At 36.9% G+C, this 72,089-nt stretch overlaps 1 long non-coding RNA gene across 1 annotated transcript; it reads left to right on the top strand.

The window, feature by feature from the left end:
* The first annotated feature begins 41,672 nt into the window (after window positions 1–41,672).
* On the top strand, window positions 41,673–48,046 carry LOC121068335. The gene is made up of 4 exons (XR_005818811.1): window positions 41,673–41,918; window positions 42,664–42,858; window positions 43,471–44,391; window positions 45,331–48,046. It is a non-coding gene; the product is annotated as an uncharacterized LOC121068335 (long non-coding RNA).
* The last annotated feature ends 24,043 nt before the right edge of the window (window positions 48,047–72,089 follow it).

The raw sequence follows: 72,089 nt of genomic DNA, 5'->3' as shown, positions 1-72,089 counted from the left end.
AACAGGATCCTTAAGTAGCTGTTTGCCATCACAGCTTCTGATATTAAGCTACATACTGCAATGCTGAATCCAGCCTCTCCTGAAGGGAATGATATATAGGCTCATATCCAACAACAACTGAAAATAAAAGCAGGGCTGTATAACCACACAGAGCAGGAGGTTGCCTCAGGCAGCAAAATATAATGGGCTGCAAAACGTTAAGAGACTGTTTACACACTGGCAACCTATCGTGCTGCCCCAATACAGACCATTTCACCCAGATAAAATTACACTGAAGTACGTAGTCATATACATGTATAACTGTAGGGAGTATGTGAGATGTCCTTCAGCTGCATGCCCTGCTTTCCTTAATGCATTTAACTACTTCTGCAACTTCTCCTAAGAGGTAACACTTTCTAATTGCCTTGTGTAGAGGTAATCACATATTTTTTCCAGATGGGGGCTATGCTGGTTCTTTGCTGCAAGCAGGAAGACCACATATAGACTGTTTAGAATGGAGCAAATTACAGCTGCCCCCAACTAATATGAGAACTTGTGTTATAAATCCACATTCCCACCTCAGCTTGATCTAAGCAAGTCTACTAGAACCAACACATCAGATCCAAGCAAGTCTGTTAGAACCAACACATCATATGGGATCTTACTGGAGTGGTCTTATGCACCAGTATGCCCTCAGTTGTAGCTAGCCCTTGGGGCCAGAAGAAGCTTTAGGACCTAGAAAATATCATGTCTAACAGGGCTATTGATATAAACGAATAACATTAAGTCTGAGATCAGAGAATTGCTTAATGCCAACTGTGTAGAATGAATTGCTGCTAGAACAGGAGCTGTCCTAATCTAAGAGTCTTAATAAAATTGTGTCCATTTGATTTGGAGATGCATACCTTCATCTTCAGTGTCTATAACACGCCTTGCTATCTGTACATTTTCTTCAGTACTTTCAACAATGCATCTTGTAGAGTTGTTTGACTATTGCAGTCAGTGTATCTACCTAAAATCTAACAAATGAAGAAGATACATCATAAATCTTAATTTATAGAGCAGTAAATCTCCAGAATTACTAACAATAGCGTCTTATCTCACAGTCTTTATTTTGGAGTAAACAAGTACATTAAAATCTATGGTTATCTGATTAATAGTAATTTTAACCTTTCCATTCTTTCCTTTCCCTCTTTCCCATGCTCTTTCTATAGAAGGATCCTTAATTTGCAATTAGTTCAGCCTTTCCATTCAAATATGCTTTACCTCAAAGGGTGAACAGGTGAAAGGTAAGGTTGACTTTGAAAAGGACCACTTATCTAATACATAATCAAGATTTTAATTTCCAGTGCACAGAAACCTTGCAGTTTTCTGAATAAAATGAAAAGGCATTTCTACAAGAACAAAATTAAAGAGAGCTTTATGATTGAGACAAAACTTTTCCACTGGTATTTGGTTAAAGTTTACATGATTTTATCCAGCTTTGTGCATTTTTATTGTGTGTGCTGATTTTCTGCAAACATTGCAGAAACTCAATTTGAACGACATAAATATAAAACCAATTTCAAAAAGATATGTATAATTACAGACAGAAACAAGCTTTTACATTCACATACAGCAATAGTTTGTGCTGGAAACTCTAGGGGGCTCATTCAATCAGTGGAAAAAAAAATTGTTCTATTCCAAGTAACCAAGAGTACTTAAGTTTTGAACACTTGCATGCATATGTATTGACAGAGACAGAATGTGTGAGTGGAAATTTACCTATGTAAACATGCTATTTTAATGTAAAATACAACTGGACTTTAATGTTTATTCTGCAGCTGAAAAAAACCACATTCATAATTTCTTTAAAGGCATGGATTCTTACAGCACCAAATTGACACTAGAAAGGTTAGGTGTGAAGAAAAAAACCAATGTCCAAAGCAACTTACATACAGAGGAGACAAGCGCAGACATAAAATAGATGTGAAAAAGCCTCTCCTTACTTCAAGTCATCAGCTTGCTGTAGTGGTTAACTCCAAATATTCATTTGCTTTCTCTTTAACACCAGAGGTCTAGGACTATACAACAACATCCTTCACTTTATATTTAGTGATGCTATAATTTTGGTTATTTTCTGTCTTTGTCATTTCTTAAACTCCTCAAGGCAGTTCTTATAAATATTCACGTTTTAACATGCTCCTAGATTCTTAAGATTCAGAAAATCTTTGAAATGATTGAGCTCTGTGACAAGGTATCATGGAAGACATCAAATTAAGGAAGAGAATCAAGAAAAAAAAAAGTGAAAAGAAACCGGATTGAAAAAACTCCATCAGCTATTGACAGAGTAGAATTTTTAAATCATGTAATGTGGGTGTTTTATCTATTTCAGTATGATATGATATAAAAGGTGTGATTTATCTTTAAATATACAGAAGTGTACAGTTTCAAAAAGTAAAATTTAACAACCTGTAGGTTATTAAATAGGTTTTGATTATTTGGATGCTATTTTTCAAAGGTTTTTAAGAATCTGGAGAGAAAGATATTTTTTTTTTAAATGAGGGATACTAGTTTAAATTAGAAAGCATTAATCAGTATGCAATTATTTGATATATTAAATCAGTATATATTTGATATATTAAATCAGTATGTTATATTTCTACGTTATTCTGTTTTTCAGTTTCATGCAGATGTGCCAAACCTTTGAAAAAGGGACATCAGAAGAAACTAATAAATAATAGGCTGACTCATAACTGAAAAACCAGAGAAGAATGTGATGCCCCTTGAAAGGAATCTTGAATCAAATACTTTAATTAAACAAAATGTAGATAACAGAAGAATTAGCACTAAGTAAGAAGTTATCTTAGGAAAGATAATATGAATTTAAAATTTTCATTTTTTTATAGCTTTAAGTTTTTGCAGCACAAGTAACACAATGTAATAATGGTGTACCTAAAGTAAAGATATATTATTAACAAGCACCATTTTTGCCTCGTAATTTTAACGCACTAAATATATATATATATAATTGTAAAGCATTGTAAAAGCTTATGTCACTCTCAGAAAAGTAATTGAGCACACTATCCAAGTCTAACTCAGCTCAGCCTTTTATAAAGGCTCTCCCAACAGACATCATCAAATGATTCCACCTGTTTTCATTATTGTAGTAATAGCAACAAATGCTACTGGGACAAATCAGCATTCATTGACATCATTGATCTGACATGCTGAATTATAACTTAAGTTACAGTTAAATTCTCTGCACATGGTAAAATGGAAATCCCATTGCAGGGATTAACATCTCAGTATTACCGAGCAGAATAAAAATGATAGGCAACAGGTACATATAAACTTCCCTAATGTTTCTCAGTTCTTAAACCCAAAGAGGTTAACTGTAAAATCATATCTTGGCTCCTACTTAGCCTCTTCTCTCTCAGCTAGACTATTTTACTTATTCTTCACTGTTATGCTGATAACTCCTTGTGTAGTTTCTTCTTATGAGTCTTGAACAAATTGCATAAGGGCTTTTCTTCCCCTTCCTAACAGACTTTTCCCCTGGGATTTGAAGTACAATTTCACTTGCTATCTGCTGTCATATTTCATTAGAAGTTACATTTGAACTAAGAATTTTCTGTGATGATTCACAAGATTAAAAAAAAAGAGAGGAGACACAGAGAGAGAGATTTTGCATAATCTTTTGCATTTAATAAGAAATGAAGTGCGTGCATGATTTCACTTAACTTTGGCCTCAACTCAGTGCAACTGCTTAATGTTGGGTGTTTGCCTCCCAGAATAAGAGTGAGGGAGCTTCAGTCTGAGTGGCATCAGCGATGAACCTGAGCATAGCTGCTCTAAATTCAATGAACTCTCTCCAAGTGCTATGATTTCACAGGTTGCAGGTAACCCCTAAGTAAAATGCTCAAGCCATACTGGAACGATATTTTCAGACTATTTCTTATTTTCTAAAGTTACAAGGAAAAAAAATAATGAGGAAAACTGAATAACTAATGGGAAAATTAGACTCTCCAGGGGCAACATATCTTTTATTTTGCTTTTCTCTTATTTAAAAATAGAGATTTCCCTGAACTTTTCAAAGGTAAATTTTTAGTGAGTAGATTTCTACTTCATGTGTCTTCCTAATCCTGACTAGTTTAGAAACTTACACAGCCAAGCATATATCCATATAAACATAAACAGAGATGCATCTAACAATGGAAGCTCTTAAATTTTCCAGTTATATGATTCCAGTTCTCTGTTTTCAGAGAGAATTTCCCCTCAGACTTAGATTTGAGATAAATAAACAGTGTTAAAGATGCTCTGATTCTACTCATTCCAATATAATAAAAATAATAACATCTCATTATTTTCTTTAGAGGTTGATAACTGGATCCAGATCATAGGCTCTGTAAGTCTTTCCCTTTGGTGACCTCTTTCATTTTTATTTTTTATTTTTTTTTTACTTATATTAGCTTATGTTTTTTCTCTCTTTCCATGTGTTTTACCTTTTCTTCACCTCCTTTCACTCCTGCCAACCATTTGCAATGGGAAAAGAGCACACATCAGCAAAGCCTTTCATATTAGCTTTTTCAAATTCTTTCCAACAAAGCCCTCCAATTTTTTTTTTTTTCCTTTGGATATATATTACAGTTTCAAATCTGATTTCTTTCTGGATGTCAATGTTTAAAATGTCTAAATTGAGACCACATTAATTATTAAATTCATGTACTCAGTTATGGTGGAAAACTTTCACCCAAAATTAATTTTGCTGTTAATTAGTTTACAAAAATGTATATAAAATCAATAGTGTGTCACAATATGCCTATGTAATACTCTCTTTAGAATTTTATTTTAATCACAGCAGGATGAGTATAATCCCTAAGAAACAAATAAAAATAAATAAAGAAATATTAAACAAAGAAGTATCTTAGAGAAAATCAGCAGGCATGACAAACCTAGAGACAAAAAAGTGAACCATTATGAAATACAGACCATAGGGTGAATTACAACAACATGAAAAACAATTAATCTCTCCTATTACAGACACCTATATCAAGATGCAGTGAACTTGTATTTCCATATGCCATTTTTTCCTTACTAACTGTAGGAAGAACCTAGATGACTACATCACATTCAGTGCCTAAATTTTAAATGGCTAAAGGTAAAGGAAAAAAAATCCGATCTCACAGTTTTTTTTAAAAGAAAACAAGTTCCCACTGTTACAATTATTACAGAATACATTTAAATGATTCAAGTATAGTTGGCTTTTTTTTTTTTTAAATAGGAACCTGATGATCTTAGCACTTTCAATTCCCAGTAAAGCAAATGAGAGAATATAGTCTTGGGTGTGAACAAATATATGGCTACCTTTTAACATATTTATAGTTCTGCACAAGTCAAAAGAGTGCTTCTGTAGTGGGGAGAGTGGGGGCAAGACACTGTAGAATCAAAAATCTGGAAAATCAGAATAAATGATATGGTCAATGTTGTACTCAAACACAACAGAAAAAATACATCAATGCAACAATCTACTTTTACAAGGCAGCACAGAAAAAGGAATTTGTAAACAAAACTTAAAACTGACACAGTAAAAAATACAGTTCAAGCAAACCAATTCAGAAGTAGAGGATAGTGGTGTTCCATTTGAATGAAGTGAAATCTAAATAAGAAGCATTAGTGAGCCTCAAAACATCAACGTTTATAAAAAAAGTATTTATACTATAAATGCAGAAGAAAAGAAAAATACAAATAATAATAAGAAAAGAGTGCTCATCGTTCTGTACCTTACCTTATTAACAGAACAATTTAAATTTAGAGACATCCAGTTTGAAAAAATGAAAGCTTATCTTTGTAGAGTTAAACAGTCAAGGAACACAGGAGGAAATCCTGGTAACATCCATACAGTATTTGTATACAAATGAAAAAGTATACTATTAAGGCAGAAAGAGTCAATGAAAGGCCAAATGTAAATTGAGAAGCTGAGGACTGTAATCTAAACCCCTGGAGATGTCTTCACAACAGATTCTGCATGGAAGATGAAGGGATAGCCTCAAACTATATCAACATATTGTTTGTTAATTGGCTGCCATGTGTGGCAAAATCTTTTTATATTAATCCCATAGCAGATGTTGGTGAATATTCAGTGTAAAATAGAGAAGTCCGTGTTAGCATTCCTAGAGCTGTGATTATAGCCCATAGAATCATGGCTATAAATGGCCTCTTGGGATGATCTGTGTATAAAAGAAAGACTCCAGATTGAGAAAATAAATCATGATCAAATATTATATAATTTACACCGTTTGCTAACTAAGAGAGAGAGTTAGTCCATTAGTCCATGTAAATAGAAGAACAAATGAATGAAAATGATAGCCAGGGGCATTTGAGCATTCAGCTTAGTTTTGTATTTGATGTAATCAATACTATGCAAAAAATCCTTCTTGCCTTTTCTCTTTGGGTCCTTTTATCTAGTAAAGATGGTATGAAGGCAGAAAACAGCACTGCACCGTAATAGTAGTGATTTGTGTGCCATATCAGCTACCCTAGACCAGCTACAAAGCTATGCCCCTACCTCTGCTCCAGCAAACTGAGCAGCTGCCATCCCCACAGCCAACACAAATAACTGCTGCTACAACAGGCAACAAAAACGATGCTGTGGCACCTGCTACTGTGACCAGACATGGCAATGGTAGGCTATCATTCAAGCCAGTGGCAATGGGGCCACATAAACCCAAATACATTCCCTTGCGAGCTCAGCCGCTGTCCTATCTGAGCACAAGCACATGCCTGCCAACCAGGTTCCCTCACTCAGTTGCAGCTCTCAGGCAATCTCAGTCTGGTATCTTCCTACTGGAAAGGAGAAAGAAAGAGCAAACAGGGTTGCTTACCCATGTGACAGAGAGCAACTCCCAGGACTTTAGCGGGACTCTGTCAAATTACACTGTCTGGGCTCCTTGTTTTCAGGTCATACCATGCGGTCATGTAATAAGCCTCTGACAGGCTTTTCAGGTCTGTAAGGACATCACATTTACAACTGTTCAGCTTATTGTTCCTTAGCCAGTTTAATGTCTCTCCTTATTATTTCTTACGGAAACAAGGGAGTATGACTGCAGACAATTTGTCCTAGATTCTGAAATATTATTGATTTCTCAGCATCAGAGGACACTCAGTGCAACTCTCTGGAGAATGACTAACTCTGTCCTGAGTCCAAATTTAGTCCTAGGAATTATCAAAATCCTATATAATGAAGACAATTACATTCTTTCTGTTCTTACTGATATGTGGAAATAGCACAAAAATAATTTTACATCAAATAAAATAATATCTAACTCTTCGCGATTTTCCAAAAGGCATGACAGTCTCCAAAAGAAAGTTCAGAATTTAAACTTCCCACTTAAAATCTTCAGATTGATTCACCCACTTTTCCTCAAACATAACATGGCTTTAGGTCTCTGGAGGACCTACAGAGGGAATTCATTTAAAGGAAAACTGGTAAGATGATAATAACATTTTTATTGTTGAATCTTGTGCACTGTAAAACATAGTGATTAGCATTACTGTATTTTGAATATGGCAAAATGATTCAGGACTTCAGAAGAATAAAATCTAAGAATAAGCAAGATCTTGACTTCCATGAAGTTTGTCTATCAAAACTTTTAAAGAACTAAAAAAGAACTTGAAAGCACTTGAAATATAAACTTACTAAACCAATTGCCTTGTCACAGACTATTTGTCCACCTTTTATTTTTATTTTTTTTTAAAGAAGAAAAAACTGACAAACTGAATATGGATTCCTGCTGAGATGAGCTTGAACTCCTGCCATCTTACCTGGTATACTAACAGAGGGGTCTGGTATTTCTGGCTCCCTGTCACAAAGCCAAGCATGTGGGTACCTGAGCATCCTGGTTCCCACACTGTGAAGCCAAGTCTTCTTTATTGTAGTAGGGCTGGAAACTCTAACTGAGAAGAAAATTTCAAAACAAAGTATTTTGGTTGTGCAAATACCAATCTTGTTTTGATTTTCTTCTCCATGGTAAATTTCTAAGTAGAATTTATTTCCAAACTTAGGTGAAAGGGTTTTTTTGGTTTTTGTTTTTTCCCCCCAGAATCTTCAACCAAATACAATCTTTGTCTTTTGACCAAGACTTTTAGGAGCTGCTGGTTCCAAAGCATATCATGGAAAAGGAGAATTCCAAGCCGTTGAAAGGGTTGATACACTCTAGGAGGTGGATTTTGTGGATGCCAAACTGTTCTATTGAAAGTGATTAAGGTTTGAAGTAATCTTTATGCTACAGATGACTGTCTTCATGCTAGATTTTCCAGCAGCTGAGAGCTTGATTCTAATGTTCAGGTCTGCAGAACTCAGTTGAGATATTTTGACACTCGCAAAATGTACGTGCTTAAAATAGGTGAGGCAGAAGATGCCATGAAGAGAAAATACAGCAACTAAGCCCATTTATAATTTGAATAGATTTCTACAGAACCCTACCTTGCTTAGCTAAACAAGCCTCTCCACCTTCCACTCTGGAGTATTTTGTGCGCAGTGCTATTCATGTGGCGCTATGCTATTTTCACAGCTGAACTCACATCTTACTTTTTGTTCTCTAAGTGTAGCTTGATTTTCTTTTCATATTTCAATTTCTGACCATATTTTTTGTATCCCTTCTCAATTCCTCTTTTCATTTTTATAAATACATAGTGAACATTCCATATTAAAAAGTAAACATTTACGATGACATGGTATAAATACAGTTTTGTGGTATACATACAGTCTAAATTTAGGAAATACTGTGGTAAAGGCAATGCCACAGAAGATTATTTGTTTACCTTTCTGAGGCACCCCAGTTATTTAAGTATAATTAAGTTAGACTCTTTCTTTTTTTTTTTTTTTATGGATTTTTGTCCATCGCTGAAAAGTATTATTAGCACTAACAAGATTAACAACAAAATCCACAGATTTTTCACTATGTTTTAGAAATAAGTTTTCACCCACATTTAGAAGTAGCATGACACATTGCCATCATATTTTAGCTTGGTTGGATTTTTTCCCAGCTATGAAAAGGGAAATTGTAAGAAATATGGTTAATAAGACTATAGTAAAAATAAAAATGATTAGATGAATAACAAATTTATTACTAAAATTTATTCGTATGGAAAAATATTTTTCTCACTTTTAATTTGTTATGCATTTTAAAAATACTATTTGAACATCAAAATTTCCAAAGGATATTATTAATTGGAGAACTGAGGCTGGTTGAATTGTTTGCTTAGCAACATTTGGCTAGCAAATAAATTCCATACCAGCCACACTCTGGAAATTATTCTTTTTCTTAAGTAATTGCACAAATAATTTCTTTCAATATTTTCAGATTTTTTTTGCAATTTGTTTCCATAGCACTAAATTCCTTATGAGTCATATGTAACTGATCACTTCAGGCTTTTTCAAAATATCAGTATTCTCAAGTATTTCTGGTATGAGTTTTTGGTCAAATTAAATATTTGTGGGAAAATGAGCTTTATGATTTGGACCATTTCATCCTAGATGTCCATGTAGCATTAATTCATCTGGAAGGAAATAGCAGTGATGCAATTTATGTCAAAAGCATAATACCAATAATAAGTTTATAATCACAATTACACTTTTCAAAGAAGTTTATCGGGTGAATCTGACATTCTTGTTTCTATGATTTCTTTCATCTTTTAACTTGGAAACAGTGATTCCTGTTGAGTTTGAAGAAAAAAAATTACCGTGCTTTTCAATTAAATACATAAATATATTAGCTGTTTTTATATTTTTCCTAATTTGGTTTTGCTTTAAAAAGACCAATAAAATAACTTATTAATATTTCAAAGTTAGAAATGCAAAATATTGCATTTTATGTCAAACATTTTCTTTGCTTCCAGCAAACAATCTGTAGCAGAACTTGTTAAAAATTTCCTTACCTTTGTAGTTGATATGACCATAATCTCTTTCTGCTTAAAGAAGAAAGTTGTATTGTAGTGTTTACAGAAGACACTAAAATACCCAAGATATACCTGCCTTGGCTGAGACGCTTTCATGTCTGAATCCATACTCTACCTGGTGTGGATCCAAATCTGGAACAGTTTTCCAGTACACAAGAGACTGAGTCAGGCATTGGACTCATAAATGTTTTACAGGCTATGTATTAACTGCAGAAATTGATCTATTGTTTGAAAACAAGCATTGATTAGAATATCTAAGAACATAAGAATGAACATGACGGGTAAGGGCAGAAGCCTGTCTAGCTCTGTGACTGTAACCAGCAGGGAACAGTGAGCATACATGATCTTTCTCTCACTTACTCTCCTAGTTCCTCTTCCTGCAGTTTGGAGATATCTGGAGCCAGAAGTGCATCAGAATCATGCAATTTAATAACCCTTGACAGATTTTTACTTTCTGAATTTGTCTAATATCTTTTTGATGTCATTTATAACTTTTTGCATTTAATTTTTACTTAAGCAAAAGAACTTCTCTTAGTTTCCTTTATACGTGATCATATATATATCTGATCATTTCATTTGGTGTCTTCCACATCCTGAGCTATGTGAAACATCAAATAATTTTTTCCCGTTCATCTTCTCTCTGGCATTCAGGATATTATATTCTTCTTTTATATATATGCCTGTTCAGCTGAGTCATTTCCAGACTGCACTGTTCTAGTCTGTTTAAATTCTTCTTATCTTCTTGTCATCCTTTTCATCCTTCTCTGTACTGGTTTTACTGTATCCTGTTTGATATGTTGTAACCATAACTCCAAGAAGTGTTAAAGATTTCTTTTGCTTAGTTGTCTATTCTTTCTTTTAATAATAAGCTTTAGCACCCTGCTTGCTTTTTGACCACTGAGGACTAACAAGCTGATAACTTCAGAAAACAGAGATATGGAGACTCCAGGATCCTCTTTGTGATTGAAAATACCTCATTTATAGTCCATTGTCTGGTCTATAGCTGAATGCTTACAGTTTTTGTTGTTGTTGTTGTTGTTTTGTTTGTTTTGTTTTGTTTTTCCATTAGTGCATTATTTTGCATGCACTGACATTGAATTTAATAATGATATTTCATCACCTATTCACTCAATAGTTTCCATCAGACACGGCAACATACTGATATTCTCACAGCAGTGCTTCTCCTCTTTTTCAGCCCATGTATGATCTTGCTAAGTACTACTTGTTGAAGAGAAGATCTTTGGGAGAACTCAGTGGCAAATTCCCTGTTATAAATGCTGACCATTCATTTATTGAATGTTGTTCATCAAAAAACAAACAGACGAACAAACAAAACATATAACACTCTAAGTTGGTAGTTAGTGTGCTGATCTAAGCTAAACAGGCTCAAAGCTCTGAGCAATGTATCTTTCCTTATAAATAATAACGTACATCATTCAGGTGTATCTTTTTGGTGTGCCCTTATGTAACTAATAATCTGGTGGCAGGAAATCTCTCTGGACAAATGAGACATCTTGGTTCAAATCTGGCATGCATGTGATTGAAGACAGATCAACAGTCCTTGAGTTTAGCTAATCTCCAAACTACTGGGCATTCCCTAGAGGTACTCAATGTCATAGGTCTTATAGGTCTTTTTGTTTTGTTTTGTTTTGTTTTGTTTTGTTTTGCTTCTTGAGTTTTGGGAAGGATTTTTTTGTGAAAGGGTGACCTGATGCCAAACTCCAAATGAATGTTCAGTACAGAGAACCTCAATTTTCCCTACAAATCTCAGTCAAAGCCTCTGTTATGTCTGGAGGAAAGTACCTGAAGGTGTTTGAAAGAACACCTTGCGTTTGTGTACGTTTATATCATTATTTCTAGCTGGGTATAATTTTAGGCATCTCCCTTCCTAGTTTTCTGGCCCCTGTTTCTCTTGGGCAGCAGATTTTCTTCAATCACAGTGGTGAAAGGGGCTTAAGACCCTAAATTACAACTGTGGAAAGGAAAGCATTGACAAATTCACAGAACTTGCTGTGAATGTAGACCTTTGGTCTTTTCTAGAAAGTATGTTGACAGGATCCGCAACATTATTTGGCTGTAGCTCCCACCTATCCTGACCTGTTTAATTCTGTTTTGATCCCACGTTAATGACACATCTGTCATAATGTTAATTGCCAACAAGGTAATAGCAAATGTAATTTTATTTTCTTTTTTAATAGTCGTAGGTAAATAATTGGAAAATATGGCTTTGTATCTGATTGAAACACAGCATTCAGACAGGGGGGACTAGGGTGAGACTGAAGATGGAGGAACAAACTGGTGGATAATTTCCACGGTTATTGAAGACTCTCAGATGGGAGGAACCTCTTGTAACTAACCCAGACAGGAAAATGCTTAACTAGAGGTCTGAAAGGTTTAGATACTAAAGTTAATGACAAGATTGAAGGCTGCAGGAAAGTGAGCTTCACTAATTCTGATGATCAAGCTATTTTTCAAACAGTGATATTTTTGAATTACATTATGTTTGCATAGTGCCTTGAAATGTAAAAGATATATATGAAGGTTATATATGTTGTTATAATAATTATTATTGGATATTCTAATGACAAATAAAATTAGACTTTTATATATATATATATATATAATTACTTAACCTTAAGGAATTCGTTAAGTTAGATAGCTTACTTTTCCACCTCCATGTTCAGAAGAAAAAATGAATTATCTGTTGAAACTAACAACAAAAACACCTTCATCTTAACTGGGCTGACTGTGAAAGGATTTATAACAAATTGTTGTCAGAACATTGTGACCGGCATTGAAATAAGTATGCCTGCTTGAGATTTGTGTGTGTGTCTGTAATCTTGATGCTAAGATTGAACAGCTGCTGTGTACCTGTTGGTAGTGCTTGTTTGCCGGGGTAAAGCAATCTTTCCCTTCTTGCGCTTTCCTCTGTTGGAATGACGCCAACCAAGTTCTGTAGAATAGAAAGGGGAAGGAATGAAAATATGTAAATCAACATCTAGTAATGGGTTATATTATGTCAGTAAGCTACTGACATCCTTCTCTATCTGTATTGCTAAAAACAAGCATGGGGTTGTCAAAATTTTTATTCTTTCAGTGGGAACACTACATTGTCCTGACTAAGCCTGAGGTACCAATCAATTGCTCAGTCTTTGGATAGCAGTCCAAAGACTTTGGGAGGCGGTCCCTAAGTTCTGGAAAAATATTTCAGACATTTACAGGGAACAATTAAGAGTCTAATAGTTACATAGTTACAGACCAAGGAGAGAAAAAGTTAAACAGCTTCACTGCTGGTGGTAAGGCAGTGTACAGCAGCATTACTGAAGTTGATCATCTGTCCATCTATGAAGTACAACCAGCATATGTCTGTTCCCTCTGTGTAGAAGTTTTGAAAATAAGGGATAAGATGCCATCTTTTTTCAAGCATACAAACTATGTGTATTGGGAAAAAAAAAAATAGTACGGAAGCACCTCCAAGTAATCTAACTGAAGCAGTTCAGAGCTCCACCACATGTTTAAAGATGCTTTATAAAGAGAAATGAACAGCTCCCACAAGCCTGAGTGACAGGAATCTGCCTTGCAATTCTATCCAGTTAGAGCACACAGCTGGGAGGTCAGACACTGCCATTCAAATGCCTGTCCCTACTCAGAAAGAGGGGATATGAACTGCTGTTTTCTCCACCCAGCTGAGTGACTTAACCACTATAGGCTATATGATATTCTAAGGTTGCCCTTTTGTTGGACCCTTTATACAAAATGCTAAACAACACAATGATTGGAATGCTTAGCATTACAATGTGAATTCTAATCCCTTCAGGAAAAAATGGAAATGCTTACAGTGCTTGCAACTGGGGCAGAGATCAATGGGACGAATTAGATCTCTCCTTTCCTCAACTTTTGGCACTCATGTTTTGATTAAAAATATATTCTTCCTTTTCACTCAATTACCCAATTAAATTGACTTAAATTTATGGACAAGTTTGTAATGTTCTAAAATATTTTTAACATAGTGACTTTTTGCAAAAATGTGTATTCTTTAGCTCTAGTTATCAGCATAGTGGGCCAAGAGTGGGCCAAGAAATCAACAGTGCAAATTAAAGTAACAACATCTTATCTAATGGAATGTAAATATGAGCAGAAACTGCAAGAGTTGAAGGGGTTATGACATTGTCCGTCAGTCAGTACAGATGATAATACAGCCTGACACCAAAGGGAATGCATCACTAAAAAATGCATCACTAAAAAAAAATGCATCACATGTAAAAATAAAAAACAGAGCCAGAGAAAAGTAGGTACTTCATGCCTTTCATCTGTAGTATTTTGATTAGACCTCTGTTGGAAAAGGTGAAACAACAGGTCAAGCATTTATCTATATGTAGATCATCCTCTGTTTCAGCTTGTTTGCTTTTTTGTTTAATTTCAAATAAGCAGTTATAGGAATGTGAGTCTGGGGAATGTGGACCAGAACCCAGGCCTACTCCCCATTCTGAGGAGCTAAACATTGAAGGAAATATTTAAGGCCACTATCTGGAGGTAGGACTAGAACAAACAGTCTTCCCTGTCTGGCCATTTCTTAAAAAGGGACAGGCAGAGATGAATTTGAATAAAATGGTCGCATGCAAATGACATGTTTAGCATGCTATAGATGTCTGGTATAGACTTCTGGTGTTCATATTTTAAGGGGTATTGGAAAATTTACATAGAAGAGTGATGGCAATATACCCAATGGAGAAGGAAAATCCATAGTTTCTACTGGCTGTAAAGCAGCCTACTAGTAATATTAAAAACAAAGTTGAATAGTGACTTGATGACAATGCAGAAATACTTATTTTTATTTATTTTTTTTTGAGGGGGGGATATGGAATGCTAAAATATCCTTTAAGCCAGGGAAAAACAGTGTAAAAAAAAAATAGCAGTGAGTGAAGCTGTAGCCAGGCAGTGTTTTAGCAACTACATTCTTAATTATGGGGGCTAACTATGAAGCTGCGAGGTCTCTCTTAACCTTGAATCTTGGACACTTTCTGGACACATGCTATAGCCAAAACTATATCAAGAAGAGGCATGCACACTACTTATCTGGCTATGTTCAGAGCTGAACCAATAGTTTTCAGGGTAGGTATTCGGCAGTAAAGATATTTTGTCTGTGAGTTACAGTTTAAAAAGAAAACACTGAAAGCTTTTACATGCATTCACAATAACACAGGTTTGGTAGCCACAGAAAGCTTTGGGGGAAATTACATTGAGACCCCAGGTAGGATTTGTAGCACTGCTTTCTCTGCCTTGATACATTAGTGTTCTCCCTGTGTTGTGTTTTAGATGCTGAAGTGATATTTCAAAACCTTCTGTGAAAACTAAGCTACATCTGAACAGGTTTTTGGGGGTATGTAATTCTGGAGATGTGAGAGTCCAGATCTTGGGAGCAGAAATGGCAGACAGTACCATTCCTTTACTATGTCTATTATTTTACACTTTTATAGCATACTGATATAAGTTCTTTTTGACTCCTAGTAAGAGAAATAGATTGTATATGCTAGCTCCAAAAAAGGAAATCCTCAAAACAATTTTCATTGAAACAGGTATTTAAACTTTAGTTTTCCCAAACTCCAGTGATTCTCAAAATTTCTAGTTGAACTATTACTAGCTTCTACTTATTAATATTTTGAGCAAATTCCACTGCTCTGGAGCAGTGCATCATGTTGCAAAAACTGGACACATATCCAACATGGAGCCAGGCTGTATGTGCTCAAAGAAGCTGGGTAGCTGGTAAATCTCCTGCTGTAGGATATAGGCCTTATCACTCCGCATCATCCCTGTCAGACAATTTGTGCACCGGCATGTAGCAACAGTTAAATGAAAAAGCCTGTAGGCAATCCTTCGGAGCTGAAGGTGAAGCGCCTGCTGCACAGGAGGCAAAAATGAGAAATAAAAAATAAAAATGTCACTACAGAACAAGTAGGAGAAATCTATAATTATTTCTTCTTTAAGAAGTGTTACAGGAAAATCCTGCAGAGGGAATAAGCAGGATCCAATTTCAGCAGAAGCTGGGGGAATGCTCCTTATCTATAAAAAATGAATAAAAAATGTCCTTATTTTTTGACAAAATGATAATTTCTTTTTAAAAAACGTTGCATTTTAATGTATGAAACATTATCTACACGATTCTGAAAGCCCCCTGTTTATGCCCCGCATGGATTGTTTTGTCCCTTGAGGTACGGCGTGGTATGTATGTAGAGAGGCAAGGAAGCCATGCCCAGGAGAGATTTATAAAATATCTCAGCAGGAGAGAGGAACAGTGGGCACAACAGAACAAGGAGATGCACTCACTTGTGGGAAGAGTGAGACTTGCACTACACTTCTAATGCACATCACAGTAGGATTTAGGAATTTTCAGCCAAATGGTCTGAGTTTTAAAAAGTGTTGTCATTTTCCAATTTTCCATATGGAAAAAAAGAAGGAAAAAAAGGGGGGGGGGGGGGGGGGGGGGGGCGGAGAAAAAGGATTTTATTAAAATATCTAGGTATTGGAACTTGGTTTTGTTGCACATCAGAATGAAAATAAGGTGTTCTAATGTAACAATTTAATAAAAGAAAATCTACTAGTTCAGTGACAGGTCGCCTATCTGAAATGTGGGAAACCTATATTCAAGTGCCTCTTTTAGGGTGATTTCGTTTCTCAGATATGAGCCCATTAGGTTCATAGTTTGAATGAAGTAGTGTTTCCAGTCAGGAAAGTACTTTCCCCAACATTTTCTGTTCATTTATGACTATGCTAAGACAAGTGGACTGACTAAATTGTGCGAAGGGAATTTCCAGGCAAAGAGGTGTTTTTCAGATGTTTATGTTGTAGTCATCCTTGACAGCTGAAATAGTCAACACTGAATAAAAAGTTAGAATAGCTCTGAGGCAACACTTTGGGCTTCTCTGAGTGCTCAGAACCAGGGTGGCACAAAGCTACCTCTGCTACATCTGCTTCCACTTTGGCTCTTGCCTCGCCTAAGTCTGATGCTCTGCACATATTAATATTTTTGACTTGTATGGTGTGAGATGCTGTACTCTAGCTCCCGTAACAAATCGAAGCTTTGGACTGGTTGCAGACATTAGCACACTGTGTAGAGTCCGCAAGGAGTGCAAAATTAAAATAGATGTGATGTTCTGGTTTATGTTAACTTCATCTGTTTTTATTTGGGTTAAATCTTCAGTAGCTGTCTGGTAGATTTACTCTTGAACTAGTTTTTCACAGCATCTATCCACCATGTACAAGCCCCTCTCATATCCCCAAAAGATGGAATAATACTGTGTGATGCTAAAACTAATAGGCTGTGCTCCACAGCTTAATAGCTAATGTTAAGAATATCTCTAATTACATTAGCACTGCCTATACCCTTCATTAGTGCAGGAAAATTATTCATCCTTTTCTTATATGCAAAGATATGACCTCATATAATAGGAAATACAAAAGACATTTAGTGTGGTTTTCAGAGCACCTCTTAGTGAGTTAGGAACAAGAAAGAGAAATTTGAAAATCACACCCATAATGAACGAGTAGCAGAATAATTATCTCTAGCATAAACAACTTTAGAAATGCATAAATCAAACAGCATGCAGTACCAACATTTTACTCATGTTTGCATAACATAACATGGGACAATAAAACTGTAGAAACCTGGCACTTCTGCAGTAGAATATCATGTTATTCTGAGAGTAATAAGCGGAAGAGAAACACATAATATCTGCTCCTTAGTGCAAAGCAGATCATGGGTTTGTTTTTAAAAATGCCTGCAGTTTACAGGTTCCTTTTCAAAAGCAGTTTTGGTCGTTGGCCCAATCTGTAGGAGATTTAGGTATCTAAGTCCCATAGACCTCCACAAAACAATACCCCATCGAATGGCCTGCTAGGGTCATTGCACCTTCTCAGATCACCTCCTCACCACCTCAAAGCTGTTCTCATTCTTCAGTAGAAAAAGAAGGAATGAAGTATAAACACACAGTAATACTAACACCTCATAATGTTCCTGTGTCTTCTCCAAAGAGAAGTAAATAACCTGGTATATTCGTGTCCAGGTATGTAAACACATACCTGTGATCATTACCTCTTCAGCATTTGAGGACCCCGCAACTTATGAAACACAGGTAAAAGCTTGGAACTTGGAGAGCCTGGTGCCTAACCACATCACTTGGTCTTTCTATAAAGGGAAAAATATAATGAAGAAACTTGTAAGCCAGAAAAATGGGGAGTGATATTTGCAGAGATGGGTTTGTAGCAGGGGATTTTTACAGGTTACATCCACTATTTATTTATTTGTTTGTTTGTTTGTTTTTAGTTTTGTATGATTGCAAAACAGGTTGCACATGTTTAACATTTAATCTATATATTGTAATATGTTAAGAAATTTAGTGAGAAAGAAATCATAAATACATAATCAAGGGAAGCAAGTTTTTCAGTAGAGTTTTTCATATTATTTCCTTTTTAATTTTTTAACACTTTTTTTTTCCTATTTTTTTTAAAACTGGTCTTTATTTTAGCCATGTGAGAGATTGCCAAATGTGTCTCAGAAACCAAACTGTATATTAACATCTACTGATTTCTCCTTATCTACCATGTTAGTAATGTCTTCAAACATGAGATCTCTTGCCCGATTTTATGCTTCCCATCTTTAATCAAGCTGTGTCTTCCCAGCTGTTGTCCATCTTTAAGACAGTTTCTAGAGATGAGTTCTGTTAAAATACTCACAGCTTCTAAGGTAGTGAGGGAGACTGGCTTTGAATTTTCATTTGTATCTACTTTGCTAATAATAATCCTCACCAAAGTCAATAGTGGAAAATATAAAAATGCTACTACTTCTGTGTCAAATTTAAGGTTTTCCAACTGAATATTTACTGGCAAAATCAATCTGCTACTTTCAAGCCTTTCTGAAATTGAATCCTCTTTAAAAATGATTAATTTAAAATTTAATGAATGAATTTTAATCTTCAATTATTTAAAAGCATATGGAGAGAAGAAACATAGATGATGCTTTCCTGAAAACAACTGGACCAAACAGGTTCTCAGACTAGATTATTAACAGGTAGTATTGAAAAATAAATAAATAAAATAAAATCTTCTAAATTTTATGTCTGTTCTTCAGCGTTTTAAACAAACCAATAAACCAATTTGCTCAACAATGATCTCTGACATTAGTGTTAAGGTAACCAAAATGCAACTTTATTCTTGTTAGTAAAAGTAAAGCATCCAAGAGGATATAAATCATAACATTATTTTTAGAATATGCATCACTTCTAAATTTGTAATTTTTTAGATTAAGTTCAAAATTATTTAGGTAGAACAGTGGATTATTTGAATATCAAAGGATATATAATTAAACAATGGAAGCTTCCAGCTGCTTTCCTCATTGTTGGTGCCTGCACATACTGCAGGTAATTTTTCTTATTTACAAATGATGTCATATTAGTGATAATAAAAAACATTCATGAGAAAATGCTCTCTTGCAACACTCAAAGCAATTTGTTGCATTAGTTCTATACAACAGAGTGCAGGTTATTGCACACTTTCAGTCCCTGTATTCATAATGGCTAAATGTGAATTAGCTAGGATTATATTTAAACAATATTAAGTGTAACAGACAGTTTAGACAAGTGAAGAGCTAGTGTATAAGATGGGTTTATAAAACAACATGGAGTGTTGTGAGGTTTTATGTCTGACACAATGGTGTTTCTGTCGTGCCCTGCTAACCAGACCATTTGTCTGAGGTACGAGGAGTAGCAGGAACTATGAACACGACCACACAAGTGCACAATTGAGTAACGAGATCCATATTTAGGAGGGTCTAAAAGATAAGCTTAGGTATATATGCCTAGCTATTGTACAACGTCTGTAAAACCCATTTTTCTTGTGCATGGGTAGAACAAGCACCAGTGTTACTTTGATTACATCATCCTATTTTTAAGCATTTGTTTAAGGATATCCGAAGACACTGTTGCTTTCAAAGCTGACAATTTTCAGGACAAAAGGAAGACAAGGGGGTTGATTAATAAGGTGTACGTACTACCAGTGGGTACAAATTAGTTTAAAAGAAGGTTCACTTTAGCAACGCACTGTTTTCAGGTACTTTTTTGCTTTGGTTCAGGTACTTCAGTGGGGTGTGAGCTTAAAAATTGAGATTGTGCTGCCACCTTGAGGATTTTTTTGAAGCGTGTCCCTTAGCAGAAGGGAAAATTAGGTGTACATACTAATTTTATACAGTTTGTGTACTTGCTTGTATATGCATATTAAATATACCCTACATATTACCATATTTATAATCATATATATTCTATAGACAATGCACTGGAAAATATATTAATGCTGTGACAAGTTTCTGCAAACATAACCTAAGAAAAATTATAAAGGAGTTGTTTCATAAGCAGATTTTAAAATAACTTGACTTTTTATTATACAAAGATCAAGACTGGATAATTTTCTCAACAATACTAGGTACTATGGGTTATTCATATAGGTGCCAGGTTTGTATGTGAAATCCAGGCAGACGTGAGTTACAAGGCAACTTGGCATGGGTACAAGATTGAGATTATTTACATGACCCGGGATTTAAAGAAATTGACTTTAATTATGGATTATCTGTGATTTAGGACATTTATTCAGATAGCTTTTGTTTGTGCCTAGCTGAGATGGGAGTTAAGTCCTGCAAAAGGATCCTTCAGGCTACAGCCCTGCATCAGAAACCAATGTCAGTCACTGCTGCAGATATGCATTTCAGTGGATTAATGGGGGTGCATCTGTCTTGAAGGAATTCATTTGTTGTTTTTTTTTTTTTGTTCATTTGTTTGGTTTTTGTTTTCCCCAGGACTTTGGTACTACCATGCTGATTCTCACCAAATCTAATGTTTATCACTCTGTTCATCAGGAAACATCTATGGGCTGATGTTAAGTGCCTAAGGTAAGAGAAAACTTTGGATGAATTCCAGAACACAAAGTATGATGGGTGAGACAAATACACATGCTGTTATGGACAAGAGGAATGCTGTCCTCAAAAGCTGAGTCTCCTGAGGGAGACTTAAATTCACAGTCTGGAACCTCTCCTTTTGTTAAGCACCTGTACCTGACATTTAGAGAACAGAAGGCTGACTTGGTCTTTTTGGATACAGAGGGAGATGGTTTTGGCACTAATCTCTCCATACTATTGGCCAGTGGATACAGCAGTCGCTTAAGAAATAAAAAGAATTTTAGTTCTTCCTCATCCTGAGCTGGTGCAAAGCAATATCTCCTAATATTCAGTTGTCTTGTATTTCACTACAAGGACTTTTGCCTGACTGAGTGCTAGAGAATAATTCCTCTTGTACCTCTCTTTTTTTATGGCTTTATGAAATGAGAGACCTTAGCTGTCAGTTTAAGCAGCAGGGATGAACAGTGGTCCTTCCTACCATATGATTAAGGTCCATTGTGTTAATGGAAGACAAAGATTTGAACTAGAATAGAGAATAGAACTGAGGTTTCTTTTTTTTTCTTTTTTTTTTGGGAGGGGGGAGGGAGGAGTGCTATTTTGTAAGAACATAGCATCAATGCCACCTATTTCAGTAATGTGTGAAAAAGAAGATGCCATGTTTTGCACTAATTTCTGTGTTTTGTGTTTGTATGGTTGAACAACATTGATTAAGCCAGACTTAGTGAAAAAGGTTAGGGAATGCTTTAGTTTATGTCTGGGATTAGCTGTCTCACGTATCTTTAGGAAGGGAGCTGCTCTGTCCCCCAGTGGCAGCAGTTTAGAATACGCATATAAAGACATTTCTGAAAAAGTGGAAATTTCATTGAAACTTTGTTACCACAGGCTTCTGGACTTGAAGAGGCTTAGTGGATCTGGAGCGTCACAACTTTCAACTTCAGTGTTCAAATTCCGTCTAACTCCCACTTCAGTGCCTAAACCTCTTAATAGATTAACTATATATACTGAATTACTTAGTATTTAGTGTTAACAAGGATAGTGAATTTCATCACGCAAGAGTGACATTTCATTAATAAGCATTATAATTAGCTTAAATTCATTTTTATTTTGGCTCAAAAATTGTAATTTTTTATTGTTAGACAACAACAATGGCTCTACAGGATATTTATCATGTTAATAGGTAACTGAGCAGATAAACATTTGTCTGCCAGGTGATGAGTACTGTGAGGCATTCTGAGTGGTTTGCTGATAAATAAAGGTATGACATACTTGCTTGCACTGCATAGAGAGGACTGTATGCCTAAAGGAGAAAATAGAGCTTTAAAGAAACCTAATACCAGAAATCTACCTTTGTCTGAGAAGATCAGTGACACAGAAAAAGATTTGGTGAAGGAAAATGATAATGCTCCTTAAACTCCAGTTGAACTTCATTTCTCCATGCATCTGAAGGCATAAATATGTTCCAAGCAAATTTAAAAAGCTTTCAGTTGCAATCAGCAGATGAAGTTACATCTGCTTTGCATCCATCCAGTTTACATCACTGCAGAATTTGGCACCACTACTCTACCAAGTTCTTGCAGGGAAAACATTTCATTACTGGTATGCTTTTATTTATTTGTTTTGCTTAAGATAACACAATGATGAAACAACTGGATTTTATTCACTTACTTAAATGCATTTCTTGGTCTACTCATTAAACAATAATGTTAAAATAACGGGGAGAACCATCTGGCTTTTTGAAGTTTTTTTCAATACATTACCAAACCACATAGAATATTTTACCAGGAAATAATGTCTTCCTGGACAGTCTGGATTCTTTTCCACATGTATGGAGGGAAATTGTCTATGTTTCTATCCATTTCTCACTTCAAAATAACTGGCTATCATGTGGAGAGGAATGCAGAATTATAGGACAGCATTTTGTATGTGAGCATCTATGGGGAAAATAACTGGTGTGTGTGTGTGTGTGTGTGTACAGTTGCATTACACACATATTTTAAGCTAACTCTGCTTTAGACTGTTTCCCTTGCCTGTGTATGATCTGACCATTGGAGTTATCAAAAAGAAAAGTTGAAGGATGAACAGAACTGCTGGGTTGAATGAGTGATAATAAGACCTCTCATGATGTCTCACAGAACTTTGTAGAGTTCCATTTTAGTAGCTCTACATGAAAAATTGGTGTATAGTTTCTGATTTTCATTCTTGAAGGTATAGACAAAAACTTTGAACTCAATGCTTTAAATGTTCAGGTAGTAACGCTTTCATGTGATGCTTTAAGTGTTTTGAAGGGACTACCAGATAACAGAAAGTAGAGCTTCAACTGAGAACTATCTGAACAGCAGACTTGTACTTCCCGCATATCTTTCTTCTGCCAGAGGATGTGAGTGAAGGAAGAAAAACATCCAATAAAATCTGGAGTTTCAGTCCAAAAATAGCTTAGGAAAACACATTAGATTTACAGAAATATGAGAGAGGTTAATAAAATCTTCTGGTTCAATACCAGAAGATCATCATCATACCAGTTTGTTTTAGTTCAGATAGGAATACATAGATCTACCCACCACCACCACCTACATTCTCACTGGACTTTCACTCTCTCAACAATTTGTTTCTCCTCAGTGATTCCATGTGAGCCGGCTTTGAAAACATGTACTGCACTACAACTTCATTGAGAGGACATAAAAAGGGTATTAGGTTTATTTCAATGTTTTCCTACCAGACTGGAGGGTTATCGTAGTGGTATATTGATCAATGCTGTGGATGAGAGTATAAAAACATGTTTATTATAGTTGCATACAGTGTGAATTACATAGAAAGACAAGAAAGTAGGATTAAAAATCAAAATGAACAAGCTAGAGAAGCAGTTTGGGAAAAGAAAAAAAAAAGAAAAAAAAACTTGAACACGAACTTTGTCACTTATGCAGGGATAGTCAACTGCATGAACTAGACCAAGGAATGAAAGCCTATGCAGCAGTTCTGCCAAAAAAGCACCTTGGGGTTACAGCAGATAACCACTCAAATGGAAATCACCAATGCTATGTGTTGTGAAAAAGACAAACATCATGCTAATCTGTAGAGGGTGTCATGTACAAGCCATACACTTTCTGCTACTACTGCTTCTTTGGCTACCTGGACTGGAATATCTCATCCACCCTACGGGTTTGCATTTTAAGAAATATGTGGACCAGTTGAAGAAAATGTCAAGAGGAACAGGAAATATCAAAGATCTGAAAAGCACTCTGTGAGGAGCTGATGGTAGCTGACCAGGAGTAGTTTATTTCAGAAAATAAAAAAAGACAAAGAGGAAGTTCCAGAAAACCTTCAGATACATAAACTAGATGCATGGAACATAATATCTAGGTGCAAACATGAAAGATCTTAACTGTTGCCTCTGCCCATGAGAACCATATGAGCACTAAAGCCCTGAGGGAGTTGCAACACCACACTTCAATTGTGTTTTTAAGAACAATTAGAACAAACGTCTATCTGGATATGTAGTTAACTTTGCTTTTAAGTCATGAGGGTGGAGTAGACTAACCTCTGAGATATTTTCTTAGTCTATTTTCCTATTACATTAATTGAAAAAGCAGCATCAATATTTTCCAGGCTCAGAGAATCAAAACTGTAGTAAGGTACAATGATCACTGTACTAGTAATCAAATGCTCCTCTGAATGGACATGACTGGAAAAGGTCACTAATGCCACAGGAGCCATTGCCAACAGACAAGCAAAGTATATCTAGGTCTCTTAGAGCCATCTCCTGTCAAATTTCCTGTTTCCTCCTATTTTCATGGTGAAAAAAATAGAAAGAAAGGTCTTTTCCACCTCTATAATGTTTCTAGGTTATTGTTTAAAGAGGCAGTGATGGATGGTCAACTCCCCCTTGGGTACTAGTGGAGTTTCAGTATTCAGGTGTTCTCTTTGCGGTGTTTTTGAACAAGATTTCAAATCATCAAACACATAGCATTCTGAGGTTTCCTAAATTCTGGTCATCATTTGAGCTGACTGCAAAATTGTTTTGTTGCAGCAGAATAAAAAAGAGTTCAGTTTAAAGATCTGACTGTCTGCAATGTACTTTTGCCTGCTACATACTGTTGGATGATGTAATTTGGCCTGAGGAAAAATACTATTCTTTCAATAAGTGCTTGTAGCATTTCATTTTCCTTCTTATTTTGCCCTGTAAAGTTGTTGGTATTTTAGTAATATACTATCCTCATTCCTTCCAAAAATGTAATCTAACATCTGGAGGGAAATAATTACTTATATAAATATTCAAGGAATGGGCAAAACTTGGAAGGTTCAAAATTAATATAGAATACAAACATGTAGCTGTCCGGTCTTTTTATAGAACATTTAAACTAGTAAATAATTTTAATTTATAAATTCTATGTACATATATATATATGCATATGTTCTCCCCATATACCTGCAACTCTCTTTATTATTGAAAGTTACTATAATGTTTCTACACGGTTTAAGATGTGCATATTATGTATACGTGAATATATATGTATATTGTTTCTCATTTCAGTTCAGTGCTGGTTATCTACTTTGAGATTAACACAATTGTGTTTAATCTTATATGTCTATAAATAGTGTGCATATAAGTGCTCTTTGCACTCATAAATTTTTGGAAGGCAAAGGACAAGGTAAACACAGATTTTTTTTCTTCTATATTTTGAGTTAATGATTTTTTTAAAAGAACATCTTTGTCCTAAATCAAAACCACACAGCCTGTCAATGGCTTTTGGTGATTTAGAAAACAACTGTGGATCATATGGCACACAAAGGAAGAATGAGTTCACTGAAACTACCACCAAACAGCATTTTAGATGCAGAAATAGAACTGGGTAGGAAGTGGTTTTCCTGTCCCGCGAAAGTTTTCGAGATCTCGTTTTTCCCGTTATGCACCAGAATGAATACAAGGTCCACTAAAGATGAGACTACGAGAACGATAATAAACCTAAGATCTGCCAAAACAAGTGAGAGCTTCCACGTTTATGTAGCTGGTAGGGCATTTTCCTGGGACAAGGAGAACCATGGTGGAGGCTCCTGTACTGATCCCATCCTAGGTCCCAAGAGCGTTCAGCTCTGTGTTAAACATAGACATTAGACTTGCAGAATTGGTTACTAGACTGTCAATTATTTTGATGCAGATATCTTGTTTGTCCATCTTTCTTAAAATTTTGGTGTTGATAAACTACTGTTTCCAACAAAACAATTTCCATTGCTGGAAAACCTCTGCCCTTCATTAGTTCTCACAGAAATAATTTTTACTCACAATGTCCAACCCAGGGGATGCAAAATTTCCTGTCAGTGTTCTAACATCTGTCTATGAACCAGAGATAAAATCTTGGTCCCAAATCCTTCAAGGCATTTAGACACCTAACCATGGAGACACAAAGACCAGACCAAAGAGAGAGAGAAAGAGATTTGGGTATCACCACTGTGAGCTTACAGACATCTGGGGCCTGCAATAGAATCCAGATGGATGATTTTTGCCTTAGTCCCTGAAGCATAGGTACACATTAAGACGCTGGACCAACTTTAGCAATTGAGTTTCAGCGATATGCTGTGCCCCCAGAGAGCAGTCGTGCTGGGGATGTTGGAGAACCATCCTGTCCTGAAGAAGCATTTCAGAACTTTTTGCAATATTAGGAGGGGTGTCTATGCTGTACAACAGTGACGGACTACAGTAGCTGGCCCAAACCAGCTCCTGCTGCCACATCTGCACTACTATTAATATCTTGAGACACTGAAGCTGATATGTATTTATTTCTACTCAAAGCCAATTCAGACCTTTAACTGCAACCTAAGCATACTTGGAGCAGAGAAGCACACACACAGCTCCTTTGCTAACTCTGCAGGTTTGACAGGAGAATAGGCAGAACAGGGGAGACTCTCTGGCACCAGAGCTGAAAGTGCAGACTTTAGCTTCCAGTATGATATTCCTTGTTACTGTACAGGTGTATTCAAAATCAAATGTTACTCTGGAACTGTTTTAGCTGCATTTCCTCCAACCCCTCTACATCGGAGCCCTCAACATCCACTTCTGTTGCAAAGGTGAGAAGGGCAGCCCATATATTAATAGCAAGTCTGCCTCTAGTTGATAAGCTAGATATCTGATGCTGGTTTTCTGGTGACATCATTGTTTCATTTCTCTAGATTTCTCCTGACATAAAATACTCAAAATATTGCTCCAGCAAAGAGTGCTTGCCTCAAGTGATAGTTTAGCACAACGCTAATGTTACAGGTAAATGGGGTGGTTTCTGGAGAAGTAAAGTAAAACCTGTTTGCCCTCTCTGTTGCTCATTGATATAATTTCACTCCCAAATCACTTGATGGCAAAAGATGACTGGATACTTTAAACAACATCGTTCTCACACAGTAGAAAGAGAACAAGTGGTCTGTTGCACAGCTGTGCACAACCCACCCACTACACACAGAGAGTAGTACAGCCTTACTTTCTTATGAGGGCAATAAGTGTGCACATAGAATGAAATTAAGAAACCTTCCAAGTTCCGGGCCAGGTGCCGGGCAGATGTATGGTGAGGGGGTGGAGGGACTGTGGGGAAGCATTGAGAAGAAATCTTCTCTTGTAGGCCACAGGGCAGCTGCAGAACCCCTCAAGGAAGGCTCGTCCAGTTCAATGGCTTACTTTGGCACCCACAACAGAAAAGGATGAGAGAGTTTTCTTGGCAGATTTGGCCTTGTCATGCCCCTCTCCATGCAGTAGCAATGCCATTGCCCCTTCCATGCCTGCAGCAGTGACACAAGACTAACCTCTACACCTGCACATCTTTCTCCAAGTCAGGCACTGACACCTACTTGCAGGACAGCTCTCAGAAGTGAGCAAAGGACTGTGTTTGTCTCCTTTTTTTTAGCACTGCATTTTGAGACAACTGAGTGAAAAGAGCTATGTGAAATCTGCATGCTGTTGCTAGCATTCAATATATAAACTTTTACAAGTGAGATTTAATGTCATGTAAAAACTGATGAAGACTGCACCTAATAAAAGTAGCTGTTTATACACATTCACTGTATGATCCAGGTTGTCCCTCTCAGTTAACTAGCTACACTGAAATTTGCAGTGACAGATGAACTACCAAAGAGACAAGTAACTAGGCTGCAGTTAAGGAATATCCGTGAAGCCCATTTGGCTTTATGGAATGCAGTAGTATTAACACAGCCTACAATTTTATGTAAATATATTTTAATGCTGCTTAAAGTGAAAATAAATATGGAAACAAACAGAAAATATTTATTCTCCAGTCCCAGTCTTTGAACTAATTTCTACTTTTTTTTTTTTACTTTAAAAGAACAACAATGACATCCAGTGGCTGTAAAATTCTCTAACATTTCTTTCTTCCATATTTGACACTACATCTAGTGTAAAGAATAGATTTATTCTCATTAAAATTGTAAACTGAGATGCAAATTGTAAATATTTTATTTTTTATAAATGCTGAACAGAAGTGAAAAGCCTTAGCATGAAGCTAGACCTTGAGACATTTCACAGACCTCTTTTAGAATACATGCATGCTTTTTGACATTTTTTGGTAACAGTGAAGTATGAGGAATTTTCCCTAAACTCTGAATCCAGTTCAAGTCAAAATAAAATTAACACCTGTTTTTTAAACAGTTTCATGTTCTTAAATACTCACTAGTATGAAACATTTCTTTCACTACCTTCTCTGCCCATTTGATAAATTTAGAAAGCAGGAGGACCTGCTAGCTTTTCTAAGCTCTGCTTTCTGAGCAAGAAGCTCCCGATCAGCTTGCAAGTAATATGATGAAGGACCTTTTTTCATTTCCCCCAAGAGACGGAAAAGCCTTGGTGAGTCTTCTGAATCCACATGGATCTCATGCAATCAAGATCTACTTCCCCAGCAAGATATATTCAAGTTACAAACATCCCAAACTGCCTTATACAAACAACATTTTCCATAGTGATATGTACTATACCACACCTTGAGATGGGCATGGTAAGAATGAATAGTGTCTCATCATTCCTTCACCCTTCCCTAAAGAAAAGTATAATAAAGATTCCCATAAATGAAAGAAAGCAAAGAAAGCAAGAAAGAAACAGCAAGCAAGCAAGCAAGTGGTAAAGTCTGCATTATTTTCCAAAGTCCTTTGAACCAGGATTGAAATGAGGGGGAATTCCCCGGCCTGAAGTACAATCCACTAATGCAATTTGATTTTCCCTACTGGTAAAGGTTAAAAATTTATTAATTAAAATTATTCAGGAATTCATTTGAACAAATTCCCCCCACCCCCCACCCCCCCTTTTTTTTCATTATTATTAGCAGGTAAACTAGCAGAGGACTCTAGGAAATGTATCACTCCATCCTTTAGCCCTTTTTATTTCTACAGACACCTTTTCGTCTCGCTTCTCTGAATACCAGGATTGTCTACCTTGCAGAACCCACCTCAGTGGGAGGTTTCTAATATCTCCAGCTGGGGTAACCCAGACATACCTATTATCTCAGGGCTGAGGGAGCCTTGTGCAAGGCTAGCTACCAATGACATTCCCTGTCTAGTCTCTGGCTCACACATCTTATACCACCTGAAATCCCTCTCCTGGGCTCAGACAGTTTCAGGGCTCCCATCCTTCCATCCTACAGCAGCTAAACCACTTGGCTTCAGGAGCTGGACACAATCTAGGGACTTCCTAAGGAGCCAGACAAACCTGGAGCTGTAGCAGGAAATACATAGATTTCAGTTAACCATCAACATTTTAAATGAAGATAGATTTATGTGGAGGAAAAGGGATTAATATTTCTCTCCTGTGGCCATTTGCATTTAATGACATAGCTCTTGTTGTGGAGATTTCTTTCTCAGTCCAGCAAGGATAAGTTCATAGGTGGGCTACTGTTTTTTGTTTGTTTGTTTGTTTGTTTTTTACATAGCTTTCTCCTTTTCCTTTAGCTTGAGGTGGTACATGCCAATGTATTTGAAAACACTAAAACTGGTGTGAGAAAACTGAACTGTTCTTTAAAGCAGAAAAAAAAACTTTTGAAAGAACAGTGCTGTGTTTTTGTTCTCCTGGGAGTAAGTCTGCATTTTGTGGTGTAATATTTTGTGGTGTGAAAATCTGAGAGCTGCTGTAACTACAGTATACTTTACCTCCATTCATCTATCTGTATTTGGCAGAAGTACAGACATGCTATACAGTTTGAAAACTGTACCTAGACTGACATATCATCTGCACTAGAGAATGAAGGAAGATACTCTCAGTTTGTTCTCCTTGCTAGTGGTACCTGAAAGATTTTTTCAACCCAGCATTACTTGGAAGCATTTACTAACTTTGATAATGTATTTTGCTCTGTGAAGCTCTGAATGCATTGAAAATATCCACAGTCAAAACTTCAATCCATTACAGTTAATTCTAAGAAACATAGATTATATAAGACTGTAAGAGACATATTTTTTTCCCTGAAAGGATTTTCATGATATTCTGTGAAGCAAAGAAATGCATTTGCTATTTCCCCACCTACTGCACAGATTGGAGATGAATTGATGTTCCCCTTGGTGCATCTCTTGGCAAAATATACTTGTAACTGAGAGGAGAGAAAGTTGGCCTTTGATTTCTTCCTAACATGGTATACATGGTTAGTAAAGTTTCCTTCCAACCACATTTGGGCTACAAGTCTACATAGGAAACAGGCACAGTCCCGCCAAGAAGCATATATGGCTTCATGCATTTGAAAGTGTCATTACTGAGGAAAAACATAGGGTGAGAAAGAAAAAAGGCTTGTCAATGAGCAATGCAGTCTGCTTCCTTTTTCTAGTGACCGTTCACTTCTTGATCAATAGTGAAAAGCAAAAGCAAACATGGCATAAAGGTGTTCTAATTATCAATATATGTTATAAGGAAACCTTCATTTTGTACTTACAAAGACATTAAGTTTGTGCAAGTGTAGTACAAAATATATAATATGAATATATTTATATTGAAGTGTAGAGGAATTCATACTGTAATTGAAAGACAGTGCAACATCTCTGACACTGCGTAGATCTTGAAGGCGAATAAAAATCTTCCCTAGACAAATGCAGCACAATACTTTTATTGTTCAGCATTATCCCTTATTTGTGGCAGCTGACAAGAGAAATCCCCATGGATGACTAATGGCATCATTTTGTTGACTTTATTTGGGTGAAATCAGTTTACTGTTGTGAAGAACCTGCCTATGTCATCTTTAGGGCATCTGTGCCTTCTTACCATCTCCACCACCCAGCCCAATCTAGAGGTCACCTCCGTTCTTCCCCACCCCTCTGCTCTCTGACTGGTCCCCAAGGCCTTCAGCCTGGTGTTTCTGCCCACTAGAGCACAAGTTGGTACCACCGCTCCTGCACCCCCTCTGTGCCCACAGAGAGCACAGATTTGTTACATGACACATGATGGAAATCAATAATTCAGTGTTTTCAATGCAGAACAAAGCACTCCACCACCCCACCTGGCCATGAAATTAAGTTTTTTCCCCACAGAAGTGGGAATTGCAGGTTACTTTCCAGGCACAGCAAAAGAATAACTATTTTGTGAAAAAAAAAAAAAAATTAGTTGACTTCACTTGCTGAAATATATGCTGTCCCCCAGAAAGAAAAGAAGGATCCATGGACAATTGCAGACACACAGCAGCAGCATTTCACTTTTTATTATTGTCGTTAATACCTTAAATACCTTTGTGCTTAGGTAAGCAACAACGCTGCTTTTGATAGTCTCAGTCAAGATGGAGGAACAGAAATGTGCAACCACAGAATAGAAGCCACTCCCCAATCCCAACAAGATCACAATTTAGAGGCAGCAGATGGACCCAGACAGATGGCAGAGTACGTGCGCACTGTGAGACAGGAGTGATCTCAGAGCAGCTTCCTGCCTGATATCACTGACCTTGGGTTGGACTAATGGCCGGGTTTTCATGGTATTTGAAGAAGAGGGAGGTAGCATTGACAGCTGGAACTTGCAGCTGCTTGGAATAAAAATACTTGATAATTTAAGGGTAAAAATACATATACATAAATGTGCATGTCAATCCCTTTATCTTAGATTTTAAAGTCACATGAAATACATGCAGCATTAAGTGAAGTTATGAAGTCCTAAGCTCACTTCCTGTATAAGAATATGTATTGCTTTTGGCTCCCACTATGATTTTTTTTTAATTAACTTGCCAAACTTAAGCAGTTTTCTCTGTCAATTCCCAATTTCGTTGTTTTTATGGCATGGAGGGTAAATGGATATATAAGCTTTCATCAGTCTATATTCTTTATAGTATTTTCATTTTCAAAAACAAGTTATTTTATTATAAAAGGTATGTTATATTTTACCTAGGACCCAAACTGTTAAAAATAATCAAATATAAAACTAAAACCTTCTGAAAGCTATTACTTTTATCTTGAATATCAAAATCAACCAAAGGAGGCAGGAATGTCTTTGTAACATAATAAAGTTGCTCAGGGGGTTGTATTTTCAAACTTAAGAAGTTTTGTAGTCGCTGTGTCATAAACCAAGGAAAACTGGTAAAGTCATTTTAGTAGCAGCTCAGACCGTACACAGTGTAACAGTAACAGCTCCCAACAAGCATATTTTAGGTAGGCCAAAATCATAAAGTTTGAAAGTGTAAAGAGTACAGTAGCTACACTTGTAAAACAGACTTTTCCAGCCTGACAGGGCAAAGTTGTTTCAGAGCCCATGACTGCCATGGTCTCTGTAGTCCATTTTTTTATTAAAGACTCTGGTTTATCTGCTTATGGGCTATTCTTGCAAAGTTCCTATGTAATTCTGAATTCCATTTTTCCTTGGATGTCCAAATAGCAGCAGAATCTTAAGGTACAAAGTCTAGTTTATTTTTTCAGTCCAATTATCCTGACTTGATTTTACGAAGGTACAGTTCATAATGCATACAGCCTGTCTCTTTTCTGTCCTTTTTTGTGCAGGACAAAATGGAACACATTTCTCTCTGTTCCTTGATATTTTATGATTGTATTTTATTATTATTAATGTCATGTACTGAATATACACCCCTGTTGCTATTTCAGACTTGTCCAGACTGGTACATTGAAATATCTCAGATGGCTCCATCTTCTCTGTCCTGTCTTTTATTGCACTTCCTTCAGACTTGAGTCTCACCTTAACCCCCTTTTCATATTCTTATGTAGGATTTCTAGACTACTGTACCTTTACTCACAAACATGAAATCTCAGCTGGTGTAGCAGAATGTGATCTTCCTCTTGTGATTTTGAGCGTAGTTGCTAATATGGGTGATTGGCCTGCCTTCTTAAATCAGAGACCTGCTTACCCTTAGCAAGAGTAATATAGCCTAAGAGAAAGGGCTCTGAAGTCACCAAAGGGATAAACACAAACACATTTAACTCGCCCTAAATTCTCTGATAATGGATACAGAAGTCTTGCTTCCTGAAATACACTAGTAAGATTTACTTTTGGCCAATCTGTTCTCTGTAAGCAGTTCTGTTCTCACTCTTAATACTGTTCAGTTATATAACAACACTCTGACTTTCTGGTTCAACGTGTTGGCAAACAGGAGCTTTGTGGCTGGCAGCTGGATTTTCCCAGATAACAGCAAAGTCACTGTCTCTTAGTGAGACCCTTGGCTGCAGGGAGCTTTCTCAACTCAGAAGCTGCAGCCACAGCACGTGAATGGGGGTTGACCAGCTTATCCTTCACAGAGCAGTTCTGTTGCTGGCAGCTGGGATATTGCCCAGCCAGAGACCTAGGATGGCAGCAGCTCCATAATCTGTATTTGTGTCTCTGAATGCCCAAACCATGTGACATTGTCCACTTCCAGCTCAGCACATACCCTTTCTCTTACACTCCTTATCCCCTCTAGTGCCCTAGTTAAAAGTGAGGCCACCTGTGTGTAATTGCTTTTTAAAATACCTGTGTGTTTCCCCATATATTGGCTGAAGAACTGGAGCCACTGATGGACGTAACAGTTTTCTTCCTCCATAGCAGATTCATTGTGTCAATTGAAAGAAGTTCCTCTGTACCCAATAAATAATGGAGAAGACATTGTAGGTGGAATAGGTGCAAGCTGAGGTAGTGAAGAACTAAATGTCTTCTCTGTGTTACACAGCAGCTGCCAAGAACATATCAGATATTTCAGCAGTATGGGATCTGTAACACTCCATCCATGTAGCAAGTGTTGGACCTTGATCCTAAGATGAAGACTGAAGAGCTTTTCTCCACTGGAGAGTCCCACACACAACAAGTGTATCACTTGGCCATTTCCAGGTGGGCTGGTGTGAGTCTAGAAGAAAGAGGTGGAAAATATTCTGATTCTGTTCTTTTTCTATTGCAAAAAATGCCATATATTTTTATTTCTTCACCTTTAGCAAAATAAATAATAAGGTACCAACAGACTGTGAAACACACTTTATTTCCTATTATCAGATTTTATTTCAAGTTGATGCACATGCAGATGAATGTTAACACAATATTTACTACAGATGCACAGCTACCATTTAAAAGAAAATATCTTAAAGAACACCATTCCAGGTATGGAATGCATTACAAAGCATTGATATCACAAAATTTTAATATTTTCCATGGATGTCAACTTTGGGAGTAGAAGAATGGGTCAATAAATCCAATCTTCTGTAATAACAAGCAAAGCTTTTTCTGCCAGGAATTTTTAAATAACAGCAGTCACTGGTGTTGCACTAAAAGTAAGATTATAATTTAAATCTCATTTAGAAACGTAAATCTGCATGTTTTTATGAAGTCACACAGTGACTCCAAAAAAAATAGCAACTGAAGTTAAATATTAATTGGAAGTCCAATAACTTGCTTGCAGGCTGTACACAGCTTTCTATTTTATAATCTGTTAGGAGCTAAACTACAAATCTTCAAAGGATAAATAACATCCTTGTGAGGGAATACCACCATACACACAAGTGTCATTTAAGCTGCCACAGTTTAGCAAGCTTGTTAATAAAAAAGTTCATTTGTGAATAAAAATATTTGTGAATATAAACAAATCTTTTCAAAACAAGTTTCATAGTCAACATTTCCTGTGAAATCCATGTAGGTTATTTTTGGTGTTCACTTATTCTCAGACAAACAGAAAATTATTTTCAGTTAACAGCAATCAGCCTGGTTAGTCTCACCTTCTTAGGCAAATTCCTAGAACAGAGACCTTAAGGTGAATATGTTAACAGCCTCCTACTAGGTAAAATACATTATTATTATTATTTTGACTTCTGTATGGGCTGCTCTAAAATTTATCAATTTATTTATTTTTTAATTCTGCAAATCCCAAACTTAAAATTGTGATCTCCCTGGTGACAAAAAAGAAATGTGTTTTTATTTCAAGGCAGCTGACTGGTCTTGTTTCTTTCAATTTAAAACCCAACTGTGGACAGTGAACAGGCAGTCATCACCCTGCAGAAGTATTTAAGACCAGCATAATTCCTCCTCTCTGAAGTTTACCTCAGTTAGCCATGTAGATATAAATATTGAGCATCTGCACTTGAATTTTACATCAGGACAACTACTTAAAATTTTCAGTAAAAAAGCAGCCACGAAATATTGTTGTTTTCAGCCAAGATATTCTATGATCCTTTGAGCATACTTCATTTGCAATGAACTGAAGAATACATCTGAATCTGGCTTTAAACAAAAACTTAGGTGTATGCTCTGTAAATCAATATTAAAGCCATGATTTTCTGAATGGATCTTGAGCCATCCAGGTGAGAGAAGAGAAGGTGAAATGAGAAAGACTTGGAAAGGAGGATCACCAAGGAAAAGAGGCCAGTTGCAGGTCCTACAGCCATTGTTCTGCCTCAGCACAAAAATCTCCATTGGAACTGGGAGCTGCAGTGGGTTAACATGCACAGCCAGGAGGTCCTGTGGTCCCTAGCAGAGTGGGAAAGCCAAGGCACTCTTTTTTAAAGCCTGGTCCCAGGCAGCTACAATTCATTTTAATCGAAGAGGAATATTGATTTTTTTTTTCTTTTCTTTATTTATTTTTTCAAAGCCCTGGGGGCATTGTAACCCCCAGCCTCTCTACTTTGTCTTACCCTTGCTGCAGACTGAGAGCTAGTATGATCTATTGTTAATGTTTGAATGGATTTCTAGTTGGGGTGGGATACCAAACGTAGGCTTGGTGAGCCACACAAAATAAATAATGGACAGGAAAGCTTGTTTTACAGGCTGAAGTGCAGTGGGGTGGGGAGTAAGGGTTAGTGAAGGAGGGGCTGGAAAGGTAGTTGGTTAAGATTTATTTGGCAAACGTACAACTATCCTGTTTGAATTGTATTTGAATTAATTAACTTCATCTGTGTAAACTGGATCAGTATCCTGTAATTTCCTAAGGGTATGACTGTATCAGGAAACTGAGTAGTCAGCAGAGCTGGTTGAATAGTTAAAATAACTGATTTACAAATATTTCCAGGAATAAAACCACTGAGTTTTGTTTCTTATGATTTATAGGGCAATATAGGAAAATTTATCTTACCTGAAAAATGTCCTTTCTGTAAGAGGGGAAGTCCACAGCTCCTTGGTTTTTGCTCTCATACTTTCTGCTCTCTGGAGGCAGGACCAGGCTGGTCAAATGAGGCCATACATCAGCAAGTCCCACAAGTTTCCAGTGCAGCTTCATAGAATGGAATCATTTACAGCTTAATCCACAGCTAAACTTATAGAGAAAAAAGAGAGAGAGAAAGAGAGATCCACACAAACAACTTCTGCTGCAGAACTGTTTAAATTTCTTTGGCAACTGCTCTTACACTCCATAGCGTCTCTCAAATATATGTATAGATGGGAGAGACAGAGAGAGTATTCACAATGAATACATAAGGCAGCATGCAACTATATGCCTGACTCTGAACTACACTTCTTGTGCCAGGTGGGCAGAGGAGGTCTTCAAGTTTTCTTGCCAGAAATGAAATCAGCATAAGCTTCTTCCCAGGAAAGACCACGCATTTACTACAATGCAATACCCATTAGATGTCAGGGAGCATAAGAAAATAAGGAATGCAAGAAGTATATCTCATTGCCTTTCCTTAAAGGAAGAATATATATATCATTTTGAAAACATTATGCCTACTGTGTTGCTTGCTCCAGATAATGACAGGCCAACGAGGTTTGCCTGTATAATTTTGAGAACTTAAGAAAAGAATAATAAAAATCCTTATACACTTGTGTTATTTGGACAAAAGCTGTCTAGCTTGAAGGTTTCAATGAATAATAAGGAATAAGCACAAATATTTGAAAAAGATTACTTTAGCTTTTTTAATCTCCTTTGCAAAGTATTCACCTAGCCATTTAATAACTGGAGCCTTACTGACAGTATGTTATTTTAATTTATAATTAATAATTAATAATTATGACTACAGATTATCATGATGAAAGACTTTTAAATATTTCATTTCCTTGTTTGTTTATTTGTTTTTATAGACATTCTGACATCATAGGTTTCTCAAGTATTTATAGAGGAGGTGTTTGGTTTTTTTCAATTTTTGTAGGTTTTGTGTTCATATGTGGTTAAAGAGTTTTGGGTTGGCGTTTTTTTTCTTTTTTTTTTTTTTTTTTTTCATTTTCTAACTTCTTTCAAACGCCACTGTTTGAAATAAGGTAAGACTGCAACCTTAAAGCACATTCATTAGTGATGGAACTGTAAGGCCAACATCCTTCAAAAATAAAAACATGAGAATCAATCCGCATTTCTGAAAAGAAAAGAAAAAAAGAAAGATAAAAATATGCGTAGTCAATGAGTTTAATTTCCAGGTAGGAATTGTTTTCATTAAGACAGGTCTGAGAAATTTTGTATCTGGTTGTGAGAACTTCTCTGCAGCTTTACAAAGCCTATAGTGGTCTAGGAAGTGAGCTCATTTATTGCGTGTGGTAAATAAAAAGAAGTCTTTTTATTTCTGAATTTATCTGCATTGCTAGATAAAAGAGAGAGAGAGAGAGATCTTTGAACTTGTCTGTTTGCTGGGTATTTTCTCAAGGTTGCAAAAAGTGTGGTGAACCCATCTGGATAGCCTGCTTTATTTCCTCCTCTCATATCATATTTTTTTTCTGGCTGAGAGTAAAATTTTGTAGATTACAAAACCAAGAAGAAATTTTGCGTGAAACTTGCATCTCAAAGGAGTTACAATATGTAATGAGTATTTTCCTTCATCTTACGCCATCTTACTTTCTTCACGGACTCCAAACACAAGGACAAAATGAAGGGCCTTGAAAATTAATTTTGAAGATGAATGACCAGAAGTTTCCCTAGTTTTTTTCCAGCAAATCAAAGCTATATCAACAACAAGCTCTATGGCCTTGCAGACTGCAGATGCAGACACAGATGTAGAGGTCTCTGAACTACTTCTGAAATTGGAAGCAGCCCAGTCACATCAACATGACATCCTATCATAATTAACTAATGGCAATATGGCTGCCACAACCCAATCTAATATTTTGCATTGCTTTATGTGCTGTAGATGGATCATATTTTGCCAAGCTTTTTGGCTATCTCTACTTGCCTCTGCAGTACCAATGACAATAAAGTTGAACAGACATGCATAAAAAGAATTTGTAAAAACACACACGAAATTAAAAACGTGCACAAGAAATCTTGAATGAGAATATGAATTTGTTTCTCTATGTTCCCCTAAGATACATTTCTCCAATATATTTCACTACAGGTTCTCAGGACCAGTAGTGTTATAAATAGGGCATTGACGTTTAGTTGAGTAAGAATTCATAGTTAAATTTTCAGACTTAAGCCTTAACTCACTTCCTATCTCTTTTTTCCTATGTTCTGTGATGTTTAAGGATTAGGAACCAGTACAACAAAGCATCTCTATAACAGGTCAACAATAACCTGTGTGCATTTCTATTGATTTCAATGAGATTGCTATCAGGTTTAAAGATATTTTCTTGTGTTGGCCATATTAAGACATAACACTGTATTTTAAGCAACAGTGAAAATAATATTAGAAATTAATTAATAAATCTGTCTGAGATACTTGTGGTTTGCAATAGGAGTAGAAAGGATCCGAGAAAATTTCCAAGTATAAAGTTGTAGAGCTTAGTTTAGACAAAGAAGAATTTTGGTTCTCTAAATAATAAAACAAGTAATCTTTTTAATGTGTTAGCTTGTTGGTCTAAACTAGAGTTGAATTATAAGACTTGTATTTTGATAAGATACTTGCTAGATTTAAGCTGTGCTGGCATCAGAGATGTAGATATCATATTTATACAATAGCTGTGAACTTAATGATGCTGACCAAAAAAATACAATGTATGTGCATGTTGATTTAAGTTAATAGAATAAGAGGCACCAAATGCATTGTGAATACATGATTCTAATAGTAGGAACATGCAAGTATGCACTCATGTCCCCAGAAGGGAGGCATAAATAGAGGATTTAAGAGAAAGATTTCTTTGGAGCACCTTTGATAATTGCTCACCACTTTATTCTACCAGACCAAGGAGGTGTGGGTTAAAAGTTGTTTTTAATGTTGTCTATAAGAATGCTTCTTTAATCTTGCTGTGAAAAATGTCAATGCTGCTTTCTGCTTACCTGACACCATAATATTTGAAATAATTGCAGAGGAATAACTGTTCCTTTTAATTTTAGTTGTTGTGTGATATCCTTGTTCACAAACTGATGGGAAACAAGAAAACATGAATATTAGTAAAAGTGCAAGTTACTATTTTGTGCTTTGTAATGTTGTACTGCAGTTTTATTGAATATGCAAAAAGAAAGAAATAGAAAATATCCTGTCAGTCTAAACCTAGGATACTGTTTACAGTTGCATTAAATGGGACCTGTATATACAACGTCAACAAATTCATAAAAAAAAAAATATTTCAGTGCTTCCAAATCCTGGGTCCAGCAGCTACAATATTAGCTACTAATTAGCCTGCAAGCCTTATATCCTACAGGCTCTACTGAGCTGCAGAGTTTATCTCAGTGCCATTCAAATAGATATTGTGGTCGTAAATACCATATTTTAATAGGCAGTCTTTGTGACTAAAAGTTAAAGATTATTTTGGTTTCTGGGATCCCACTGTGCTTATGTAGGAGCATTTGAGTTCCAGAACAGCCTGCACTATTTAGTATAATGATTTACACATTTCCAGCTTTTAAGCTTCTTTTCTGTATGGTAGGGTAATGCAGATCAGACAGCCCACTTCCACTTTGCTTTCCAAAGAAAAGCAAAGGGGCTTTTCTTTGTTAACCTGTTCTGTGTTCCTTAGGCATTTCTTGATGAGGAAAAGAAATGCTTTGCAAGTCAGTTTGCTGAATTGACTGAAGTATGTGCATAGATTTAAGCACACAAGCAGAGTTACTGAAGACATCAAGACTTGTTTCTAAGCTTCATGGTTGATTCTACTGAAAAGCTATTCCCTATAGATATTTCATGTATGTTCTATCAAACTATTTTTCTTTCCACCAAGTGCATACAAGAAAATTAAGTGCTCTATATCAAAGACCTACTATTTAAATCTCTTTATGGAAAGTAATTATAAATTTTCTTAATTTTGTTTTATCCATAGCTTAAGGTATTTTCCACGTCCTGCTGGTGGGCATCCTGTCTTTCAAATTTTCAGTGGTCTTTCCACAATTAGTGTGCAGCTTTCCTTGCACATTCCCTATTTTTTCTTTTACCACACCCCCTCCAAATAAGAGCAAGTGTGAAAGTAACAGAATAGAAATAACAGCAGAAAAAGTGAGAGAAGACAGAAGCAGTATGTATTCAGAGAAGAGGCACTCTAAAATAGATATTTTTAAATAATTTAAATTTAAATAAGTTTAAATTAATTTAAGTGTATGTGAAATAACAAACTAGGCAAAGGAGAAATCATCAGTCTTAACTTCAGAAATAAAAAAAAAATTACTGCAGGATAAAAGCAGGAAGAGGAAATGTGAAGCAAAATACTTAGTAAGGTAGAGAAAATGTAAAAGGAAGAGGTGACAATAAGAGACGGGACATCTTCAAAGATGAATATTTAATGCTATTGCAGAGGTGATATTTAAAGTTAATGTACTCTCTAATACTCTCTAATTCAGTTAATGTAGCCTACTACACCCCACAAGGTCTCTGAGGGAATGTTTCATCTCCCAGCAGTGAGAAGTGGTTCTGGAGGAGAACAGCCTGGGTGGAGACTCCTGGGCAGAGTAGGAATGGCTGCTGTTTGATAGATGCCATAATCCCCTCCAGGTCTGATTTGTGTGATGGGAAGTAACAGCCTCTGCTTGAGCAGCTCCATGCAGAGGGCGGATCTGAAGCCTGGGCTTGGGCAGGCTGTGGCAGTCCAGAAAGCACACACCGGACTGCCATGTTAATGACATGAGAGAAACATGAGAAGAGTAACAGAGAAAGGGAGATTCATAAGAGAAGTAAAACATGGCACTGATGTGTGGGAAGAATTGATGAGGTCCTGGCTCTGGATGCCTTATACAGAGCTCATGAGCTAGCGTTGCCTAATACACGTCTGCACCAAGAATTGTTCTAGGGATTCTCCCACGTGCCTGGTGATAGGACAAGGGGGAATGGGCTAAAGTTGTGCCAGGGGAGGTTTAGGTTAGATATTAGGAAAATCTTCTTTACCGAAAGGGTTGTTAGGCATTGGAATGGGCTGCCCAGGGAAGTGGTTGAGTCACTGTCCCTGGAGGTCTTTAAAAGATGTTTAGATGTAGAGCTTAGTGATATGGTTTAGTGGAGGACTATATACTAATACTAACACTATATGTATAGGACTATATACTAATACTCACTACTATATAGTAATACTAACAAGTATTAGGTCAGAGGTTGGACTAAGTGATCTTGGAGGTCTCTTCCAACCTAGATGATTCTGTGATTCTGTGATTCAGTGATTAAAGTGATTCAGTGATTAAATGAGACTGCTGGGGGCTGCATAAAATGGCGGGAGGAACTCTTACCAAAGCGTATGGAGAACCTTATTTGCTAGTTTGTCCTCAAGCAAGGCAGTGGCACAGTGGTTTCCCATGGATGAGGGAAGGTAGAAGTAATCGTGAGCAACAGTACCCAAACCATTAAAGAAAAAAATTTGTTTAACTTGAGATCATGGCATCCAAATGTAGGTTTCTCCATATATTTGTATCTACATGTTCATTGATCAATTGAGAGCTTTATTATTTGCTGGAAGTCTGAAAGCTTTAAGGATTTTTTCAGTCACTGTAATTTAATATTTGACAATCTCTTTGATTAAACAGTCAGGATTGTTTTGGAACAGTGCATTTCTGAAGAACAAACCTCATGTTGTTTATGTGAATATCCTTCTTATATTTGTCAGTGACTCTGTGTACCTCAGTTTCTTTAAACCTGTTTCTAAAACAATGGCTAATGACAAAATGATCTACATTTATAGTTGACTGACAAGCCATTAAATCACTTTGTAAACTGGTACCCAGAAGAAGAATTAATGGCAGAAAATTGGAGCTGTAGAGTAACAATTTACTTGCTGATTCTGACCTGCTCAGCACTTTAGCTACAAATTCACCGCTGGATTGTACTTCTTTATTTAAATCTTTTAAAGACTCTGTTCATTCATAAATTCCTTTGTAAATCAGATATTTACGGTTTCCCAAAAGTCATTTTATCAAAAGGGGTTATTGAAATCATGTCTCTACTATGTTTCCCTGAGATGGCTACAGTTCTATAATTAATAGTTCTAATATAGTTGAACAACAGTATTGAATAAGCACTAATTACTGTTTACGAGAAATTTGGCCTTAAAATCTGCAACTTCTTTTTAACCATAGTCTTCCTGCCACTTTGTTTTTTGACTCTAGTATGTTATTCATGGAGATATTTTTTTTCAGACCCAACAGCCGGAAGGAGGTTTTTTTTCTCAGAAGAGGTCTTTTGGCTTCTGATGAGCTAACCCAGTTTCCAAGTGGGTTTCCTAAGAAGAGTACTCGGTATATGAGCAACCAGACAGCCCTGTTACTGCTGTTTGCTAAGGAACTCCACATATTTGAGGATACATATTTGAAACCCTTTCTAATGGAAGGACAGTAAGTAAACTCCTGGACTATTCATAGTCCATGTTTTTGTTCCTGACTTTGGAAATCTTGAAGAACAAGCTGAACATGCGAATCAAGAACAAGTGCAGATGTTCTTGTCACAGGTCAGGAAAGGATTAGATAGTGATATCAAGAACTTTCCAACACTTTCTCTGCGACTTATTTGCTACAAAAATAAGCTCTTCATTAATCTTCCAATTAACAAATAAGAAAAACAAGTTAAAGTTTATTAAATATTGGCAGATTTACAGATTGATGTAATATAAAATCCTGTTTTAATGAGATTATATTCCAAAATTAACATTTATGAAATAGCCTAGGTAAACTCTTTAAAGAGCAGCAGAAAGAAAGAAAGAAAGAAAGAAAGAAAGAAAAGTGCTTGCATTTTAACATCCATGTGGTTATATTGTTCATTTAAAATAACGATGATAACTTAGAGTTAATGGCCTTTGTAAAGCTCATTTTGTTTGCAGCTGTTTTGTTTTTTGTTATTTGATATCCACATTGAGTCTTTCAAGAAAGCAAACACAGTTAAGTTACAACTTTCTGTATCAATTCCTTCCTTTTATTTTAAGTAAATCCTCTGCTTTTTTTTCCTTTTAGGTCGTGCCACTCAGACCACACAGGATAGTGACTATAATAGTGAATATAATGTCATCCTGCTGACAGAACTTGATAACCCTTAAGCATGTGTTTGGGTACAGAACAATTTCCTATGAACTTAGAAGTTATCATTCATCTAACTTTTGTGAAAAAATAAATTAAAAAAAAAAAAATCTTTAAAGGATATAAAGAACTCTAAAAGTGTGTGCTTATTTCTGGTGGAAACTGATGAGACCATGAGAAACAGAGTAGTGCTTGAATTCAATAGCTGAACTTCTCCAGGAAATTATATTTACCTAAGATAGTTATGGGTTCCAGTAATTCTTGTGCTCACCAAATGAGCCCTAAGCTCATGATTTTAGTGAAATAGAAAAATATGTCCAGAGCAGTGGTAGCCGAAGAAAAATTGTAATATTGTTACAGACAGAAACTTGAAGGAATCAGGAACATCCGTTAATATGTTCAGGCAAACACTATTAAGACTGTTCAAACAATGTCATATCTCTCCATCTACCCCAAGCTTTCTTTTGGCAACTGTATATCTATGTTTTACTTTAAGCCTCGCTATATGCATTGTAAAGCCATAGGTGACACCTTTTGAATATGTCTTTAGTAATGTGTATTTTTACTGAAGTCACAACGAAAACAAACTAAAATTGTCCTTCATAGCAGTGGATTATGCAGAGACTGTAGTATTTGGGAACAAAAAAGTTGTAGGCTTTTTTGAGTTCTTCATTGCCTGCCTTTGTGAAAAGTATCTAGCCTACTTTTCCTTCTTCCTTTCCTCTTCTTCAGCATTCAAAAAATAAAAATCTAGTCATCGAGAGAGGCCAGTGCATACATAAAAACTTGTTGGCTGAGCCTTAGTCTGCATGAGAAAGATGAAAAGATGGCTGGAAGGGAAATTAACCAATGTATATGGTACGGAAATTATTCTCAATTCAAGGAACAGATGTGGTTTTGTTCTTTTCTGTTGTAGTTTAAATGGGGAGATTTGGTTTGATACCTGAGTTGCAGCTATATAGTGATTTTTTTCTGATTACTTTTGTATCACCCATATTCTCTAAAAATTCATGCATCTTTGTGACTGTACCCATCATCTGTAGACTTTGCTTATTCAAGGTTAGACTACTCTAACAACCTCTGCATGATTTAAATCCATCTGGAAACTAAAGATAGTGTAAAATCTGGCTGCCTCAAACCTGGCTGCTGTTCTAAGAAAGTGTTGTGCCTTTATGAAGTTTACTGCAATTTTGACATATGATCTTCATTGCCTACCAGTAGATATTTGGGTGTTTTGACCTTTTAAGCCCTACATGACTGTGTACCCAAGAGACTAGCCTCCTCTTATGTTATTCCTGAGCCAGCTGCAGGCAACAGGCATGCTGGATTCCTTTTCATCTACCAAAGAGTATCTTGGCAAAGCATGGGGTGTGATAGCTCCTTCAAACTGCAAGTGTGGTTGCCTATTTGGCCCTAACTTGTTTAGTGTCCTGAAATCTTTACTGTTTGGGTCTTAATCTTCAAAAGATTGTGGTATTAAGCAGAGGAAAAAAAAATAAATGATTAATGATTAGAAAGGGGAGTCTGTCTTAATCTTTTCTTTGATGGTTTTGTAATTGTGGACCAGATGGAATTGCTAAAGATTAAATGGTGCATCTATTCTTAAGCAGAGAGAAAGACATGATGTAAATGTGCAGCTCTCTTAATCTATATTTGGGCTTCTTCCATCCATGTTGCCTAAAATCCATGGGTATTATATGCTTTATAATAATAATAATAATGTTTACTTATAATAATAATAATAATAATGCTTACCCGTGATTCCTTGTCCACCTCCCATTTCCCTGTCTACATCAGGTATTGGTTTAAGAAACGTGTCTTGAAGGAGCATGATACAGCCTAAAGCTGGAGTACCTCTTCAACAGCTGAAATTGGCATGAGGAGGTTTGAGATAAGGCAAAAATATCCTCCAGCTGCTATACAGAAAGTATAGAGTCAACTGCTGTGGTGAAGCTGCTAACGTTCAGACTGATGATGTCCGTCTCTCTTCTGGAGAATCAGTCAGTAAGGCCAAGGTGAACAAGAAAGTTGCCTGCTCTAGTCAGTGATTCAGCTGGGACAAGACAAGATCAGGAATCTGCAACCGGTTTCCGGAGTCTTTCTTTTTCTTTTCTTTTCTTTTCTTTTCTTTTCTTTTCTTTTCTTTTCTTTTCTTTTCTTTTCTTTTCTTTTCTTTTCTTTTCTTCTCTTCTCTTCTCTTCTCTTCTCTTCTCTTCTCTTCTCTTCTCTTCTCTTCTCTTCTCTTCTCTTCTCTTCCCTCTTTTTTTTCTTCCTTTTTTACTTTTTTTCCTTTCTGTTTCCAGAATAGGAAAACTATAGTAATGTTCTGGTTCTAAAATATAAGTGGATTTAAAAACAAAAACAAAACAAAACAAAACAAAACAAAACAAAACATAATAGATAAGATAGCAAACAAGCTAAACAGCAAATGCTAACTAGAAAAGTGATGCACATTGAGAAATAATTGCACAGGAATGTGCAAAGTCAAAAGGAAGGTTCAGAGAGAGGTAACAGGCCAGCTCTAAGGATGCTCTAGTTACTAGAGTGTGCCTGGTCTTGAAATCAAAAGGTGACATGACTTATTTGGCAGATTAGCTATAAAAAGGACAACAGACGACAGACAACTCTTGACATTTCACTAGATATGTTAAAAGTTTAAACTGTTTTTCATTTCTCATCTACAACATGTTATTACCTTATAAAGTGTTCTTTTCACTTGCTTAAGAAACATGTTTTTTGCCAAAATACTGGAGACTGCCTCAATTCTGTGTTTATCATATAAAATATCATCATTCACATTTGTTTTGATTTTACATTTGCATAGCAACAGGACACCATTATCCAGCAATAGGAGACCATTATCCTGTAACAGTACTGTGGGTCCTTCAAGGTATATGGCAGATCAGACTACTCCAGCTGATACAGTTACTTTTGCTGCATCTGTCTGTACAGAGTAATTGCCAGCAGAAATAATTCATGTAAATCCCATGCGTGCAAGAGAAAGGACATAATGTCTCCTGATAGCATACAGGAGAATGGCATTTGACCTCTTTCATATTGAATCACAGGAAAGAATAAAAATATGGGAAACAATCAAAATATCAGAGCAGTGAGCTGTGCAACCACAGGATATTAGCTAGTGCCAGGGACCACATTTTGCTGTCACAAATGTTAAAAGACTGACATTTTCAACACCAAATATAAAAGCTACTGGAGCTGAGGCATTTGCCAAAAGACTTTTGCAAATAACATTGCTAAACCATTCTAAATTCAGTCATGAATTAGAGGTTAATAAAGGAGAAAAACACAGGAACTGTGCGAGCACATAGCAGGGCTGAGAGCCACTTCTCTCTTCCTGCTGTGTTTACTGACAAGGCAGCACTGGAATATGAAGTCAGGAAGCATTGTGGTGGGCACACACTGCCTCATCTCAGATTAGTGTGCCTAATACAAGTCAAGCCAAGTTCAGTGAAAGTTTTCTAACTATTTGCAATGGACATGGGATCATTCTTTAGTATCTTTCAGCTCTTCTCAGGATGGAGCAAACATGATGCCAGTAAGTGCCCATGACAAAACAGACACTTCCCCAAATTCCATGAGATTTCCTATTAAATGTCTAGGTTCTTCTAATGGATGAACCAAGGTGACATATTAGCATGACAGCAGAGCTTAAAAGCTCTAAGAGATCACTATGCTTGGAACACAGTGCCAGCATGGATTTTTAGCAGGAAATGCAAAGGACAAAGCTTTTAACTTTCTCCATCTTGGTATTCCTGCCTAGCACTGGTTGGTGCTGCATATGTTCCTGCACCACACAATGCAGCTGTACAGCTACCACACAACCTGTTGCCATAGCCTCCTCTGAGCACAGCTTTCCTTTCTTTACTTTACTTACAATTTAGATAGACAAAGCAATGGTTGAGAGGAGAAATGGAGACATGGAGGTATAAAATGTCTTACCAAAGTCTCCTAACCCTTGTAATTCTTCCTTTGTCTAATATATTTCTTCTTGCATTTTGTGGTTCTTTACAGACAGAAAAAATGTCCCCAGATAGCATTGTGCCACAGCAGTTCTCTATGCCATGTTGTCAGGTTGAGAAGTGACATATACTTATGGTTTATAGGGAAGGAACATATGCCCAATATGTTTTGAATGCAAATACAAGCATACACACAATATCCACAATTAATGAAATTAGGTTAAGAAGAACAAACACGGAGAATATACACAAATCAAATGCAATCCAACTGCTACCTAGTTCAAAAATCTGTGGTGTGCTGCGGAAGAAGACAAGAAGAATGGGAAAAAATGAGGGACAAATGGCTGAGAAATGCTCAGACTCCTGTCGTCATTAACTACGTGGAGTCTTGTAATGGTGCAGGAAAAGTGTTAGAAAGCAAAATTATACAACATGGGAGCTGGGGATGGGTAGAATGACTGGAGAATGTGGGTAAGGAAAGTAAAATGATGACATGAAGAAAAAAATTGTCAGAAAAAGTACTGAAAAATGCTTAAAATACAGAAAAAAAAATAGTGGAAGTATCATTAAACACATACTATGCCTTTTCTCTTAAATTACTTGTAGAATTCTAGAATTCTATTGCCAGATGGAAACTTGCACCTCTTGATACCAAGTGCCTAAAATAAATAAAAGCTAGAAAACAGTTCTAGTCTTCATACCGAAGCCATCTGTCAATATTTTGTTTTGATACCATTTCATATTGTGTACATTTTAAAGTTTCCTGCCAGTCTACTTCTATTTACACCATTCTGTTTCCTCTTTCTGGTTTCAAGGATTTGTTTTTTATAGTCTTTTTCCAAATAAGTTACTAATTCCAACCTCAACAAAACAGTGAACCATTTTAAGAGGGAATTGAGGCTGGGTTTAGGTATGGTATTATGCTAAAAGCTAAACCTTCAAACAGCTAAAAATTGGAAGGATTCAGTCTTATCCCAGTGTAATTTAGAACAGCTGCTGAACAGTTCTAAACCAGCCTGTCCTGCCATTTCCCAGCAAGGAAATTCCTGGGTATGACTAATGTTGGTATACGTGGGAATAATCAATACAGCATAGAAATAAAATCAATTATTTTTTCCAAGTAACTGTCTGTCTGACCATAATGTACTTTGTTCCAAGACAGAAATATAAGAAATATGTTCTTCTTCTTAAAAAAAAAAAAAAGTCTTCTAAACAAAGACTTTCTCTTGAAAATCATACAATGAGGTCCTCATGCTATGCACAATCTTCTGAAAAGAAGTCTTCCAGTATCTCAGACTCACTAAGAAAGAAAGACAGACAGAAAGACAGAAAGACAAGAGATTATCAGCCCCTAACTGTTGACGGAAAATGACAAAATTGCATGTCAGGACATCTGCCAGACTTGTGCATTGGGAGCAGGACAGAGAATGCAAGCAACTCAAGGGTCAGTGCATGGTGGTAGAGAAGCAGAACAAAGGAGGTTGGTGAGTGTCATGTGAATGTCGTTATCATACAGCTCTGAAACCCCCTGCCACAGTTTGGGAAGCTTCAGAAACCCCAGCACCATTGCCCAACATTTCATGCCTTGAAAATACATGAAGCATAAATTTTAATCTGCAAATCTGGAAAAGAGTGATAAGTATTGATCAATGCGGCATCTAATGCAGCAACACAAGGATCTGTGATTATTTAGAACCCACCATGACTGTGGTAATTCACAACGATTATCCTTGTGTCATTGTGTGGGGTGACCCACACTGGGGCAGGGACTCTCCCAAGGGACTACAGCCCATTGACGAATTCATGTCAGAGAAGATGACCAAGAAGGCAGCAGGAAACCACCAGGCACCCAGCCTCCTACACTGCCGGTTACCTCAGAATAGGGCCTGAGTGTAACTGGTGGCACAAACAAGGGGAGCGGAGATTGGGAAGGGGGGAAGACTGAAGTTGAGCCTGAGGAAAATGGAAAAGTATTTTCCCTATTTGTTTAATTGCCTGTCTTCTTTGTTTCTAAGTGCCCAGAGCAGTAATTAAACATTGCTCTTAAATGGCAATAAATAAAATTAAGTGGAATTCTGAGTCAACACTGTTTTGCCTGCATGACTGTAGTGACAAAAAGTTTTACTGTTGTTGTTTCTGTTACTTCATTATTTCAGAGGTAGCACCAGGAGTTAAATATAGTAAGTATTTTCACCTTATAATTAGACAACTTGAATTGAATTGACAGAAATGAATCCAAAAAATCAGCCAGTTATGAGAAGCTGTGTCCTAGTGACACTGAACCTTGCAGGCATTGGACCTATTCTAATCTTTTTTACAATTTCAGGCGGAATTTGAGCAGTTTAATTTACATCTCAGTGCCTGCACTTTCTTCCTCAACTTCTTGAATTTCACACTTAAAAGAATACATCTTGGGTGGTTTAACCATCTCACATAACCTATATATTGTATTTCTTATGTCAGAACCATAATCTGATTTTGGCCTGCTAGATACTACTGTAATGTAAAAGTAAAAATAAACTAGCTAATAAAACTAATAAATAAGTAAGCTAACTAATAAAAAGAAGATATATGCATGTGAGAATTTTCTCTTAGGTCATGACAAAAGACAACAAATCTTTTACTGTCGTAACATGAGCTTACAAGAGAAAGAGGAATAGGAATATTGATCATGACTTGTCTGCCTCTTCTTGAAAGATTGAGATGTATTGATTTAGGATTATTCTGCAATTTCCCATTCAGTCAGGCAGAGAAAAGATGGCAATTCAAGAGAAGAAAATGTATTTTCTTTAGAATTCCAGTTGCACAAATTGATGCCAGGTGCTTATTTCTCACATCTACAATGCATCATGTAAAGGTACTCAAACAAAAGATCATTTCCAAAAATCCTCTAGGAAAGTAAAGTGAAATCTAAGCAAACAATAGTACCTCAGCCCAAATTATGATCCTGAAAACTCTAAGGCTGATCCTAAAGCCAGCTAAAGTCTATAGGTTTTTAGAGTTGCAATATTTCATTATGACAGGAACGATCTCTTCTTCCAGAAGACTGTTAGCTATAAGTGCAACTCACATTCTTTATTTCTACTTGGATGCTCTTACATTAACTATTTCTAGGAAGAAAAGAGAGGTAAAAGTTTTGTTACATTTGCTCTTCTGATAGCCAAGAAAAATCTACTCTCACTGGAAGTGGCAACCATGTTAGTTCCAGTATAGCATCTGATAACTTTGGTTGTCAGATGGATATGGATTCAGGTGGAATTTTTCCATCTAAATCTTTGGTTCAGATCAAAGTCCCTTCTAAGTAATTGATTCATATTCAGTTTGTTTGGGTTATAGATTCATATTCAGATTTGTTTGAATGGAATTTAATTCAATATATTATTTAAATCTGTCATTATATTCAAAATATGATTTTTCAGAAAACCCTTCTGTCTAATAAAACACACAAGTATTTGATCAGTTACAGAATACCTTAAAGACACTTGTCTGAGCTGCTAAACAAGAATCATATATAAAGGAGTGCCAAACCCAAGTCAATAATTAAAAGCGTGTTTATTTTCCAAGTAAAAAAAAAAAAAAAATTAGTCTGTTTCTAAAGTTAGTATACAAAACTAGTTTCTTAATTTAAGCATGTAGACAATGACTAGAGTCCTTCAAGAAAATAGCAAGACAAAATTTTTGGTAAGTGATATTATCAAGAATTAGCCATATATTTGAATCCAGGTGCTGGTGCTTTGTCTACTCATTGTTTTCTGAATGAACTTCCTGATGCAGAAGGACGTTAAAGAAGATATTTTAAAAACACAGAAAAAATATCTAAGAAAGGTACTGCTTAAAACAAGCATCACATATACACTGAAGAATTTATGTGAAATATGTGTGGTAGCATTCTGTCCACTGAAACATTTTCCATATTGCCTGTTTTCTGTCTTCAGTTTCAAAGTCTTGGAAATTCCATCTTCTTTTATGGTAATTATTGCTTCACTGGGAGGCTTTTCTTTTCCTGATGATGCAATAGTCTGCAGTTTATAAATGCACAGTCTCTGCTCTTCTGGAACACTTAGCCTTCATGTTGCTTCCAGTCACTTTGAGTTCCAAAAGAAAAGTAATTCAGAAGGAACCAAACAGATAATGTGCAGCTTACCTGGTCATCCAGAGTGCACAAGAAATAAAGTATGTTTTATTCAGACAGCATATAATGCAAAGCCATCAAACAATTTTAACTTCCAAATCTTTTATAAGAAAGAGGTATGACTGAGCAGCAGTGTTGTAAAACCCCATTTTCAGAGGCTTAGTACTATCAGATGAAAAATACCATTTGGATGTGATTTCCAATGGTTATTGTTAGCCCAAAGAAGACTTGAAGTGTGTGTTTGTGAAAATAGTTGGTAAAATCTATTCATTTATCCTAAGACAAACTGTTTTTCAGCTGCTTTTCATCTCCTGCCTTCAATATTCCTCTCCCCAGTGAAATTACATAGAACATCTGTCCAAGAAAATGCCAAATACATCTTGATAGATTAAGTAGAAATAAGAGGAGGAGCTCACCCAGCACAAGAGGGTGGCTGGAAACATGAGAGAATTGCTTATCCAAGCAGAAGAGAGGGGGTGAAAGAAGTGATTTTGGTATGTTTAAAGAAAAATGGTTACAAAACAAGGTAATAAGTCCCTGAAATTTAATCCATATGCACAGTATTATTTTTCCTGAAAAGTGTTTAGTAACATACACACTCCTGCCAATTCTTATGACAGATATGTGGTATATATGTTTTACCATTAAGTATAAGTTTATAGAGTTATACAAAAATAAATAAATAAATAAATCCCAGTTTGCTTCTTTTTGCTGTTGGCAATGGTGGTTTCTACACTTGCAGCTAGAGAAACTTAAACCCTAGCACATCAAAAGCAAGATAAAAAGTAGATTTTTTTCAATGCAGTTTCATGATTTTTAAATTCTGAATGATAACTCTGCAAATCTTGTCAGTTGAAGGTACTACATAGTATATGTCCCTGTCAATACTAACAGAAATGTTACTCATTTTATGCTAACTCCATTTGGCTCACCTCCTGCAACATGAGAAGCAAAAGCAATGTCTTCTGCTCAAAGGAGGGTAGGTACAAGATAACTGACTACTAATGTGATCATTCCAGTCTGCAGTTAGACACTGTGACTTTGGCATGCCAGACATTATCAAGCCTGTCATTATCCGGATGGTTTGTCTCTATTGGAGTGAAGATGAGATGGCAGAGAAAAGAATATTGAAACATGAGAGGTTGCAGTCAGATATCTTATCTAACTAGGTTCAGCTATAGCTACAGTCAGGGAGAGACACTTAGAGGAGAGACACTTAGATGAGGGTAGAGTATCCTTGTAAAGTAATCAATCTCATCATGAAGACAGTATCTAAGATAAGCAGCTCCAGAGAAATTTTTTGTGGATAACCAACTTAGAATCATAGAATCACAGAATGGTATGGGTTGGAAGGGACCTTAAAGACCATCAAGTTCCAACCCCCCTGCCATGGGTAGGGACACCTTCCACTAGACCAAGTTGCTCAAAGCCCCATCCAGCCTGGCCTTGAACACTTCCAGGGATGGGGTTTCTCTGGGAAACCTATTCTAGTGCCTCACCACCCTCATAGTAAAGAATTTCTTTCTAGAACTTGAAGGAGACCCCTATTTTCACATGGCAAGAATTGGACAAAGTGAGAGCTAGTCAGCCTGGACAAGCTTTCAGTGTAATTTACCTCAGCTGGTGTATGTTGAAGTCTCTAAACTGCCGTGACACAGTATTATCTGGGGTAGTTAAATTTTGTTCAGGTATGCATACACATATTGCTGTTATGTGTAATTGCAGCATCATTCTATCCAATACAGACCCCACTGAAATACATTTCACCAATCTTATTAAAGAGACCATTCCAGTAAAACCTGACTGGACTGACATTGCATTTAAAGGGAAACTGGTTCTTGAGAAATAAGAATAGCATCTAGTGATTGTGAGACTCTTTCATAAATGGTTACCCTAACTAAACAAGATCTGTGTTGATTTGAGTGGACTGAGAATATGGCTGTTTCTACAAGCCCCAAAAAACACTTAGCCAAGACTTTTGGAGGTACTAAAAATGGACTTCTGAGCAGTTAAGATATAATTAAGCATTAAAGATCATTTACACTAGAAAGTAAATGAAGGTACACTGGAAACCTGGAAAGTGGCCAACAAATCTTTGCTATTCCCATGAGGTATTAAGAATCACCTTTAGGTTTGTAAGGCGCATACTTAAGCCAGTGAAAAAACAACAGAAAAGAAATTGTTGGTGACTTCTACACAATATTCAAATGTCCATAAGAAACCATGGTTAAATCAGTGAAGTTTCTGTTGTCTCTTTCATGTTTTCCAGAAAATGATATTCAAAAGATGTAGCTTTCTATGTCTTCTACCTACAGAGCTGTAAGTGGTTGTTAACTGACTCTGCACTCCAAGTTAGAAAAACCCCTTATGGCAGAACGGAAATAAGTCTTCCAAAAGCCTTCAAAATTTGCCCTTAAAGCTGGGGAGGAAGTGAAAATAAATGTGTTTTTTTTTTTTTTCTTGTAGGACTTTTCAAACATCTTTGCCAGTCTCTGCCATGCACTCAACAGTGCTGCATGTTCATTATCAGTGAGAAAATGTTAATAAATTACATGTTAATAAATATTACTAAATTGTCACATTAATAGTAAATAAATATTCTGTATGAGCAATTGCTTTCAATTATAAAACAGTTCAAATTTTCTCTCCTCATTTTCTAAATTGTAGCATTGGCCAGTTTTGGATATGTGAATAAACTTCAGGTAGAATACTTTGTTACTGGTCGCTGTATTTTTCTCCAACTTTGTAGAAATCTAATGAGCTCATGACAGGACTGTTGTTTCTCTCCCGACTCCCAATGCAATTGGAGTATTTTAATATTCAGTTTCTTTTTGTAATTTAGACTGATACCATTACATCAAGGGCATGTAAGGGTCAGTAGAGCATCTGAAGCTAATTTATAGCCCCAGGAAATTACTGACTCCTAAGGTTTCATACTAGTGCCAAATTTCTGTAACACTTTCTTTTTCCAGCCGCCTTCATTTATAAGGATTTTATAATATATTGTAGAAGGTCATTAATTTTAATCATTGTGTCTATTCAGAAGGTCCAATTATTGGTTGTGGCAAGTTTAAACTGGTATTTTACCAGGAGAATATAAATCCTTACCCCTTGACTCTTACAGCATTATGATCTTACAGGCACAGAACAGTAAATTCTCACATGACTCCAACCCTGCTCTCCATACAGACATATCCTAGAATTCAATGATAGAAAGAGTCCAACTTGTGAGGTGGCATCTTGGCTCCATTAAAGCCAATGGAAGAATTCTCACTGCCTTCCGTAGGGATTTTACTAATACATTTCTTTGTCATTGTGGTAGCTCTTATTACTTTACGTGCTGCAAGACCTTGTCCTTCAACAGTCCTGGACCACACACTGTTTTAAGAATATTAGACTGCCTTTCCCAGAATAAAAAAAACATTGCATATTTGTTCTTTTTAACTTTTTTTTTTTTTCCCTATCTCTATCAGCCTACTGTAGCAGCATCTGTGCTCATAGAATCATAGAATCATAGAATGGCTTGGGTTGGAAGGGACCTTAACCACCATCAAGTTCCAACCCACCTGCCATGGACAGGGACACCTTCCACCAGACCAAGTTGCTCAAAGCCAATCCAACCTGACCTTGAACACTTCCAGGAATGAGGCATCCACAGCTTCTCTGGGCAACCTGTTCCAGGGCCTCACCACCTTCATAATAAAGAATTTCTTCCTAATATCTAACCTAAATCTACCCTCTTCTAGTTTAAAACCATTTCTTCTTGTCCCATCGCTCCACTCCCTGACAGAGTCCCTCCTCAGCTCTCCTGTTGGTCTCCTTTAGGTACTGGAAAGCCACTACAAGATTTCCTCAGAGCCTTCTCTTCTCCGGGCTGAACAGCCTCAGCTCCCTCAGCCTCTCATAGGAAAGGTGCTCCAGCCCTTTTATCATCCTTGTGGCCCTCCTTTGGACTCATTCTAATACATTAATGTCCTTCTTATACTGGAAGCCCCAGAGCTGAATGCAGTACTCCAGGTAGGGTGTCATGAGAGCAGAGTAGAGGGGGAGAATCATCTCCCTCAACCTGCTGGCCACACTGCTTTTGGTGCAGCCCAGGACACAGCTGGCTTTCTGGGCTACAAGCACAAATTGTTGGCTCATGTTGAGCTTTTCATCAGCCAGCACACCCAGGTCCTCTCCAGCAGCCTCCTCAGGGCTGCTCTCAATCAATTTCCCGCCCAGCCTATATTTGTGCCTGGGATTGCCCCATTCCAGATGTTGGACCTTGCACTTGGCCTTGTTGAACTTCGTGAGGTTTGCACAAGCCCACCTCTCAAGCCTGTCCAGGTCCCTCTGGATGGCATCCCTTCCCTGCAGCATGCCAACCGCACCACACAGCTTGGTGTCATCGGCAAACTTGCTGAGGATGCACTCAATCCATCTGCCCAGGATGTTAAAGAGCACCAGTCCTAACACCAATCTCTGAGGAACACAGATCCTCACTGATCTCCACTTGGACATTGAATGGAGATCGTAGAAGGAAGTGGATCATCTTAGAAGGTATAAATAAAAGGCAGGGGAACACAAAGAATGACAGTAGGACCACAGAGCACAGCTAAGCCATGGCACACCTGGTTGACTCATAGGTTCCTGCTGCCTATTACATCATAGTCAACTTTGCACTTTGGCCAAAGGGCACTATATTTTCTTTCTTCTTCACCACAGTACAAGCCTAAACTTTTGTAATGCTTTCTCAGCTCCTATCTGCAGTATGTGATTTGGTTTTTGGCTTGTCTCAGATCACATGTACACTTTGAGAGCCCATTATCATAAAGATTTCATTGGATGAAATAACCAGGAGCCTATACTGCACATTTCTGAGGAGTTAAAGTAGTAGCTATTTGGAGGGCAAAAGAACTTACTGAGATGCACCTTTCTGCACATATGGAAATATTTAGCTACTCGTTGTCACATAGGTGTTTTCTACAGATTTGGCATAATACACAGTAGTAAAGTTGCGACATTTCATAAAATCTGCAAGCAAGTAGTTTAAAATATTTACAGGATATACTTTTAAAGCTCCCAGGAGCAGGTAGGTTTGGTCTCAATATATCATTTGCACGTTTTTTTTTTGGTTTGGGGGTTTGTTTGTTTTTTGGTGTTTTTTTTTTTGTTTGTTTGTTTTGTTATTGGTTTGGTTTGTTTTTTGATATTTTTTTTGTAATTATGATTTTTTTAAGCAAAGAATAAATTTGAGATGAACTGATGTCATAAAGATGGCCAAGTAAGGAACTAATTTATATAAACTCACGTACCACATATCAAGCATCTGGCTCTTGCTGTAAAATGCATAAAAAACACCTAAAAACGGTATTTATGCGGGACACTAGAGATTCAGTTATCGGGCTCTACAGTGATTGCTGTCACTTTATTTTTAGCTGCTCTTTATTATATATCCTCCACTGAGTACTTTTTCCCCAGGTAGCTGGAATTCCAAGATTTTTGGTCATCAATCAAATCTTAAAGAATGATAGAAAACAAAGAAGGATTTTTTAGGCCGCTAATATATATCTCATTTCCTGCAGTTCTCACATAAACAAAATTTCTTTAAACAGATAAACTGATTTAAGCAAGGGAAGTGGAAGTTAAGAATTACAGCTTTGGTCCCGCAATGAGATCTCTCTGTGTGAGAACTTGGCAAGAGTAAAGCCTAGCTCATAAAATCTTTGGAACATAAGGACACAACAGAATTGTCAGTAAAGTTAGGGCAATGAGGTAAACTCTGTAAAGCTGAGCATTCATTTAATAATGCTCATATTTTAAAACATGCATTCTGAATATTCTCTAGAGATTTAAATAATTGCCAGTATGTACAACATGATAAAATCCTCCTCCAAGTCGTACCCCCCCCTCCCCCCCCCCCCCAGTTTTGTAACTGTGAAATAGAGGAATTCATTCATTTATATATTTTTTCTAATAACTATAAATGTAGGTAAAATGTAGTTTGCTACAAATTCTTAATATAAGCATTTTGTTGATTATATCAAGTAGTTATATTATTCTAACTTTGTCTTCTATTATTTTATGTATGCTGCACCTATAGGGTCAACTTCAACCAGGTATGGCCCAGTATAACATTGCTTCTTCATGCAAGTATTCCATTATATAGTAATTGCTTTCAGAATTCTAGTGCCAAAACAAATAAGTTGTTTTAAGAATTCATTCCTTCCTAACATAAAATTTTAAAACAAACAAACAAAAAAATCTTATGAGAATATATGTTTGAATTTTAAATATGTAAATGTCTAAAGGGGATACAAATTATTCTGTCATATTTTTACTGCCCAGACATGGTACATAGTTACATTTTTTTAGTGATTTATGTTCTGTTGTACATTCTACTTCTGTTTTTTGTGTCCAAACTGTGATCCTCAAAACCAATGAGCTGACTACCCCTTAAGCATGGGGTTTCCAAAATACCTAGATTTTTCAACTTCTACCACTGAAAGCTTAGAGATAACTTATTTCTAGACATCTCTACATGCTCAATTGTACTCCATTCCTGCCCCCAAAAATTCTCTATTTTTGCTTCTATGTACTCCAGAATCATGATTTATAGTCTGGGGACTGTCCAGTGACCCCAACTGAAACTTGTCTCTTAGTCAAAAAAACAATGCAAATAGTTTTCCATCAACCACTCTGTTGAATTGCAAATGAAAACTAATTCCATTTAAAATATGGAAAGTTTAGCGTTCCTTAATTGGCATTCCCCCTTTCTCCCCCCCAAAGCAACAACATAAAATCATATTGTGAAATCTGTCCCCCAACAGTGTTATCATTTCTTTGGGGCAAAATGAAGTAGGAAGAAAGTAGGTACTAGCTTAGTACTGACTGACCTCAGCTCTGACTGACTACAGACTCATGGTCTTTGCACAAACTAGGCACAATCCAGTATGATACACAGCATTTCTTCAAAGGATCATCCATTTTAAATATGTTTCAATCTATCTCATCTGCATTAATCTTCAGCTGCTGTGGCCATTTATAAGGGGAGTCTTCAGATGGTGATTAGGTTGCAGGGAATCTTCAGATGATTGCTTAGCTGACAACAGGCCAGAAGTTTTTGAGGTAATGCATCTACATTTTCTCGGTCCAGCCCAACCTGGCTATACTCTTCATTAATCCATCTTTTCTACTACATCTAACTACCACTGCATCATTGAAATGGAATCCCTAAGGTAGGGAGGAGACCTTTGGATAACCTTTCTGAAAACAGCCAAAAGAAGCATGAGAGATTATGCATTTGTTCTGCTTTAGTGACCAAGACTCAGCATTTAAAAATAACAGGCACATTACCTTGTGTCTGAGCAGGCTTTGTAGGTGCATAACTGCATGGTGATCCAATGGTTCATTGTATTTGGAGAACTAGTACAGAAAGTTCCCAAAAGTGTTTGTCAGCTTCTGGTTGTAGCTTATGCTTGTCTGGTCAATGAAAGTGTTGCCATGTATCATCTCAGAGGATATCCCATTCTCACACAAGACTGTCTAGATTTTTCACTCAAATTTGGAAGCTGTTTATTCCATTTGTATATGGCTGCTTGATCATCCTCATCTCCAAGAGGTTTATTGCCATCTGTACTAACCAACCTATGCCTCAGCCTACCAGTGTGTATACATGGATGAACCCATACCCATTTTGTAGTAACAGCATGAATCATGGTTTGAAGAAGAGTTCTATTTCCAGATGGACTTTCCACCTAGAAAGTTATTTTAGTCCCTTTTCAGCTTTTATTATTATTTTTTTTTCCCTGTCCACCATCAGGTATTGTATATGGGCAACAACAATTGTCTTTAAAAAAAAAAAAAAAAAAAAAAAGCTACCAAGACACAACTTTAAAAAGAAAATGCAGATTATAGTGGTTCACAAGCTGAACATATGCTTACAATGTTATGCTGCTGACGCTGAAAACATAAATAAATAAATCCAAAGATCACATTGAAATATATAAGCAGGAGGGTGGCTTGCAAAATGCATGAGTAGTAAGGCAAATAAAGACAGCGTACCTCAAAAGAGCTTCCTTTACTGATGAGCAATCATAAAGAAAACTTACTCCATATGTCTGTTCTCAAAACGGAAGCTCCAACTGGTCTACTGCTGCTTTTTCTGGGAATAGTCTTGGGAGACATCAAGCTAAAATTGCCTGTAGTTTCAGCAGATCTTGTTAACCATTCTCTGAGTTTACTTGATTTTTATTTCTTGAAATTCAGTTCTTCCTTTTGCCAGTTTCTGTGACTGATGAATTCTTACTCTATTCATCATCACTCTCGTCCAAACTGCTCTCACCTTTTGATTCTCAGCCACTTCTAACTCACTTAAATCTTCTGCAGATGTAATCTGTCAATATTCTGTACCTCAGATGAAGTGTTTGAACCCTTGATATTTCCTTTTCTCCCACCTGTCATTCTGAACAAGCTATACTTTTTATATGAAACAGCCACTCATCAGAGTTATCTCACCACGTTTTTGCTATGCCAATTCAGTTGCAGTTTTGGTCATGTATTAAGGATCCCAGTGCCTTTTGCTTATTTCTTGTATTTCTTGCATTACTATTCAGGCATTTAAGTTTGGTGTGTAAACTGAGCAATAGGAGAAAGAAGATGGAAACAAAAACAATGACGACAACAACAGCAACAAACCAAAAGTAAAACCAAACAAAAACCAAATAAAAACAAAAACAAAAAGGACAGTAGCTCAATCTCCCCTAGTTTTAGACCTTTTGCCCTTCATGCTGCTGTGTGAACTTCCAGCTGTTATTTTCTGCTCTTAAAATATTACTCACTAGATTATCAGACAGCAAGCGAAGTTTCTTTTCTCTTTTCTCATGGGGCAGAATACACCCTTGGCTATACTCTAGCACACGTTCAAGAAAGACAAAAGCTTATTGGCGACACCATGTTGCAGCATTTATTTCCAAAGCTCATTTTTCATCAATATCACCTGTGAGGAGTAAAGTGAATATCTCCCATGGTCTCAACCTTTTTCCTAGAGTCTGGTAACAAAATTCAGTGACTCCTGAAAATATTATTGTTAATGTGCAACTGGGAAAAACAAAACAAAACAAAACAAAAACATAACATACATATTTATAATGCATGTATCATGAAATAAGTGCATAAGGTATATTCAATAATATAAGCCTATTCAAAACATGCACAGTGTCCTTTATGTTGTATATGCACAGCTTGTTCTGCCATTTCCTAGCTTTAAAAATGTGAAAATGCAAAGGTAATAAACAAGTTTAGTATGGCAATGTGTAATAGTACATCTTATTAAAATAATATATTTTCAAAGACAATTTCAGATCTTTCTACAAAAATCAAAATAAATGTGCAATATTACGCTGGCAGTCAAATGACTTTTATATGGAGGTGTTCTCATTCATTTAAAGATTTTATACATTCTGTGTGCAGTTTATACTAACAGAAGTGATAGCATAGTGGAAGTTGGCCAGTCTAATACCACAGACTTAGTGCAACACTTCTGTATTGAAAGTCCTTTATTCTGTAAGGGCAATTTTGCAAATTGTGCCCTGTAGCAACATTTGCAGATTTAGATACTTCTGTTTATAAGACAGGAAAGTTAAACAAATAACTTGTTAATGAAAGCAAACATGCATTGGTTGAATGGATATATACACAAGATATATACAATGGGTATATTAAAGGGAGAAGTTAGTAAATATTGAAATTTTGGTCCTTAATTTTGGTCCTGCTACCCTGGACTTTCGGAGAGCCAACTTCCACCTCTTCCAGGACCTGCTTGGGAGTATCTCATGGGCTAGGTTGCTAGAAGGCAAGGGTGCTTGTGAGAGCTGGGCTACATTTAAACAGCACTTTAACATTTTTTAGATCCAAGTTCAGGATCGGTGCATCCCTAAGAGTAGGAAATCGGGGAAGGGGGGCAGGGAACCTGCGTGGATGAGCAAGGAGCTCATCGATAAGATCAAAAGGAAGAGGAAGGTCTATGAAATGTGGAAAAAGGGCCTGTCCTCTTGGGAGGAGTGTAGAAGTGTTGTCAGGGCCTGCAGAGACTCGACGAGGAAGGCTAAAGCCCACCTAGAGATGAGGTTTGCAAAAGAGATAAAAGATAATAAGAAGGTCTTTTTTTAAGTATGTAAACAGTAAAAGGAAGACTAGGGATAATGTGGGTCCCTTGCTGAATGAGGGGGGTGTCCTGGGAGATGCCGAGAAGGCGGAGATACTGAATGCTTTCTTTGCTTCTGTCTTTGCTTCAAGGACTCCCCCCCCCCCCGGGACTCCTTGACCCTGGCGGGAGGATAAAGGGTCTGGGAAATGGAGGGCTCCCCCCTGCTTGACGAGAGAGTGGTTCGGGAGCATCTGAGTGGGCTCAACGCACCCAAATCCATGGGTCCCAATGGGATGCATTCACGTGTGCTAAGGGAGTTGGCAGAGGTGATCTCCAAACCGCTCTCTATCATCTTTGAAAGGTCCTGGAGAACAGGAGAGATGCCTGAAGACTGGAGAATAGCTAATGTCACTCCAGTCTTCAAGAAGTGCAAGAAGGAGGATCCGGGAAACTACAGGCCAGTCAGTCTCACCTCTGTCCCTGGAAAGGTGTTGGACCAGTTTGTTCTGGATGCCATCTCCAAGCAATTGGAAAAGAATGTTATGAGGAGTAGTCAGCATGGATTCACCAAGGGGAAGTCATGCTTGACCAACCTCGTTGCCTTCTATAATGGCATCACCAGCTGGGTAGGTGGGGGGAGAGCAGTGGATGTCGTCTACCTTGACTTTATCAAGGCTTTCGATAGTGTCTCCCATGACATCCTGATAGCAAAGGTGAGAAAGTGTGGGATAGAGGAGTGGACAGTAAGGTGGGTTGAGAACTGGCTGACTGGCTGAGCTCAGAGGGTGGTGATCGGCGGCACAGAGTCCGGCTGGAGACCTGTGACTAGCGGCGTTCCCCAGGGGTCGGTGCTGGGTCCGCTCTTGTTCAACATCTTCATGGACGACCTTGATGAGGGAATAGTGTCTGCCCTCAGCAAGTATGCTGATGACACAAAGCTGGGAGGAGTGGCTGACACGCCAGAAGGCTGTGCTGCCATTCAGTAAGACCTGGACAGGCTAGAAAGATGGGCAGGAGGAAAACAAATGAGGTTTAATAAGAGCAAGTGTTGAGTCCTGCACCTGGGAAGGAACAACCAGACGTATCAGTACAGGCTGGGGGACGACCTGCTGGAGAGGAGCTTTGAGGAGAGGGACCTGGGGGTCCTGGTGGACAACAGGTTGACCGTGAGCCAGCAGTGTGCCCTAGTGGCCAAGAGAGCCAATGGGATCCTGGCGTGCATTAAAAGGAGCGTGGCCAGCAGGTCAAAGGAGGTGATCCTCCCCCTCTACTCTGCCCTGGTCAGGCCTCACCTGAAGTACTGTGTCCAGTTCTGGGCTCCCCGGTACAAAACAGATGGGGATCTCCTGGAAAGAGTCCAGCGGAGGGCCACAAAGATGATACGGAGCATGGAGCATCTTCCCTATGAAGAAAGGCTGAGAGACCTGGGTCTGTTCAGCCTGGAGAAAAGAAGACTGAGAGGGGATCTCATCAATGTGTATAAATACCTGAGGTGTGGGAGACAGAAGAATTTGGCCAACCTCTTTTCAGTGGTTTGTGGGGATAGGACAAGGGGTAATGGCCACAAGATGGAGCACAGGAAGTTCCGCACCAACATGAGAAAGAATTTCTTCACGGTAAGGGTGACGGAGCACTGGAACAGGCTGCCCAGGGAGGTGGTGGAGTCTCCTTCTCTGGAGACATTCAAGGCCCATCTGGATGCCTACCTGGGCAGCCTGCTCTAAGGAACCTGCTTTGGCAGGGGGGTTGGACCCGATGGTCTTTCGAGGTCCCTTCCAACCCCTTCAATTCTGTGATTCTGTGATTCTGTGATTAATGTTGTGAGAAGCAAGCTAGTAATGGGTTTGTCAGGGTGTTAGAAGGGGACTACTGTACCATTTATATCTCTGAATTGGAGCCATTCTGGAATGGCCAGAAGGTCTTCATAAAATTTGACAACATATCACAAAGGGCATCAAAAAGAAATCAGGAATTTCAAGGCCCAAAGTATTGGTTTAGAAGTGCATTTTTTTAACTTAATAACAAGGATCAATAATGAATACAAGAGAGAGATTCAAGTATCATTTTCATTCAATATAAATGAACCAATGTTAATTTACTTTAAGATAGTGCCCTGCCAGAAATGCTCCCTGCAAAGACACAGAGGATGAGCAACCAGCTGTATAAAGTCACCTGCTAGGCTAACAGATATGCAGGAATTTATCCACGTTGGCATTTAACTATGTAGATTCCCAGCCTCCACTTATGATGACTCTTGCTCACTTTAACAGTGCATGCCTCTAACCCATTAAAGCTGACAGTCACAGATGGTTTTGCAGAAGTTTTTCTGTTATACTGGCTACAAAAGCTGGTCTGGATTGGAATCAAGCTGTTTATTGCTGAGTATGATATAACACACTGACGGTGGTGAATCAATTAGGTGTTTCTGCAATAGCCTGCACAGCAAAAATAGCATTTACTGCCAAGCAGTAAAATGATTAAGTAGAAAATCTGGAATGTATTTTTTTCAGGTGACTAGAGAGAACATTACATTTTAAAATCATCTGGAGTTCCCAGAAAGCAATTCAAATTTATGGCAATGTAGTTGGGGGACGCATCAGCTGATGGGGTATAATGGATGAATTATGTGCTAGTTCTAGTAAATCTGGATGTATTGTCATACTCTGTACTCCAGTGACCAGATTGTCATAGACTGTTTGCATACCTGTCCTCTTCCTCAGGCACAGGCATGTTTTATCTTGAGCACATAGCTGATGCAACAACAGTATGTGCTTGTCTCTGAGCTAAGCTACTTCACCCTTTTTCTGCAGAGAGTAATCCAAAACCCAGTGAAGTTAGAGAGATTTTCTTAGAGCTTCAATACACACTCTTGATATTTTTTTTCTACCATGTACACTCAGTAAATTTTATCTATATAATTTAATGGTTTTGTGACAAAATAATTATTTGTTTAGTTCTTTACTTCATTACTTCAGAACAGAATGAATTCAGTCCGGATTCTATCAGTGTAATTCAGTGTTTGGCTGAGTATTGGGTTCGAAACTTAGTGATATTAAGAATATTTGCATATTATAGAAATCAAAGTCCTGAAGCCTTTGCTACCAGAAGAAGGAGAGAGAGAGAGAGAGAGAACAGTGACCCTTCCTTATGCCATTGTTATACTTGTTATATAGATTCTACTGGTAGGATACAAAATTCAAGCCCACTCCATTAAAATATTTTAAAATATTTCAAAAACCATTAAAATGCTATCTTACACTTTTATAATAATTCCATGTGGGACTCAGTAGGTTCTAAGGCATTGTTAAAAGTTGTCATTCTTTTTGTCCTTTGTACTGCTGAAGAATTTAATGGTGTTAATTTGAAAGTAAATAAACAAATGATCAATCAAAATTGATTTCTTAAATATAGCCAGCATGTAAAAAGAAAGCCAATTAAGAGCCCTAGATGGCTAGTAAAATGTGAACGCATAAAGAAAATCTCTTAACATATGTCCCCTTATCCAAATGGGATCTCCATGATCTCATGATTTAATGTAAGCATATTGATTAAGCTTAATGATATAAATGTAAGCATATTACTTCTTTTAAAGATCACAGAGCACTTTCTCAATGAAGATGTGATATAGAGATTGATTTTTTTTTTCCAGTTTGGTCAAATTTGTGGAAGAGATCAAAAGAAAGAAACCCAAAGCCATTTGCTGCATACATATTCTCTCCCAGCACATCTACCACATTTCCCTCTCCTGAGCCCACTATGTACTTGTAGTGAAATTCTACATACTCTGTTCTTTTCGTATGCTGGCTATTTGACAGAAAAATTCCCTTGGCACAAAGTCTTATTGCAGCAGCCAGATATACTAGTGAGTACTAATCTGCATCAAACATTACTTAGATTCAAATAAAATTCAACTAAACAAGCTTAGGTTCCAAATTCCCTTCCTCCTACTCATTAGTGGCCTGATTCCAAACATGTTGATGGAAAAACCCTCAAGAGCTTTAGTAGTCTTTGGACTGAGCTGTCAAATAACCACATTATAAATTCTATTCTTTTTACAGTCTCGGTCCTCTTGACCCAGCAGTAGAAAATCAGGCTATTCAAAATGCTTACCACACACAGCATACATTCTGTGGTGAGAGTGAATCTACATTTCAGATACAGAACCCCAGGGTAAAAAGAAGGGATAGAGTTCATAGTCCTTATTGAATAGGTGAACCAGGTCTTGGTTATACCTTCCCCCATTAGAGAAGATGCAGTCTTTCTGGGTCAACTCAACTCCCTTAGCCAATGTGTTTAGGAAACTCAAGGGCCTCTGGAAGATGATCCAGACTACCTAAGGTAAGTATCCACCTTTTTCCCTTATCAGTGTATGAAATCTACTGGAATGTTTATAGTGACTGTATCTACATGGGATCCAGGCTATTCTATCTAGTGGTACTAATCCATTCTAAAATAACATCTAAGGTTAACATGGTTAACTCTTTCAGTAACACAAAATGATCAAGACTTTCTCAATAGTTTTGCAATTATTAGACTTAGAGAACTAGACCACAGTTGTAGGATCTCCACTTGTGGGTAGTCATGTCAAGCCAATGTCTCCAACATCCTAGTATTCATGGCATTCAGCTAGGAGCATTCCCTTTGCTGTGTACTGTTCACTTTTGGACTCATATGTGTTGTAGTATCTCCTGAAACTGCTCACTGTGCATTTAGTGTGGAAGAGTTATAGAGCCCAACTTTCACACAGGATCAGGCAGAACTGGACACCTACACAGCATTTGTTGGAAAGTTCATTCATCTAAAGGTTCATGGAATAAAAGTTGAAAAACCTACTATGAGCAGGAGAAAACCAAGGATTTCACCTACCTCATCTAACAACCCTGAAGAAAATAAAAAATATGGGTGTTCCCTTTCCCACATCCCTGATCTATGATTCTTATATTCCTGGTGACACGGACTCAACCCAAAGAACAACACTAGCCCACCAAATGCTCCATGTATCCTCACATCAATGATTAACACAATTTCCTGGCAATGTGAACATATATACCTTCTAAGCTTGAGATATACTCAGGTTTCCTCTTCCCAGACAAGTGCTTCAGTTAATGTCATTGTATAAAGTGTGAAATATCCCATCACTATTAACTGAGATGCTTATGCAGTACAGCAGCACTGGAAAATATGTGAAAAGTATCCTGTGTCTGCATCTGGTCTATTAAAAGCAGATTCGGCCCTGAGCTGACTGGGGAGGCTGCACACCTTTAAAGGAGTCTCTATGGCTATGGCAGAGAAAAACTGTTTCCCTGAACATGCTCCCCTTCTCCCGTGTTTTGTAGAAGCCTAGACAAAAAAGTCCTTTCTTATTTTCTACATATGAAGTTCTTATGTGAGCATGCTGTACTCTTGTCATTTCTGTTATTGACATCTGTGCTTATATGAGAATTTTTCATGGAACATGTAAAGCCACAATAAGTTATACAATAAATCAAATTAATGTGAGACAAAACATCACATTGTCACACATTTTCTAAATGAAAAGTACACATGATGTTGTTCAAAGTCAGGTCTTTTGTGTTTGGTTTTGTGTTTTTGTTTTGTTTTGTTTTAAAAGAATTTAAAAACTGCCACACTGTTTACTGTAATTATCTCATTATTTTGCCTATCTTATTTAACCTAAAATGGTAAGTACACCTTCTGAAGCATATTTAATGCCCTGGCTGCAATTAATTTATTGTCATTTCTGCTGCCATGATTACGTTCAGCTTTGAAACTGAAATTAGGACATGCCAATTAAAAGCTTGATCAAGTTATAATGTATCAAATTGTAGGTCTATAATAAATTATCTTCCCTGATTTTTGTAACTATGTTTAGTGGTTCATAAACTACAGGGCTTATTGTAATTCCTAATTATGAAAAGGTTACAAGGTTTGGCTTAGTTAGCCAGTGTCACAGAATATAATTTACTGCAGTAAGTTATGTCTAGGCTGTATTAGTCTGCATATAAACATATTTCAGTATTCCATGAGAAAATGTTGTGGTTTTGAAAAGTGTCTGTTGTATAACAATTTATTTCTCCATTATTCTTAATCTCAGTGGCCTTCCCTGTGTTCTCAAAGAACATATTATTTAACATCAAATTTGGCTATGATATTCTATTTGAAGAAAACACATCAGTGGCCACCACATACATTTTGAACTAAGCAAGGGAGTAAAAATTTGGAGCTTTGCTGATCTGAAGTTATGGGAAAAACAAAGTTTTCTCTGCTCTCTCTAGATTGTAAGAGACATCAGGCTCTTACTTCAGCTCATTCAGTGACCACTGGAGAGATTCCCTTGTTTACCTTCAGCACTGAACAAATGATTATCTTTACAGAGGAGGAGTGCTACAGCTTTTGAAATGTCATCCTTTCCTAAGCCATTACTAAACTCAGGACACTAGATTAAATTATCAAATGCTTACACTTTTTGATACCTTTATTCTCATGTTTTTTTTTTACGTTACTGATACATACATCTAAGGGACAGGTTCAGACAATGAAATTCAGAGTACTACTAGAATGTAGACTACTGAAACTAAAATCAGTTTCCTGAAAGCCCTCCCTCATCACTGCTTTTGAAATTTGAAATTGAAGTTCTGAAATTTCTTGGTTTGTGACTGAATATACCCAGAAGCTACTCAGTTTTGGCATGTCTAAGAACTAATAGCCAAGCTCAAAAATGTCTTAAGCTCCAAAAAGCTACCTAATTCTCTGACTAATGTTTTGGAGATACCTCATCTTGTAATTATTTACTGAAGATGTATGCTTAATACACTGAGAGGCTCAACATCCCTAAAAAAAAAGGTGCCAATAGTCTCATTTTTCTTTTAAATCGGAACCAGAAATAAAACCACACTCTATGGAAGTCACCCACAAAATGCAGAAGATGCATTTGCAGGGATATGTACATGTCTCTGTGCCTATGAGAGCATTCAGACCCTTCACTAGTGATTATCCTGGCATACGAGGGACAAGAGAGGAAGAAAGGGAGGATAGTTTCACTATGAACTGTATTGTGGGATAAGAATTCAAACTCCCTTGTCTTGAAGAAGATCGCAAAAGCGTGTTGAACTCTGTAAGTTGTCGGTGCTTGTACGGATACTTGTATTACAGCCAACCCTTTTCAATAGCATGTGCAGACAAACAACCAAATAAATCTCTAGAACACATACTAGATCCTCCTGAGGGCATAATGTTTTTGGATTGATGGGAGAATTGGTTTAGTGTCACTACCACTATCCTAACATGTAAAGGAAAATGCCTATGGTAAAAACAACAGCAGCAAAGCCTCCTCTATTTCAAAAGATCAACCCTGGCTGTGTCTTTTGCAAGAAAGTACCTCTAGGACTGTATGCTAAAGAAGGTATTCCCCTAAAATAACCCACCATTCTCTTTCTCCTTCATTAATTCGGAAAAGTTATATGTAGGCTTTACCCTGGCGTGATGGCTACTGCAACTACATACCTAAGGTGCCTGCCTCTGCCAGTGCAGTATACACAAAGGCTTACTTGGGCTTTTCTGATGGTTCTGGATTCAGCCTCTCTAGGACATCAAGGCTTGAGATCAGACTCAGACATGATTCTCAACAGAAACTGCTCTGCCTAAACAGTTTGTGAAAAGCATTAATATATATGTCCTGCCAGACTTAAAAGTTTTTCAAGGAACCAACTGAACTGTAGAATTTGCCAGTGGCTCGTGATTAGCAATGAAGTTGTTTAATCATTAAGAATACAGAAATGTATGAAATTCTCTCAGATGAGGCTCTTTTCAACTGAACGGAATTACATGGGTCATAGGACAATCCCTTCAGTATGAAGCAAGCCTCATTGTAGTTCTAGTGCCCTACCCAGTAACACCAGTTACCAAAGAAACTTGTGGATCTCCAAAGGAGACAGTCCAAGGATTATTTCTACCCAAGCAGTCCTTGGTTTCTTACATTCTTTACTGACAAACAGGAGACAGTCATTTGACATCATGCATCACAATAGAAAAATCTTGTCCAAATAGGAAACTGTTTATAATTAACTGTTTCTAACAAACTTCATGTATAGACTGGCCTTTGTGTTTTATAAGCGGACCTCATTCAGTTTAGTATAATTCACTTTGGAATTTTTTATTTTTTTTTTATTAGAGCAGAATATTTACACCTCACTTAATAGACAACACTGGAAAGTTTAATTTTAAAATATAGAACTCTAGTTTATTTTGAATTATTTTGGAAGTGTGTAGAATAATAACATCATTGATTGCTTTAGAGGTGAAATAATCCCTCTAGGATTGTTCCAAACAGAATATTCTGTACAGTGTACTTTTCCTGTTCCCAGTAGCTCCCCCCTTTCTGTTCCATTCTGCACCTTTAAGAGGACAGCACACATTGGGCAGGAGGTGGATCCACAGAGGGCAGTTCAGCAAACAGCAATAAGCATGAGACAAGTTTGAAAAACATGGCCAACAAGTGAAAGAACCAAATTAGTGAGCCCAATGAAAGAAATTATACTTCATACAGTTCTTCGGATATGTGAAAGGTTTCTGAATAGACTTATTTTCCCCAGTAGGCAGATATTGCAGTATATAAGGAAAAATCACCGTTATAGAAAATAGGTGACACTACTGGAAAATGAATTTGCTTTTCAGTAAGATTTTAAATCTATGGTACAAATGTTCTACGCTCAAATGTTTCTAAGACTTAACAGGCTACTGTAAGGCTAGTAAGGATAGTATTTTAGTGCTGATAGTGCTGATCCTTCAGCATTTGTCATATTCTTCTAAAACAGCTGTATAGTTTAACAACCATATTTGTCCATATTAGCTTGTCCTACTTTATTCCGTTTTAATGCAGTAATAGTTATAAGAATATATTTAGTTGTATAGAAAAATTAAAACTAATTAAAAACTAAGTTCAATATTCTATATAAGTAACTATTGCAATCTAAGCTGCCAATATATTTGAAAGGAACTTGAGATATCATAATTTTAACTTCATATTTTAATATTACAGTATGAAAAAGTTATGTTTTATCTGACCTGCTATAAAGAAATTGGGATGTTAACATTTCTTTGAACTTTAAACTTTCTAGAAGGAGTTTGAAAAGCTGTGAGAAGTACATATTCTGAATATTTCACAGTGTAATTTCTTCAAAATAGTTGATTTCCAAAGGTTTGTATTTTAAGTAGTCTAAAGAAAAAATAAAAATAAAAATGCCCCTGAACTGAAATAAATTACCTTCTTCTAGAAGTGATATGAATTATCATTACTAGATTTATATATAATCTGAATTTCTTATCAAGGAAGTTAATATCCATCAGCAAAGTTAAATGACTGCAGAGCTATACAAGCATGTACTACTTGTTAGAAGTTGTTTTACTATTCTTAAAATAAATTTTCATCATGGGCTTGAAGAAATTCACAGAACTCAAAAGAATTACTTTCCAGTTTCCTGTAGATAAAAAACTAAAAACTTATTAACTGCTAAGACTTACGGATCTCACATCAAGATGGAGTTTGAAATGCAATTATGATTATGATTGCATTTTATCTTTGATGGCAGTTGCCAGCAACTACACGAATGGAGATTTTCTAGTGAAGTACTTTTCCTGTTCTCATTATTCAGAAGATGCTTTCAACATTTTTCCTTAGGACTGAAGATCATATTGCAAGTGCTTAAAAATATCTATCAGTACCTAACACTTGATTATTTCTTCTAACTAATGAGATCATATGAATGTTCTCATCCTATCATTAACTTCTCTTCCATTAGATACTAATTTAAAAGTATGAATGCTAGCTTGATGTTTTGAAGAACAACAGTGGTCTAGAAAGGCAAAAAAAAAAAAATAGGGAAAACAGTCTGCCTACAATTTCAGTGAAGAAAACAATATGCCACAATGTGTCCAGCTAATTCAAACTCTATACATCTTTGTGTATATAACTTTACCTTTTCCTACCGTGGTATAATGTACCGTACCATGTGGTATACTGTTGTATTTTAGGGACATGGTTTACTGGGTAATGTTGGTGGTTGGGGGATGGTTGGACCAGATGGTCTTGGAGGTCTTTTCCAACCTTAATGATTCTATGATTCTATTCTATAAGACAACAAAGCACATGGGCTCTTGCCTTCTGAGTGACACCTACATTACTACCTCATTTTGAGTTAGCCTTTTATCCTTGTCCTATTTGCACACATGGGGAACTCTGATTCTTGCTTTATTCCTTTGCTTGAGAAGAGCTGGCTGTCACAAACCAAAGCTGCAGAATAGTAGCTCTCAGTCCTCC

The sequence above is a fragment of the Cygnus olor genome, chromosome 3 (genome assembly GCF_009769625.2).
Source record: "Cygnus olor isolate bCygOlo1 chromosome 3, bCygOlo1.pri.v2, whole genome shotgun sequence".
Classification (NCBI taxonomy): domain Eukaryota; kingdom Metazoa; phylum Chordata; class Aves; order Anseriformes; family Anatidae; genus Cygnus; species Cygnus olor.
Note: the sequence above shows the minus strand (reverse complement) of the source record. Positions and strands in the feature narration are given on the sequence as shown.